The sequence below is a fragment of the Primulina tabacum genome, unplaced genomic scaffold (assembly GCF_025594145.1).
Source record: "Primulina tabacum isolate GXHZ01 unplaced genomic scaffold, ASM2559414v2 Contig429, whole genome shotgun sequence".
Taxonomy (NCBI): Eukaryota; Viridiplantae; Streptophyta; class Magnoliopsida; order Lamiales; family Gesneriaceae; genus Primulina; species Primulina tabacum.
In genome coordinates, this window is record NW_027459746.1 from 66,551 (window position 1) to 127,967 (window position 61,417).

General features: G+C 34.2%; 8 protein-coding genes, 1 long non-coding RNA gene and 2 pseudogenes across 10 annotated transcripts in view; 6 read left to right on the forward strand and 5 right to left on the reverse strand.

Annotated features, from left to right (window-relative positions):
- Positions 1-2,491, reverse strand: part of LOC142534213 (pentatricopeptide repeat-containing protein At5g13270, chloroplastic-like) — a 2,661-nt gene extending 170 nt beyond the window's left edge. Inside the window, exon 1 of the mRNA XM_075641144.1 lies at positions 1-2,491. This exon is cut by the window's left edge and continues 170 nt beyond it. Coding sequence (XP_075497259.1) covers positions 112-2,394 — 2,283 coding nt within the window. The 5' untranslated portion in view covers positions 2,395-2,491 and the 3' untranslated portion in view covers positions 1-111.
- A 154-nt stretch (positions 2,492-2,645) lies between these two features.
- Positions 2,646-5,244, reverse strand: LOC142534223 (uncharacterized). 2 transcript variants are annotated; one of them, XM_075641156.1, is made up of 5 exons: positions 5,131-5,244; positions 4,927-5,022; positions 4,464-4,589; positions 3,819-3,987; positions 2,646-3,069 (listed from the first exon to the last, which is right to left on the reverse strand). In XM_075641156.1, the coding sequence occupies exons 1-5, from the start codon at positions 5,152-5,154 to the stop codon at positions 2,846-2,848; spliced, it is 639 nt and encodes a 212-aa protein (XP_075497271.1). In that variant the 5' UTR covers positions 5,155-5,244; the 3' UTR covers positions 2,646-2,845. The 2 variants fall into 2 exon arrangements, with proteins under 2 accessions (XP_075497271.1, XP_075497269.1); XM_075641154.1 differs by having other exon boundaries at positions 2,646-3,072.
- A 2,307-nt stretch (positions 5,245-7,551) lies between these two features.
- Positions 7,552-17,055, forward strand: LOC142534222 (eukaryotic translation initiation factor 3 subunit F-like). The gene is made up of 6 exons (XM_075641153.1): positions 7,552-7,842; positions 14,210-14,289; positions 14,888-15,117; positions 15,858-15,979; positions 16,061-16,174; positions 16,674-17,055. The coding sequence occupies exons 1-6, from the start codon at positions 7,621-7,623 to the stop codon at positions 16,761-16,763; spliced, it is 858 nt and encodes a 285-aa protein (XP_075497268.1). The 5' UTR covers positions 7,552-7,620; the 3' UTR covers positions 16,764-17,055.
- A 6,994-nt stretch (positions 17,056-24,049) lies between these two features.
- On the forward strand, positions 24,050-25,032 carry LOC142534225 (WUSCHEL-related homeobox 5-like). Its single transcript, XM_075641157.1, has 2 exons — positions 24,050-24,407; positions 24,786-25,032. The coding sequence occupies exons 1-2, from the start codon at positions 24,050-24,052 to the stop codon at positions 24,980-24,982; spliced, it is 555 nt and encodes a 184-aa protein (XP_075497272.1). The 3' UTR covers positions 24,983-25,032.
- A 2,304-nt stretch (positions 25,033-27,336) lies between these two features.
- Positions 27,337-32,195, forward strand: LOC142534207 (26S proteasome non-ATPase regulatory subunit 7 homolog A-like). Its single transcript, XM_075641141.1, has 10 exons — positions 27,337-27,632; positions 28,468-28,560; positions 28,647-28,728; positions 29,978-30,074; positions 30,184-30,259; positions 30,443-30,501; positions 30,667-30,789; positions 31,064-31,121; positions 31,221-31,306; positions 31,814-32,195. Exons 1-10 carry the CDS (start codon positions 27,446-27,448, stop codon positions 31,883-31,885), a joined length of 933 nt encoding a protein of 310 aa, XP_075497256.1. The 5' UTR covers positions 27,337-27,445; the 3' UTR covers positions 31,886-32,195.
- Positions 32,196-32,828: 633 nt separating this feature from the next.
- Positions 32,829-36,553, forward strand: LOC142534206 (coronatine-insensitive protein 1-like). Its single transcript, XM_075641140.1, has 3 exons — positions 32,829-33,530; positions 34,182-34,686; positions 35,627-36,553. The coding sequence occupies exons 1-3, from the start codon at positions 33,037-33,039 to the stop codon at positions 36,443-36,445; spliced, it is 1,818 nt and encodes a 605-aa protein (XP_075497255.1). The 5' UTR covers positions 32,829-33,036; the 3' UTR covers positions 36,446-36,553.
- Positions 36,554-38,007: 1,454 nt separating this feature from the next.
- LOC142534208 (LIM domain-containing protein WLIM2b-like) lies at positions 38,008-41,504 on the forward strand. Its single transcript, XM_075641142.1, has 6 exons — positions 38,008-38,140; positions 38,302-38,506; positions 39,481-39,580; positions 39,665-39,699; positions 39,776-39,865; positions 41,130-41,504. Exons 2-6 carry the CDS (start codon positions 38,372-38,374, stop codon positions 41,337-41,339), a joined length of 570 nt encoding a protein of 189 aa, XP_075497257.1. The 5' UTR covers positions 38,008-38,140; positions 38,302-38,371; the 3' UTR covers positions 41,340-41,504.
- Positions 41,505-46,283: 4,779 nt separating this feature from the next.
- Positions 46,284-46,865, forward strand: LOC142534221 (uncharacterized). The gene is made up of 2 exons (XR_012816938.1): positions 46,284-46,506; positions 46,602-46,865. It is a non-coding gene; the product is annotated as an uncharacterized LOC142534221 (long non-coding RNA).
- A 1,004-nt stretch (positions 46,866-47,869) lies between these two features.
- On the reverse strand, positions 47,870-51,361 carry LOC142534220 (putative sugar phosphate/phosphate translocator At3g11320). The gene is made up of 4 exons (XM_075641152.1): positions 50,705-51,361; positions 49,970-50,073; positions 49,620-49,848; positions 47,870-48,386 (listed from the first exon to the last, which is right to left on the reverse strand). Exons 1-4 carry the CDS (start codon positions 51,152-51,154, stop codon positions 48,240-48,242), a joined length of 930 nt encoding a protein of 309 aa, XP_075497267.1. The 5' UTR covers positions 51,155-51,361; the 3' UTR covers positions 47,870-48,239.
- A 1,848-nt stretch (positions 51,362-53,209) lies between these two features.
- On the reverse strand, positions 53,210-54,662 carry LOC142534226 (syntaxin-81-like; annotated as a pseudogene).
- A 1,146-nt stretch (positions 54,663-55,808) lies between these two features.
- Positions 55,809-59,444, reverse strand: LOC142534224 (proline transporter 3-like; annotated as a pseudogene).
- Positions 59,445-61,417: the final 1,973 nt, after the last annotated feature.

The window sequence follows — 61,417 nt, forward strand, 5'->3', positions numbered from 1 at the left end:
CTGAAGTTATTCTAATGGAAAATCTATTCAGTGGACAATCAATTTCATCGAACATATACAGCGTCTTCCTATAAAATAATTTGAAATAACAGTATCAGATCGTCACAAAATTCACCAATAATCACCACAGGAGCATCCTCCGGATTTGAAGTGATGGAATCTGTTAGAATCTCTAACCACAATTGTTCGTCCTGTAACCGAAGATACATGTTTTGCAAAATCATGGCAATCTTTGCAAGCCCTGAGATTCTTGAATATCGTGATGGGAGCGTTAGTTGGAAATGAGATGAGGCCAAATGCAATTGCAAGCCTCTCGCTGTGGATTAGAAGCTGTTCTTTACGCTCCGCCAAAATATTTGACAAATCATCTTCACTTAAAACTGCATTTTCTTGGCTAGAATCAACAAATTTCAATTCCTCAAGTTTTGAGTAAATCTCTTTAGTTCGAGGATGGTGCTGATCACCCACTATAAATCGGTGTACCTTACCCTTAACAGTAATCCAGCTACAGCCAACTTCCTTTCGTAAGTCTCTTTCAGCCATCAGCTTTCTTACTCTTGCAGCCTCATCCCACCTACCACACAAAGCATGCAAGTTGAACATGAGAACATAAGCTGCGGTGTCGTTTGGGTCCAGTTGAAGGAGCTTCTCAGCCGCAACTTTTCCCAGCTCAAAATTTTTGTGAATGGAGCACCCTCCTAAGAAACTTTTCCAACTCATTACATCAGGTTCAAAAGGCATTGTGTATATCAATTCAATTGCTTCATTTAGTAAACCAGCTCGAGAATAAATATCAATCATACAATCGTAATGACTAATTGTTGGCTCCACACCGTGCTCACCACTCATTGACTCTAGATACTGTTTGGCCTCTCCAACCAAACCAGCATGGCTACAAGCACTGAAAACTGCCACGAATGTAACAGCATTCGCCTTCACACCAGAAGCCTGCATCCTTCCAAAGAGAGATAAGGCTTCAAGAGCATCACCATGGTAGGCACAACCAGCAATCAAAGCAGTCCAAGCTACAGTGTCGGGTTCATCCATCATTTCAAACACTTGATGGCCATCATCCATTCTTCCGCATTTGGCATACATAGTAATCAAGGCAGTCTCTCCATAAAGATTTGAAACCAAACCTCTTTTTATGGCATCTCCATGAGCTTGAGCACCCAAATTCAAGTCTGCTAATGCAGAGCACACTTGAAAGATGCTCGTGTATATAAATTCATTCAAAATAGCACCTTTATTTCTTAAAGAATTAAGCACCTTGACACACTTGTCAACTTCACCGATTTGGGAATAACCACGCAATATAGCACTCCAAGAAACATCATTTGGTTCCCTTACCTGCTCAAATGCCTGAGTAGCGGATTCAATATCTCCGAATTTGACGTAAAAATCCACAAGAGGCGTGCCTGCCGAGACCTCATTTTCCAACCCAAGTTTAACAATCGAAGTGTGAATTTGCTCCCCCATTTTACGATTGTTGAGCACAATGCATGCCTTTAGAGCAATCGAAAATACAAACTCATCCAGATGAACATCTTGATCCACCATCCTCTTGAGGTATATCAAGGCATCATCTTGCCTATCAGCTTGAGTACAACCCACCATCATTGTTGTCCATGTCACGGTATTCTTTTCCTGCATCAGCTTGAAACCTAACTCAGCGTCCTCAAGACACCCACATTTCGCATACATGTTACATATCGCAGTGTCCATAGCCACTTTTTTAGTCATCCCAGCCTTAATCACCTGACAGTGAATCTGTTTACCCAGCTCCAAATATGAAAAATTGGAAAACGATTTCAAAAGAATAATATAAACGGAAGGGTTAGCCTCAGTATCTGATTCTTGCATTTTCAAATACAATTCTAAAGCGTTCGTCAACAGACCTTCATTTACATAAGCAGATAGAAGTGTGAGCCACGAACCCAAAGTTCTTTCATCCATTTCATCGAACAAAGTACGAGCATCCTGAAAACTTCCGCAATCACAATACATCTGAAGCACATAATTTAAGACAGACGCGGGTGGGTTTTTCCCTAATCCATCGTGAATTGACTTTCCAAAGTGCAAGGACCTTAAATTTGCACATGCTTGAAGCAAGTGTTTGTATGATTGAGCGGCAACAGGAACGTCACAACACTGCATTTCAAGAAGGAATTCATGGGCTTCTTTCAGTTTTCCTTGCTCGGAAAGCGAAAACAAATGGACGTTTTCGAGTTTTCCCTCCTGAGTTTGGGGGGTTCTGGGTGAAAAATTGTTGGATTTGAGAGAAACCCAAGAGGGAATTTGGGTGTAATTCGCAGTCCGAATGTTTGATATCTTGTCCGTGTAAGGAAGTGATGATTGCGGCAACGGCGGGTTGAGTAACTGGAGAATCCTCATCAATTTGAGCGCCTTGGTTGTAGGAATCAAAGTTGGTTTCTTGATCACTTATGCACTGGTATAACATTTCATATTTAAGGATTCTCCTCCTCCGTATGTAGCATTATACATTTCTCAAATTTGATATATAAATAAAAAGATCCATAATTTTAAATATTTTTTCTAAATAAAAAATAAATGAGATCAATATAATTGTTAAAAAAAATGACAAAAAATGTAATCGATATTAGAAATTTTAACAGTACTACCTTTTCAGCTTTTGGTTTGCAACTTAAATAGATAAATACTTGCTACTACATGTGACCTAGAGAGGTGGAGACAGGGGTCAAGAATTTAGGATCCATCAAACTTTTCTTCTCCCCTTTTCCTAACTAAATTTGTTTACACGTTTGAAGTCAATGTGTTTGACTTCATGTTGAAAATTAATTCTTAGATCAAAGAAACCAGTTGATCAGGCCGGATCCAAGTTTATGAAATCATTTGGCTCCTCATCGTCATCGCTGTCGATCCATCCATAGCAAGGCCAACACCTTCTAGGTGGATGAGTATCGGTTGCTGGAGGAGAAGGAATCAATGATGAACTTTTCACTTTAAGTTGCAACCTGGTCTCAGAAGCCCTAGCGGTTTTGCACGAAACGTGTTCCATTGTTTCAGTTGTTAGAACTTCAGAACCACCTTCTGTTTAGTAGAACAATTTTGAATTTGAGAAGTAATCGCATTAAATAAATAATTCTTGCACATAAAACTATTTTCTTGAGTGTTTCTGATCACTCAACATTTTGCTCACAGTTACTCATCAGCCTTTGAAAAGCTTTGAGGTGTGCAGACCCAAGATTTGATGCAGAGGGTGTGAAGAAGGATTCTGAACTATACTTGCATTACTCATTAGTGTCAATCTAGGAGTTTGTACAAGCACTCACATTTCAGACATAGGAAATTCTAGATATTTTATTTTATCCCTAAAAATGCAAATACTCTATATGTTTTAAGTTCATTTTTGTCAAAATTTCGTACTTGAACAAATAATGCATCTTTTTCTCATCCGATTCATATTTTGATATGAAAAAACAGAGAAAATTAGAGCAATGAAACTAGACTCTAACACAGAAATATGCATCATTTAAAACGGCAAGAAGTTTTTTAGCTATGTCATCTTTCTAGTAACATTATTGGTTCTTTTCTATCTGTGATTTCTGGGAAAAAAAAGTTTATTGGTCATCACGTTCAAAACTATGTTAAAAAATTTGCTCTGTCTCTTCTAGCTCAGTCTTATTTCTTACTCGGGCATCTAAAACATAATCTGATATATCCTGTGAGCAGATTCGAGTTGTGTTTAAGTTGAGTTGAAAGGTTACGAATAAGTATGTTATTAAAAACTATATAATGCTTCGAGAAAGCCCAGAAATTGGAAGTAACTCAATTACCATTAATGATGATCCCTGATGAAGCATCGATTTCCACAGGGGGTTTGGGATCTGCAACTACAATATCAGAGGGATTTGGGGCATCTTCTTCACGTTGTTCATGTTGTTGAATATCTGGAAGTACTCTATTTGAAGCTATGCCTGATGTTCCTTCCTCCAAGCATTTGTCCTGAAAACACAAATAGGCTACTGTATGTGAAAATGAACCAGCAAGAGGAATTGAAAATTTACGTAAAGTATATGTGATTCTTCATGTTAACTTGTGATTTTTTTAAATGCAAAGGATAGGGTCTTGATATATGAAGAAGCAAATCGATCTAAAATATGATATTACATTGGAATAATATAACTGGCATTCGGTTTGATTTTTAACAGATTTCAACTTAATAACATTGTTTTCAAAATTATGGCCGATGAACCCAACTTTTTATAATATTTTTATCAAAAGCCCATGAACATATTTTCCAAACTAGATGCACTGATCAATAATGCATGGCCTATATAATCAGAAGATGGACACTGAATCAAATCACAATATCTCAACTTTTGAAATAAAAAGCGAAGCATACGTTCTCCCAATGTCATGTTATGAAAAATAGCAATCAAGAAAATGGGAACGGCTGTCATTTCTCATGTGAATTATACCTTGGATTTGTTTGCAACTTCTGTACCTTGCTCTTGATTAATTGCTACATCATTAAGCATCACTTCAAGAAGCAAGGTATATGAAGCTTCTTCAATGACTGGCCATGCATCATTTCCATCGTAAACCTGAGAGACTCAAAACATACTAAGTTATTTGATAAAACGATTTAAAATCTTGATTTTTCTTCAATGGAGATTTTGGCATTCTAAAGCATATTGTTCACACAAGGAAAAATATGAAATTTTTAATCTAAGTGAAAAAAACAGATTTCACCCTAAAGAATGGATCATATATAATTTCAACTAGAATCCATGGGTTTGGTGAGTTGCTCAAATAAACATAAAATCACCAAAGTTTTTATGCAATGCTATATTTCTCAATCTACACCCTTTTTCAAAATAAAACACAAAACTAGGGACGATAAAATCAGGCAATACAACCCAAAATTTCACAATATTGTACCTCGATAAGTCCTTTCACTGCTTTTTTAACCTGCTTCTCTGTGAAACCTAACGGAGCCATGGCGTCCACCGCCGCGTCCATTCGTGTTAGACGAGGCTAAAAATCAACAAATGAAGAAGAAAAAAAAATGCAAAAGAATAAAAAAAAGGTGAACAATAAACCGAAAATGAAAGCAAAAAGTAAACAAGGAATGAAAAGAAAAACATTTCTGGGTCTTCCTCTTCTCATCTGCGAAGGCCTTCTTCACGCAGCGAAACGACGGCGGAACACGGTGGCGTTTTGTTTGCTAAAATGGGGCTCTGCGGAAGCCGGAGACCTCTGGCGACGTTTTGTATGCATGCTGGCTACTTTTGTAAGCATGGAAATGGAAATGGACCCACTAAGTCCACGTGTCCTTTTTTGGTTGGTCATGCTTTGTAAGAGCAGGGTTTATCTGGGCACCGAGGAAAATGATTTGCTGGTACACTGTGCTGGTGTGGATGTTCGTTTTGTTGCTTGATAAATATTTTTATTAGAATAAACAAAAATAAGAAATGTCTGGGATAATTAATAAAGTTTTATTATATTTTTGCTTAGAAACTCGAATTTGCAGTTTGATTCATTTTATGTTTTTTGCACGTATGTAGTTTAATAATTTTCAAAACATACTAATTTTTGTTATAAAATTTTTTAATGATATTGTTTCATAAATCAACTTTATGAGACGGATTCTGACCCGATTGATTAAAAATATTAGTTTTATGTCAAAAATATTATTTTCATCATAAAAATATCATTTTTTTTGTTAGTTATGCCATTAAGTAATATTTTGCAATATATGTTAATTTAAGTGAAAATGTTATTTTTATATAAATTTTTTTACTTTTCATCTTAGATATAGACTCAGTCTACTTATCTCAAAAAAAATAAATAAATATACGAAACCATTGCATATAAAACTATTTTTTTTGTTATTTTCAATTAAATAAATTTTTATATTTTTATCAACAACAATATAATCATCTAAGAATATATAAATATATTATTGAAATTTAAATTATAAATAAAAATAGGATTGAAGATTTAAAAAAAAATTGTCGATGAAGTTATATGATTAGGATATAATTATAACTTTAAATAAGAGTTCATCAAATTAATTAAAACTTAGTTAGTAAAATCTCCTCAATTTTAATCATATAATAATAAGATTAACCGACAATGTTCTCTCTATACTGACCGTAGCAACTCACAAATTCAATGTTAACATAAGAAGCATATAAAAAAATAATATCGACCATGTGTCCTCTTGATTCTATAATTTCGTTGTAATATTTACACACAACGTGTATCCATAATTTAGTAGTACTAATAATTTTTTTAGGAGTAAGTTTCTTGTGAGATTGTCTCACGAATCTTTATCTGTGAGAAGGGTCAACCTTACCGATATTCACAATAAAAAGTAATACTCTTAGCATAAAAAGTAATATTTTTTTATTGATGAACCAAATAAGAAATGCGTATCACAAAATACGACTGGTAAGTTGTCAACATTTGGTGTAATAATATAAAATAATAATATTTAATTCAAACTCATTTTAGAACCAATGGGCTTTTATCTAATAACAATGATCACTTCATATATATGATAAAAAGTTGAAATAAATTATATATTAAAGTGAGGTGAAGTGAAAGTAAAAACCATCTAATGCTTATATTATATTTTAAAAACATTTTTCTCTATGTTTTTCTTTTTCTGATAATTTTTTTCAACTGGATTGGTTCTTGATTTGGCCTGGTTTGAAGAAGTTAGGTTAATTTGATAAATATAACTTAAAAAAAAACCGATAAATGTAGAAAATAAAATAGATATGTTTATTTAGTTGAATTTTATTTGTATTTTTCATTATGTATTTTTTATTATGATAAACATATTCAAACCATAATTTTCAAAAAAAATTCATTAAGTCAAAAAAGTATTTTTAAATATATTCAAAAATTTATTATAATCATTATTTATTTGAATATGTTTTTAAAAAAACATAATGAGAAATTTGCAAAGTATGCAAAAATAAAATATATGCTAAATATAGACACAAATCAGGTATATTTTTCTTATTTTTTCAATAATAAATTTTAAATCATTTTTTATATCAACCACAATATTTTTACTTGAAATTATCATTAGATTCTATGAAAGTTTCAGTTAACTAAAATATATATTTTTATGATAAATTCTTAATTATTATTTATTTGAATATTATTTAATAACACAAAGTGAGAAATTTGCAAAGTATGCACAAAAAAAGTATGTAAATAAATTAAACAATTAAATTGTAAAAAAGACAATTAAATAATTTTTTAATGACACAAAGCTTATAAGACTGTCTTACAGACCCATTTTTGTCAAATATCTCACTTGACTCGTAATAAAATTACTTTCTATTGTAGGTATGAACCAAATTGATCTGTTTAAAAAATATAGATCCGTGAAATTGTCTCACATGAAAAATTACTCTTTTTTATTTTGTGAATATTTTAAAATCAATCACAGATTCAACCATATGTTTTAACTTAAAATTTTATTCGCGGGCTCAACAAATTGGGCCATTAATTAGGCCCAACCAGTTTCCACAGAGATAAAACCCAGTCCCCACCCCCCTCTGCATCTCTCTTTTACCCGGCCACAGTATCTACAGCAGGAATGGGTACGCAACAATGGCGTCTAGCGAACAAATTGTGCTGCAGTTCGGGCCATCAGTGGCAATCATATCGGCTAGAGTACATACGCTGATTATATTCAACATCAGTGATTACTACGTGAGGCGACCCGACCAAGCTGAGAGAGTCATCGGGACGCTTCTCGGTTGCGTTTTACCAGATGGCACCGTTGATATTCGTAACTCCTATGCTGTTCCTCACAATGAGTCCTCGGATCAGGTTCACCGCTTTCTTCAGTTTCTTGCTATTTTTTATGTCTATGCTTTTTAGTTGGGGGGAAAATTGAAATCATTGCATATGAAGTTTAAGCATTCGGAAAGGTGGTTTATTTTTCCTTCTATACTGAGGAAGCACAGGACTGTTGCCTGAATCTGATAACGATTGAAGTCTCTGTCTCAGATGAGCAGGCCATCTTCAATTCAAAATTCTATTTTAAAACAACTGTACTTTTAAAATAAGGTCATCTTCAACTCAAAATTCTATTTTAAAACAACTCTACTTTTGAAATAGTACAATTTTTGCACCGAATATTATATTCATCTCCAACCCATCTGCTTCAAATCTTATTCTAACAAAAATATTCTCATAATATTCTTTTTTAAAAATATATTTAAATTATTTTTTATTAATTATTAAATATATATTTCTAATTTTATTAATATAATTATAAGTATCATTTAATATTTATTTAAATGGTTTAATTTAAATTGTTTAATGATTATTTAAATTGTTTAATAATTATTGTTTAATATTTATTTAAATTGTTTAATAATTATTAAAAATTTATTTAATTGTTTAATATTATACGAATTGAAAGATAAATTATTTAAATTGATAAAATATAATAATACATGACATTGAATTAAAAAAACATAGTACAAATACATGACATTAAATTAAAAAATACATTACAAATACAATTTCAAATATTTGAATGACCATATTCATCCCATAAATGATCAATCAAAGCATTTCGTAATGCAAAGTGGACGTCTTTGTCTTTGATTTTTTATATCGAGCGAGAAATTCTTGAAATCTGATATGTTCATTGACAAAAATTTCTACCACTGGAGTCGGTGCTTCCCTCGCATCTTGAATTGGTGCACTAAGATCACGTTCATCATCGATTATCATATTGTGCATTATAATGCATGCTTTCATTATATCATGCAAATGATTTTTCTTCCAACCACGGGCGGGAGATGCCACAATTGCAAATCGTGATTGAAGAACGCCAAATGCACGCTCCACATCTTTCCTGCATGACTCTTGTTTCATCGCAAAATACTGCTTCTTTGGACCACGCGGATCATGGATAGTCTGCACAATAGTTGACCATTTCGGATAAATACTATCAGCTAGATAATATCCAGTATCATATTCTTTGCTTCCAATATTGTAATGAGCTGGAAGAGCAATTCCTTGTGCAAGATTGGAAAATAGACTGGACGACTCTAAAACATTTATATCATTATTGGTTCCGGGCATACCAAAATATGCATGCCATATCCAAAGATCATAATCAGCCACCGCTTCTAAAATGATTGTTGGAGAACCACTACGACCTGCATATTGTCCCGCCCAAGCCGTGGGGCAATTTTTCCACCTCCAATGCATACAGTCGAGACTTCCCAACATTCCAGGAAAACCTCGTTGTTTGCCAATATAGAGTAGTCTAGCAACATCATTGGCCGTAGGTGATCTCAAGTACTGCTCAGCAAAAACTTCCACTATAGCTCGACAAAAGCGTTGCATACACTGAATTGCAGTCGATTCTCCTATTTGGATGTATTCATCAGTAGCATCCGCAGGTAAGGCATATGCTAGCATTCTCAATGCAGCAGTTGCTTTTTGATTAGTCGACAGCCCGAGCCGTCCCAAACTCTCACTTCGTTGTATGAAATAAACATCGTGATTCTGTATACCATCTACTATCCGAAGGAAAATATTCCGAGACATTCGAAATCGTCTACGGAACATTGTTTCATTATATACTGGATTTTCAGCAAAATAGTCGTTAAACAACTTACGATCAGCAATTTCACGGTCGCGTCGAATAAATATGTGACCCGGAATTGAACCTCCATGCGTGACTTCTTCTTCTTGTTGGATGATGTAGGAAGCAACCAAATTTTGTTCTCGAGATATAGTTGTCAGTATTGCATTGCTTCTGTTTTGGAGATGTTCGAAGAATTGAATATCATCTTCATTATCTGACAATGAATATGAGCTAGATGATATTGCATCAAATTGAAAAGTCGGATTCATTTTTGTGATATGAAGAATGCAAGATTTATGTCTTAGTAGGATAATACAATCCACATTATATAATGGTAGGTGCATTTGGAACGGTAGGTGCATTTGGAACGGTAGGTAAAATTTGGAACGGTAGGTGCATTTGGAACGGCAGGTGAATTTGGAAGGTTAGGTGCATTTGGAACGGTAGATGAATTTAGAATGGTAGGTGAATTTGGAACGGTAGTTGGATTTGGAAGGGTCGGTGGATTTGGAACGATAGTTGAATTTGGAATGATAGGTGAATTTGGAACGGTAGATGAATTTGGAAGGTTATGTGCATTTGGAACGGTAGATGAATTTGGAATGATAGGTGCATTTGGAACGGTAGGTGAATTTGGAACGGTAGGTGAATCGGTAGATGCATTTGGACCGGTAGGTGCATTTGAAATGGTAGGTGGAATTTCTACTATAAATAAACATTACAAATCATACTCCAAATAATATATTTCTTCAAAGAAAATCAATGGACTCCAGTAGCCGAACATCTAACTACTCTATCGAAGAAGATAAGCTATTATGTCATGTTTATCTTGACGTCTCGCAAAATCCTATCATCGGTATAAACCAATCCAAAGATCGATTTTGGAGTCGTATTGAAAAAGCTTTCAATGGCAGCAGATCGACTAACATGCAAGAACGCAATAGAAGATCAATGCAATGTCGCATGCAAGTTATCCTCCGTGCTGTTAGAAAATTATGTGGCTGTGTAAGCATAATTGAAAAGCTGAAGCCGAGTGTCGCATCCGATGAGGACCTGGAGTATATTTGGAGGATCAATTATTAATACTAACAAAATATTTGCATTGATCTTCTATTGCGTTCTTGCATGTTATTCGATCTGCTGCCATTGAAAGCTTCTTCAATACGACTCCAAAATCGATCTTTGGATTGGTTTATACCAATGATAGGATTTTGCGAGACGTCAAGATAAACATGACATAATAGCTTATCTTCTTCGATAGAGTAGTTAGATGTTCGACTACTGGAGTCCATTGATTTTCTTTGAAGAAATATATTATTTGGAGTATGATTTGTAATGTTTGATAATTCATTCAAACAATCAGGAGTATATTTATAGTAGAAATTCCACCTACCATTTCAAATGCACCTACCGATTCACCTACCGTTCCAAATGCACCTAACCTTCCAAATTCACCTACCATTCCAAATTCACCTACCGTTCCAAATGCACCTACCATTCCAAATTCATCTACCGTTCCAAATGCACATAACCTTCCAAATTCACCTAACGTTCCAAATTCACCTATCATTCCAAATTCAACTGCCGTTCCAAATCCACCGACCCTTCCAAATCCAACTACTGTTCCAAATTCACCTACCATTCTAAATTTATCTACCGTTCCAAATGCACCTAACCTTCCAAATTCACCTACCATTCCAAATTCACCTATCATTCCAAATTCATCTACCGTTCCAAATACACATAACCTTCCAAATTCACCTACTGTTCCAAATGCACCTATCATTCCAAATTCATCTACCTTTCCAAATTCACCTACCGTTCCAAATTCAACTACGGTTCCAAATCCACCTACCCTTCCAAATCCAACTACCGTTCTAAATTCATCTATCGTTCCAAATGCAACTAACCTTCCAAATTCACCTACCATTCCAAATTCACCTACCGTTCCAAATGCACCTACCATTACAAATTCATCTACCGTTCCAAATGCACATAACCTTCCAAATTCACCTACCGTTCCAAATTCACCAATCATTCCAAATTCAACTATCGTTCCAAATCCACCGACCCTTCCAAATCCAACTACCGTTCCAAATTCACCTACCATTCTAAATTCATCTACCGTTCCAAATGCACCTAACCTTCCAAATTCACCTACCATTCCAAATTCACATACTGTTCCAAATGTACCTATCATCCCAAATTCATCTACCGTTCCAAATACACATAACCTTCCAAATTCAGCTACTGTTCCAAATGCACCTATCATTCCAAATTCACCTACCGTTCCAAATTCACCTATCATTCCAAATTCAACTACCGTTCCAAATCCACCTACCCTTCCCAAATCCAACTACCGTTCTAAATTCATCTATCGTTCCAAATGCACCTAATCTTCCAAATTCACCTACCATTCCAAATTCATAGTTGTCAAGCTCAAGTGTCAAAGCTCAAAGCTCAAAGCGAAGCTCACATTTTCTGAAATCAAAACGCAAAAAAAAAAAACATTATCAGAAAAACTAAAATCAAAAGTCTTTGAAAATGTGAATGGTGAAATATCAAATATCAAAGTAATCGTCATATTTTTTTTTTCCACATGATTCTGTTTTTTTTTTCCTTTTATATTTTTTCATTTAAAAACTGATTAACCACTGATATGCAATGATATTTGATTAAAAATGAATGTTCTAAACCCGTAGTTGCCTCTATACAGTTTTCTCTCCACTATCCCCAGCGCTCGGCTAGTCCTCACACACAAAGATGAGAATGATACAAAGCTAACTACTCTTTTCTTTTCTCTATATATTTCCGTCCCTAGATGGGCCTCTCTTGTTTCTCCTAGTGTAAACCTGATGAATAACGTGCCTGTCCCCCTCTTTTGAACCCAGTCCCTTTTTACCCATAACAATGACCCCTCCATTTTGTTCCTGCGAGCAGCTTGTCTTGGATTCTTTCCCGATTTTCTTTCTTTTAGGCCAGACGAGAGGCGATGCAAGGAGATGTACAGGGTAGAGAGTTATGTTTAGAGCTTTAGCTTTTCTTGGCAAGAGAGCTACGGTTTAGGGGCTTAGCTTTTCTTTTTTTAAAAAATATTTTGGGTTTCAGATTGAAAATCTCACTTTAGCACTGTGCAGATTTTTTTTCAAAAAAAGGCAGCACTTTCACTCAAGCGCAAAGCGCATTTTGAGTTGAAGCACACCGAAGTGTGCACATTATAGACATATCGCACTTCGGACTTGTCAGAAGCTCAAGCCATGCGCTTAAGTGCAAGAAATGCTCGCTTTTGACAACTATGAAAAGGTTATAGGATAAATCTATTAGTTTTTTGGTTTGTGTAGATTTACCAAATACAAATTTCAAATATTTTTATATTTCGTGCAATTTTTTTTTTATTGCTTCTTTTGTTTTCTTTTATGTTGTTGGCGGGATGAGGGTGTTTCTATGATGGAATTTTTGGCGGATTATGAGTGGTGATGTAACGACCGTGGGTTATCTTGATCTTGGGGTCCCTCTGGGGCTTTCTCTCGTAAACGGGGTCTCTCTAAGGCATTCTCCCGTAAACGGGCTCCGTCTAGGGTCTTTTCCCTCATGGACTTTCCCATGCACCATTATTCATATGATATCCACATCCCTGGAAAACGAGTTCCTTTCGCCTCTCCTAACACTCGAACCTTCTAGCTCAATTGGTACCCAGTCTTGTGAATTTAAGTACTTATCTTGGAGATACCCACTCTCACGAATCTAAGTACTTATCCTGGAGGTTTTAGGTTCGAGTGCTGGGGGCGAAAGAAACCACTTTCCATGATTGTGATATTCTATGAGTGATATCGCATTGGAAAGCCCGTGAGGGAGAAGACCCCAGATGGAGCTCGTTTACAGGAAAAGGCCCAGGGGAGTTTAAGATCGAGCTAGCTCATGTTCGTTACAGGTGAGTTAGAGGCCCCTAGTATTTTTAAGTACTATTTTCTAGGGGTGTCAATCGGGTCGGATAGGTCGGGTTTCGGGTCAACCCGCAGTTTATTATTATTTTTTTCAACCCGAACCCGAAGCAACCCGAAAATCCCCAACCCGAACACAAACCCGTCTAACCCGACTCAACCCGTCTAACTCGCCTAACCCGAATTTTATTTATTTTCATTAATTTTGAAAAAATTCGAAAAAATAAAAAATAATAATAATATTTTAATTTAAACACATAATAACAAAATTTCCGATTTAAATTTGAAAGTTTAATTGTAGAAAATTAAAAGTATATTTACTAAATCAAATAAACAGTTATTAAAAAATAAAAAATATACAAAATAAATATTAAATGATGAAAATTTATCATATAAATATATAATAAATTTTGTTCAAACATACAATATATAAAAATATAGGTAATATTTTCCAAAAAAAAAATTTGGTCAACCCGCGACCCAACCCGACCCAACTCGAAACCCGTCTAATCCGAACCCACCCGACCCGAAACCGAAAAACCCCAACCCGAACCTGATTTTTTTCGTGTTGGGTTGTGTCGAGTTGATGGGTCGTGTTGCATTTTGCCACCCCTACTATTTTCCTTATTGGTTGACTTCATTATAGGTTGCTCTGGATATTGATTATCATAACACCATGTTGGCATCCCACCAGAAGGTGAATCCAAAGGAAGTCATTGTTGGATGGTAGTTTTTTCTTCTCCTTATTGGTCGCTTTATCTTTTTGTATTGGCTGTCTATGTTTGATCATATTTGAAGTCTACGTCTTCGAGAATTTCTTTGTCGTACGATGCAACTGTTACTGTCGAAATTTACCTTGCTGTTCATAAGACATGTTTGTGATATCACCATCCTTTGCCTCTTCCTTTTGGATTGGATTCGGATTCGGATTCGGATTCTGATTGTCGTGTCTACTGTTTAATGTATTGCTATTTATATTTTTGCCTTTTTTCCCTTGATGATAACATGCTGAACTATTGACAGTACTTTGCATGGATACCGGTACCAAATTATGGTCGTAACGAAATGCATATTTAGTTGTCTTGTGAAAGCTTCTATTCAACTCCTTGTTCATACTCTTTCTAATAAAATAATCTGATGATGATGTCACTTGATTTACTGAAGCCTACTAATAATGAATCGCCTTTTTCATTGATTTCTTGCTTTTATATATTTATATTTATATGGAGTTTTCTTTTCTAAAGGATCGATAAGATTTTCATGCCTTGGCTGCTGTGATGGAATTTCAGTTTATTTTCCGATTTTCGGTTGTTTGTGTGGACAGGTTTTCAACTGGTTTTGGAGTCTCTGGCGGCAGTGCTTTGTTCCATGAGTTCTACTCTAGAGAAGTTACCAATCCTGTTCATTTGACTGTTGATACTGCATTTAGAAATGGGAAGGCTACAATCAAGGCTTTTGTTTCTACAAATTTATCTCTCGGGGATCAACAACTTGCTGCACAGTTTCAAGAAATTCCACTAGACCTTTGTATGATCGAGGCGGAGCAGATTGGATGTATGCGTCTCTCTGATCTCGTACTCATAAATGCCCGTGAACTAGCATGTCTGAGCATGTGTGTTTTTTATGCACAATATATGCATGACGTTACTATACTACCTTCAAGATTTTATATTTTTAAATCATTCTGATCTAGACAATTTTGGAGAAACTTCAGCGAATGGCTTTGATTGGTTCTGCACTATGGTGATGAAACGTGTGATTATTATTATTATTATTATTATTATTATTATTATGTAATACCACATGTGATACTGTGATAGAAAGCTTGATATGTAAAAATAAAAATTTGTCGACCTTTACTTCGCGGGCTTATGCTATTATGTGTGGCGTTGACATTGACACTTATATTTGATTAAACAGTGGGTTTTGGTTTGGATGATTATGTAGCTGTTCTTCATATAAAAAATGCTTCATGGTTAAAGAGTTGAAGTGGTCAACTAGAGGAAGTAAACTGTTCATCTCAAATTTTGAATACTCAAAATTTTCTATTTTTTATTTTTAGAATAATTTGTGAAATCTGGTAGCCCTCTCTCACACACAAGTGCATGATCATAATTTTTTACATGAAACGATTCTACAAGTTACATGTCCTTGTCATAGATACTGTGTTATTTTTTTGTTGCTTTGAAATATTCCTTATTGGTCTGTTTATTGTGGGAGAAGATCTTTATTAGTTTAGCTTTACATACAGTATGTTTGTTTTAGAAATTTGATATTTTTTTGCTACATTGTAGTTGATGTGCTTAAACCAGCAAACGTGGATAAGCTTCCCAATGATCTTGAAGGAATGGAAGTATCGATGGAACACTTGCTTACTCTAATAGATGAAATCTACAAATATGTAGATGATGTTGTGGTGAGAGAGCTTCAAATTTCTTCTTATGTTCTTGATTTGAGCCCCTTTTTCCTCTGAATGCTGTTTTTTGGTCTCATTCAGGAAGGCCGTGTTGCCCCTCATAATGAAATTGGAAGATTCATATCAGATACCGTGGCATCTCTCCCTAAACTCCCTCCGCATGTCTTTGATAAGCTAATGAATAATAGCCTGCAGGTATGACTCTTATTACCAGTTCTACCCGTCTTTTCTTAACCAAATACTAGCTTCCATAGTTTCAGGTCATATTTTAGTATCATATGATTGCCAATTTTTCTTACATATCATCTACGGGGAAAATTTGAAGTTCACAAGAGGAGAATGAAAAAAATTGGATCCTTACTTAAACACGGCACCAATACTTGGTAATGCTCAGGAAAGCAAAATCACCGTTATTCAGATCAATAATCAGATTGGTCAAAAATTTAGCGAAATAAAGCTTCTTAGTATCCATGGATTCTCCTATACAATCAGTGCTTGGAACGGGTTGACAATTAGTTAAATCAATGTTGGTTGTAGTGAAATTGAAGAATTTTGGGCGTGGAGAGTCTAAAGCCCCTCGATTAAGCTTATACAAGGGATTGACATAAAAACTTCTATCCTACTTCTGTAGTAAAATTGAAGAATTTCTTTCATTGGGAATTGTCTTGTCTCACTACGAGTTATCTCCTTGCAGGATCAACTTCTCTTAGTTTATTTGTCTAGCATTACAAGAACACAACTCAGCTTAGCCGAAAAACTGAATACTGCTGCTCAGATCCTGTAACAGACACAAATCTACTTCCAAGGAACTCAAATTCCATGTAGTTCTTATACTTGCAATGCCGTGACATTTGTTTGGTGGGCCTCATCATTTTTCTGAAGGAAAAATACCCATGTTTTCTAAGACTGCTGATTGCCTGGTTGGTTTCTTCCACAAATTATTCTGTGGCTCTCCTTGGTAATGCAATATTTGATCCATTCATCAGAATACCAATTTTAAGATTAACATGATGATGTATTATCTTATAATAATTTCATTGTTTACAATGCACGAGATACTGGGATTTTAATGATTTATTCGACCCTATTCTTAGATTAATCGTCGATGAAAATATATGGAGTTAAAGTTCGACCTCGCACAAATCTTTTTAATATAATAGCGATCATTGAATTTTTCACGAAAATAATGCTTTCAAGATTGGTTGAACTAAAAATTTTGTTTCGAAATTAGAAAGAGAGGTAGTACGGGTGTTGTTGTTATGGTAATTATTTGCGATAATTAAGATTATGGCTTAATTGGTTTCATGTTATCTCATTTCAAGATTAGTATTCATATGCCAATGCATATATATAAAAATAACCAAGGTTTTTTTTATTTCGTGGGATGTACTATCTTGGATAACCAATGAACATAAAAAATAATTGTTGATCCCATAAAAATCACGGGCATTTGAGGATTAAAAATAAAATATCACAACGTTTGTCTGGGAAATAGAAGTAGTGTCGAAAAAAAAATAAGGTTTTAATAATAACATATTTATAGAGAGTTCGCACAAAAGAGTGGTGACAAAGATTAGTGGAGACAAGAAAGAAACCGACGGAAATTAGGGCTGCCTAGACTTCACGCCCATCCCTCCCTCTATTCCCATTAATTTTAGGCCAAACTTGAGAAAACTAAATTTCCCATTACTTTATTACACTCCTCGAATCTCACTGAAAAACATTTCCCCTCATTTATGTGAGCAAGTGGCCAGATGTGAAGGGTCGGTTTAGTTTTCTTTTTTTTTCAAAGAAACAAAAATGTATCTTTTTTCTCGATTTAATTAATAGATTTTACCTTTGTATAATTTTATCGTTCCATTTACTCGATAAAATTTGCGGGGAAAAGGTTGGTATCGCTATCTATTTGGAGGAATGGAAAGGGACAAGTGAATCGGACGCATGACACTTTTATCCATCATAACTTTTGGTTCTTCCTATGAATTTTATATATTTACTAATTCTATTAACAAATGACTCATTGTTGAGTGATCTAATAAAAATATATAATTATTATACTCCAAGAAAAATTAAAAAAGACGAGTCGTCCTTCTATTCTACGTCGGGGGAAATTCATTGAGCTCGAGCACGTACGACTCGTGCCTTGACGTTGAATCGAAATTATTAAAAGAAGTGGTCAATATATATGAACTATGCAGGCTCAGACTTGAGCACAATCGAAACAAGTCACTCATTGCTAGAGCCTCATTATATTTTTATCCTTAAGACGAATCTCATATTTGAAAATTTTCGAATGTTTCTTTCAAACCTCAATACTCAAACTTTCTACCTATAGTTTGCACTTTGCACCTGCCGATTTCAATGCTTTTTGTTTGATTCAACAGTCAGGTTTCTTGTATAACTTTTCGTCAAAAAAATTGAATAAAAGTCATTACAAGCTGCATGCAAGGTTGTCTTACAGATATACAAGTCAGTGATGAACAAAATAGGCAGGAGATTTGAAGAAATTTACGAATTTTTTCCGTATTATCTTAAGAAATGTATCTAACGATGAATATTTATCGAACATAACTCTTATGCGTGAGAAGGAGTTTCTCTTACATGATAAAGTGTAAAGTGAAAAAACTTCATAAGAACTGAGTTGGTACTAATTAATTGGTATATCGATCTGAAGTTATTTGCGATGCAAGTCGAATAAGTGATAATTGTTTATTTATTTGAAGGCTGCAAAATGCATAGCCAAGCACAAAGGGACGAGTGAGTTGATTAGTATAATAGGGAATTTATTTATAGAGAATCCAAACATTCTCGGGACTTGTGGAAAGCACGCACAACAAATTGGCTGGTGGAATTTCTTAATTATTATAAAATCATGTGCCCATCTATCTTATTTATGGTTATAATAATAATAATATAACATTAGGAATTTGTGTAAAATTATTATCAAAGTGGAAGCAAATCTTTATTAATTCTGGAATTTCAAAGATAAATAATTAATTGCCTCATCGTCTTCTTCCTGTTGTTCATGCTCTTTTTTCTGGGTTTTTTTTAATAGGCCTCTCGCTAACTTAAGGTGAAAATTGGATTATTTTGAATTTTCCCCTGTTATGAGAATGACCAATATCCATAAATTACATAGTTTAATATGATCCATGCTAATAACTTCATTACTACTAGCTATAGATTTGAGTTGCGATCGAATCGTAGTGCTTGAGCTGCTGTACGATTTAAAAGATTTGAGTTGCACCATTACTACTAGCTATAGATTTTGGTAAAGCGACAAGCGCTCGGTCATATATATATATATGCCAAATGCATGAAAAATCAGTGGCAAACAAGAAATTTATTGATGAAAGTCAAAAGTAGACATTGTATTTTGATCCTAGTTGGAGTTTAGTGATCACAAATTACTGACTGACATGGATACTGAAACTCGTTGACTGTGTTAGTAAAAAAAAAATTGTTGGATAAATTGAATTAAATTAAATTAATCCCCTCCTTTTAAGGGGTAATGGGGACACAAACTAGGCGACATAAAGCCACCAAAATTTGAGATTTGATAAAGAGATTGAGACAACACATGACCAACCAAAAGGGGGACCAAATTGGCTTTTCTAATGTCCATTGCTTCCTGTCTTAGGCTCTTAGCTTAGCTTAATATACTTATAATTACTTCGAGTTCTTTGATTAATTATTATATATAATTCATAAAGGTAGATTTATTTTCAATTAATCCAAGAAACTTGACCGGCTAAACTTTTTTAAAGAAATCTATCCAAGAAACGCATGCATGAGATGTATATATATTTAGAGAATTTTAAAAGGGATTGTTGTCAAGAATTGAGTTAGGCCATCACGTTTGTTTATTAGGGCTTGTCTAGCTCTCTTCGACTAGTCGTTGACAGGGGTGGACGTAATTAAGTTAAAACCGAAAAAATCGATCGAATCGAAAATTTTGGTTTAAACAGTTTGGTTTTTTTGGTTTTTCGAACCGAAAAATCGATCGAACCGAAAAAACGAAAAAATCAAACATATCGAAAATATTTAATTAAATGCTAAAAATTAGATTTTTATAAAATATGCGCCATATATTTGGGCATTTAATAATTTACTCATGTTTTATTAATTATGTACCATGCATTTGAGCCTTGATAAGTATATTTTTATATTTAATAGTGACAAGTTATCTTATTTAATTATCGGAATTACTTATTTGATATCTGAAAAATTTATGTTTTATTGTCATTGAGTCTATATTTTGTATTGCAGTAATCAAATGATGTATTATATTAATATTAGTTCTAAACAAAATTGTAGTATTGTTTATTCTAGATGCAAACTCATAAATATTTTAATTTAGTGTTATTTTTCTTTGTTTCTAAAACTAATATTTCAGTCAGACATAGTAAGTTAAATTAATTACTAAAACCGTATATAATCGACCGAAAAACCGGACCGTATTAAAAAAAATGAATAGTTTCATACTAAATATTTTCAAAACAAAAAAATCAAGTCTTGGTAGAGTAGAACTGAACCGAACCGACCGACGCTCACCCCTAATCATGAATATTTTGTAGATTGATTTTTTTTTTAGGTATATATGGTTATTTTTACTCTACTAGAAATCAATTTTTGAATTAATTCAAAGGTTGAGTAGGAATGTACATATATAGTATATCTCATGTAAGTCGATCCGATTCATATTTACAATGAAAAATAATATTTTGACATGAAAATTAAATTTTTCATAAGTCGGATCAGGTCGGGTTAGAGATCCGTCTTACAAAATTGACACGTGAAATTGTCTTATAGGAGGTTTTGTGATATATTATATTTTGAATTTTTGGCTACTCACTCAAACAATATCTTTAATAAATTCAATCTAATCTTCCTATACATATATAGATGTCAATGTTGGTGTGGATTCTCCAAGAACATCTTTATTGAATCTGTAACCCGAAGACAACAAAACTCAAAAAGTATGTTAGCAAATTCGAAGTCGAGGAAAGATAAATTTTTTTTTTCTTTTAAAATGAATTTATCTCGCACATGGTACTAATAAGATATGACAATCGTCTCTCAAGATACAAAGACTTCCAACTTGTGCACTACAAATTACAAGTTCTATCACTAGAAAATGAAACAAACTCTTTTTGAGAAGAAAGAAGAAATTCGAAGTAAATGCAAATGCTCTTATTTTGTTTAATCCTCTCAAAGTTGATGTTATGTTGTCTCATTGTCTTAATTCATTCTGATTGATAGGAATTTAAGTTATAAATCTAAAAAATGTGACTAAGATACACCTTTTGGTGACAAAGATCCATAAAAACTTGCAACTCTTATCAAGCTGCACCGCCAAACACCTAGGCGCCGCTTAACGAGAGCTGCACCTCCCTCACACCTTGGAAAATTCTGGGTGTAGAGAGGGCCTTAGGTGCCTCCTCTGTATAACATGAGGCTTTTAGGTACCTCTCATGCGGCTTGGATTATTCCAGGCCACATTCTCAAAGAACATCTTCATTGGATTTGCAATTTGAAGAACAAAACTCAAAAAATATGTTAGCAACTTTGAAGTTCAGGCAAGAGAGAACTCTTTATCCTTAAGGCGAATTTGTCCTGCACATGTCGCTCACGGGATTTGATAACCGTCTCTCAATATACAACGACATCCAACTTGTGATAGTAGCATTACAAATCATATGTTTCATATCCAGAAAATGAATCAAACTTCCTTTTGAGAAGAAAGAAGAAGAAGAAATTCAAAATAAATGCAAATGCTCTTTCTTTGTTTGATCATTTTAAAGTTAATATCGTGTTGTCTCTCATTGTGTTAGTTCATTCAGATCGATTGATATTTAAGTCACAAATATCGAAAATGTGGCTAAGAGACACCTTTTGATGATAAAGATTCATGAAAACTCGCAACTCTTGTCAAACATCGCCACCATACGCCTAGGCGTCCCTCTCTATGACGAGATTTCCCATGTGTAATCATTCATAGAATATCACACCATTGAAAAGTGGTTTCTTTCGCCTCCCCAACACTTGAACTCAGGATCTCCAAGCTTAAATAACTAGATTCCTAGAGTTTTGGTACCGAGTGTTGGGGGAAATGAAATGAACCCATTTTCCACGGGTGAAGATATTAAATAAATAATGACCATGAGAAAGCTCGTGAGAGAGAAGGCGCAATACGTGTCTATTTATGAGAGAAGACCCATAGAGAGCTGAAAATGTTCCGAACAAAGTAGAACAAAGTATGCATGCGATATTGCAATTTCCAATTAATACTTCAATTTGAGGAAACAACAGGAGATAATCCACTGCTTTTTTTTTTCTTTCTAATTAGTGCTGTAATTTATTATTTACATATTACCGAAATTGTTATCATTTTCATTTATAACAAGCGTGAAATCCAATGAATCCTTTACATAATCGGTTTCTGTTATTGGAAATTTTATGATCGTGGTGTAGTTGAGGCATATATTCTCACATCATTTTTTTTTTTCGAAAATAAAATTGAAATTGAACACACAAAAAATGAATGCGGCTATATATATATGTGTGTATATATAGATGTATATATTTTCACCCCTATTAATTATATTTGTTCTCTGTTGCATTTCCTTTAATATTTATCTAAAAACATATAATATAATATGAGTAGGTCTCTTGTGAGACGGTCTCACGAATTTTTATCTGTGAGACGGGTCAACCCTATCGATATTCATAATAAAAAGTAATATGGTAACCTACCGATATTCATAATAATAAGTTTTTGTCATATAATACAGTAATATGGGACCTTTTTTTAGTCCCAGTTGAGAACGATCACTTTTTAACTTATGGAGAGAATAAAAAACTATATCATATTCAATCTGAGTGCAATAATAAAAAAATAATATGGAACAACATGATTGACAGTACTAAACGAATTGGAAATGGTTAAAATAAATTAAAAACTACTAATGCATATGAGAATTTCTATATATTATTCTAGAAATGGAGATGCAAACGTATAGTTTTCTTTTCTTGAAATAAAATAAAATTTATAATTTACTTATGAATATTAATAATGAATTTTTAATGCAGAAAATTCTAGGAGACTCCTCTTTGTCTGCTCTGGGCTCAAAACTTTGAACAGTGGCAGCTTTTGTGCATCTCTATCTCCCATTCAACACAAAAAACCAAGCAAAAATTATATACACACACACGTAGACACACAAATGTATACATACATATAAACAATCCCATCAAATATTCATCATTTTTCTCGCATTCCCTAAATTCAATGCACTACTGTCACATAGCCAGAGTCTTTTACTGCTTTTTAACATGAACTTACGTGATATGTATGATCTTCAAGAATAATATTAAATAGTAATAACAATAATTTATTAACTTGGCCAAGAATACATGTATATTTTCTTGGCGAATCGAAGTGATCAGTTGTTGTGACTTGGATCATGTCTCAAGTTAAATTAATTCTAAATTTTATCGTAGAAATTTGGTTTAAAAATACATTAAGTTCTCATGTTATTTTATTTATAGTTAGATAATTATCATATAACAAGAATTCATATTTGATGAAGATAGTTAACCTCCTGCTTAGTTATAATTATTTAGTTGTTATCATTTTCAATCAACAATTTACGTTTACTCAAAAAAAATTCTCTTCTTTTAACATGTGTCTATATATTCTCCTTTTTTTCTCTCTCTTTTTTTTGACAAAATACATGTTTCTTTTCTTGAAAATTGAAATATCATCAAGAGTTTCTGTTAGAGGTGTGTGCATTGTCATATATACATATATATATATAGATAGATAGATAGATAGATATACAAAAGATATATATGTATTGGTTTTTGAGTAAGTACAAAATATATTATTCATCTGTTACCAATACAAGATTTAAACTTAAAAAAATCCAATAATTGAGATGTCCTAGTTAGTGATATGTGTTTATAAGTACGCTGATTACTGAAACTCACTTGTACCAGAGTTGGAAACAAACCCTTGTATCTTCTATAAGAAAATTCTGATCAAGATTCACAAAAATTACACTTAAAATGGACGAGTACTCGAGCAACATATGCATTCATCCTCCCGGCGGCGGTCACTCTGGAGGCGGCGGCGGAGGTGGGACAGGGACCAAGTGTGGGCGGTGGAACCCGACAAGCGAACAAGTTAAAGTTCTGACGGATCTGTTCAGGTCAGGGCTTCGAACCCCAAGCACCGATCAGATCCAGAAGATATCTTCGCAGCTCAGTTTCTATGGAAAAATCGAGAGCAAGAATGTGTTTTATTGGTTCCAAAACCACAAGGCCAGGGAGAGACAGAAACGCCGCAGGGTTTTGGTTGAAGATCAAGCAAACCATGAAATCACTACTACTGATATTAATTACGTTAAGGTTTCAACTGCAAAAGGTAAGCTTCCATTCATTCTTTCATGCCAAATTAGCTCACTTAAGTTCTAGCTAAAATTATGAATTTCATGTGTGTATGTATGTATGTATGCATATGTCTGATATACTTTTTGGAAATCACCAACAGATTGTGGATGAAAAATACATAAAGTTATTACTTTCAATCAAATTATTTGGATCAAAATCAATACTAAAATAAAGTTGGCGGATCAGTTAAATTTTTCGAACGATATATATAGTTGAGAGACAAAATATGAAATCTTTTTCTTTATATTTGCAGAAAAACATTCTTCTTCTTCTTCTTCTTCTTCAAGCATGCATGTTCTATCTTCACAAGGTAAATTAAGGTTCTTTTACTATGTGATTAATTACTATACAGGTTCAGAGACAAATAAAGTTTCAGAGCCGGAAAGAGTGAGAGAAACTTTACAACTCTTCCCATTGAACTCCTTCAATGAAACAACCGGTTCCGAAAGGATCAGATTATTTCGGGATGTTTGCAAGGAGAATTCGAAGTTGATCACCTACGCAGAAATGGATCATCCCACGTTGGATCTCCGATTAAGTTTCGTTTAGGACTCGTAAAAAACTTCGAATATGATCCCATATGGCTCTCAACAGCTGATATTCTGGCATAGGTTTTCAAGAGTTAGTTTATGAGACAATTGGAGTTGTTTTAAATTAGGGTTTTCAAAAAGTTACCCAAGAAATATGGAAAATTTACTATAGCTAGGTTTATTGGTAGTTCTGATTTGTTGTATTAGTGGTATGTGACTTTTGGTTAAATATGCATCATATTGTTTGGAAGCTATAACAAAAGGTTTTATTATTATATTAGTCTTGTAAAAATAGATTTTTTATAAGACGATCTCAATAATCTTTATTTGTGAGATGAGTTAATTCTGTCTATATTTACAATAAAAATTAATATTTTTTTCATGGATGACCCAAATAGAATATATGTCTCACAATATTGATCTGTAAAACCGTCTCACCAGAATTTTTGTGATCCTATAATTAGCTTGATTACCATTCTACACTTTTAACTTCTTGCGGATGCTTTGGAATACTATAAGAAGGCTTGAGTTGGCATAAATTCATTAGTTATAAATTTTATTGTTATAATTTGTATCTTAATAATTAGTTAACAAACTACGCACAAGGAATACTTGTTCAAAGCAAATCATTTTCTTTAAAGAATATTATAATTATTTCTTATGAAATTATTTGATGACTTATTGTAGAACCATTTCGTTAATACATAATATATATATATATATATATATATATATATATATATATATATATATATATTAACAAAACAATAAGCTTTTCTATATAATACAGTTTTGAAAATGACTATAAAATAATATAAAATATGAAATAATTTGAGTATAAATGTTTTAATTTGAAATAAATGCACAAAATAGCTAACTTAGTTAATGTAGGATAATTATAATTGTAGTCAGGAAGTTTATCTTTATTGAATTTTTGTCCTATAATTTGTAAAAGTTTGGTTTTCATACATGATTTTTTTTTTTTGGTTTTGGTTCTTTATATGCCCGAAAATACTAAACTCATCGAATATTATTTTTTTGGTACTTATTATTTTCTTCGCGGTACGTGTGACAAGAATTAAAATCATATTACTCAATCTAAAATTAATCTAACCAAAAATTAAAAGAAAAAATAGAGCAAAACGATTATCAATACTTCAATTTTTGTTTATGTATATTTTAATGTATACAATATAAGGTTTATTATTGTCACATGAGTTACGTAGAATATTATCGGTGTCAAATAAATAATATTTGGTGGTTTTAGTGGTTTCGGACAAAAAAAGATCAAAACAAAAAAATCCAAGTCAATGCATGTAAACCAAACATTGGTAAATTACGAGACTAACTCAAAATAACCAACTTACAAAATTGAAATTACAAATTTTTTCTGTAATGGAAAACTAGCAAGTGCTGAAAAGTGATTAATATATTTTACGGTTAAATTTAATACAAAATATATTTTTTTAGTATTTTTTGCGCAAATTTTAATAATATAGGAATATATTTTTTTCCAGTCAAATATCGTTTGAGTATTTATTATATTTATATATTCTATGTTTATAAGCATAAATATAATAGTTTTAAGATATAATTTGATAAAAAAAAGTTAAAAACTAGTAGAAAGACGTGAACAATTACAAAGAAATATGGATGTCAATAGAGCGGGACGGGGTGGATTTACTATGTCTGTCTCCGAATTTTATCCTCACCTTTGTACCCGTCTTGATCTCTTTTTTTGGATTCGGGAAATCTTGAACATTAATTCCTCTTTATTTCAAAAATATTAATGGATGGGGTGGGACCCGTTTGGATAATCTACAAACCAAAATTTATTAGAGTAGGTCTCTTGTGAGACAGTCCCACGAATCTTTATCTGTGAGACGAGTCAACACTACCGATATTCACAATAAAAAGTAATATTCTTAGCATAAAAAATAATATTTTTTATGGATGACCCAAATAAGAGATCTGTCTCATAAAATACGACCCGTGAGACCGTCTCACACAAATTTTTGCCAATTTATTATTATTATAATATTATTAATGAGAATATTAATATCAATAATAACAATAATTTACTGATATTAATATTAATATTAATATTATTATTAATATTTTTTTGGGAACGAGTTCAAGGACGAAGATAGTATCTCCATATTCATCCCGAAATATTTCTTGGATTTAAAAAAGCTCAGAACTCGAACTCGAACTTAAAAAAATCAAGTATACTATCCCCATTTCAAGTTTCCTCCCGTAAATAAAATTGTAAGCACTTCAAATAAGTTGGTATATTTAGGCTCGGCCTGCTGACAAACAAATTTTATTTGGGCCTGGTGACCCAAAGAAGAATCGGCGTCCATAACTATCGTCCAAGGGTAAGAAACAACAGAGCTTTCCGCCCAAGAAATCGAAACCAGATATCCCCCTAAAAGCCCTAAAAAGTTAGAGAAGAAGAGACGAGAAGTGAGAATCGCGAGAAATGGACGTGATAAAATCTCAGCAGATATCGTCGCGGCCGATTGAGAAGGTGGTGGTGCACCCACTGGTGCTGCTGAGCATCGTCGACCACTACAATCGCGTGGCGCGTGATACCAGGAAGCGTGTCGTCGGAGTTCTTCTTGGCTCTTCCTTTAAGGGCACGGTTGATGTAACCAACAGCTACGCCGGTCGGTGTTTCAGATCTGATCCTTTTTCTCGCTATAGACTGTTGAATTTTTATTTTTGTTGAATTTCAATTTGTTGGAAGAATTGTTTTATGGCAACTTGTAGGGTCGCATTCGGAAGATGATAATTGCTTTCGCTGGGTATTGTTTAGGGTTTAAGTTTTGGGGTGTGTTCACACTTTTGAGGAAAGGTAAGTAGAATAATCGGATCGGTAGCTGCGGTTAGGAATCTGAAGAGAATTGTACTTTATGGGATTAGCTTCCATAACATCATTTAATAGTTAGTGGGGAAAAAGTAAGGGAGTTCCTTAGTCATCAAGGTCTGAAACTGAAACCAGGAACGTGTCATTGCAAGAGTGTTATATTGCTCAAGACGGAACTTTCTCTACATTTTTATTGGTTGTGTTGTGTTGTGTTGAAATGATCGTGCTTCCGACTATACATGCATTTGATCGACATTGGGAAATGTCAATTATGTAATTTTGTCCAAATTTTAAGATTAGGGTTCGATTAGATTCAGCAAGACATAGGTTACTGACTTAATGTTAGATCTCGGGTCTTTTTGTCTATGTATCAAATTATCTATTTATTTTCTTCAGTCTCGCTCTCTCTCAAACACAATCTTGCTAAACAAATGTTAGTATACTTGTAGTAAATTTGCAATGTTGAGTTTTGAGAAGGTATGGAAAAATTTAAAACGTAAGGAATGTTTGATTTGCTGGAATCTTCAAATTTTGTCAGTCCTAAATGATCTTCCAATTCTAGTAGGGTAAATTTTGTCCCGAGTTGAATTTTTCCTTGCTTTCCCAATAAATTTCCATTTGGATGATATATGCAGTTCCATTTGAAGAAGAAGATCGGGACCCGAGCATTTGGTTTCTTGACCATAACTACCACGAGTCAATGTTTTCCATGTTCAGAAGAATTAACGGTATGTGATTTACCATTATCCCAAATTCTTATTTAGCCACTTTTTGAGTCCTAATTTTAACTTGATTGATTTATAAAACATGTCAGCAAAGGAGCATGTGGTTGGCTGGTATAGCACTGGTCCCAAGCTCAGGGAGAATGACCTATCTGTTCATGGGCTTTTTAATGAGTAAGATTTCTGCCTTCTCGAGCAACATAGGTTTATTCTTTCTTTAAATAGGAAGTGTTTGATTAACAGATCTGTATTCTTGGCAATTTCCGGATGTTGTTTCCATGTATGCTACAAAAACAGACATGGAGTTTAAACAATTTAAATGTGGCATACTGTAGAAGATGCTTTGCGTATCTAAAAATGTTCAAAAGCTTGTTTTTAGAATATATTAGAGTGCCGTCTTGAATGTAATATGCAAACATGGCCTATATGTGGCAAGTCCTTGCTTCGTCCATCAGTGCCGAGATGGAAACTGCTTGATCTGACCAATAGAATATTTATGATGATATGTGGAATCCCTGTTGAAACCCCTTGTGTCCAGCATCAGCAGTTTTGCGTTTAATTTTTCACTCTTTCAAATATTCTCATCATTTCTTTGGTAACTCGGTGAATTATGCATCATTCATTAAATTTCTCCTTTCCCCAAGTTTGTTCTATTTCTAGGATACCATGACAATAACTTTCTCTCTTGGAGGCTTGTTTCTACCTGAGCTGCTGTATCTGTAAATATTTTCCTAGCCACGTGTATTCTGTGGTGATGCCTGATATTAGTGTTATCCTTACTGTTTCTGAAGAGGTTTTGGGTGATTGTAAAAACAAAATTTAAGTTTGATGAGGAGCTAGTGGTAGCATAATTCATGTAAAGATGATGTGACATCTGCGAAATAAACTTATACTGAACACCCTAGAGAAAATACATTATGATTTTTCTGAAGCATCATCGATCACAGCTGTTACTTTCTCTCAAAATATTGTAATCTTGCCAATGATGCTTTCTGATAGTTCATGATTATGTGATTAACCTCGACATATTTTTATTTGTGTTGTGGAGCTTAATAGTCCTATTAGAAATAGATTACTCTGGGTAACTCTGGAATTTCCGTTGTGCTTCTTATTGGTTTGCTTTCTTTTTCTAAGTTTTCTTTTCACGTGTTAAAAACAATATCTTATTCAGATGTTTTTCCTACTCGTTCACCTTTGGTCCGATCTTGGTTAATGTTGGCCATTTGACTACATTTTGAACAGTAACCAAATCAAATTTTTTGCTCATGTTTCATCCTTCTCTTACTTACGACAGTCAATCATTTTCTTTTACCGCACCTGTGTTTTCCAATGCTCTTTGTTTTGAGTCATAGTATATCATGGTATTTTCTATTCTAATACGTGACTATTTCAATAATATTCGCTATTTCTTCATGTTATAAAGCTATGTGCCAACTCCCGTGTTAGTCATTATTGATGTTCAGCCAAAAGAGCATGGGATACCAACTAAGGCCTATTTTGCGGTCGAGGAGGTTAAAGAGGTATCTTGAAGATATATCTGACATGTTTGTGTCCTTTTCCACTTTTCCGAAGGGGCAACAATATTGGGGAGAATACGGTTTTCTTAAGATTTTTATTTGTAATATGCAGAATGCCACGCAAAAAAGCCAGAAGGTGTTTGTGCATGTTCCTTCGGAAATTGCCGCTCATGAAGTTGAAGAAATTGGTATGGTATATCATAAAAGTTATTAATTTAATTAAAGACCTTTCTTTTTTCCATTTTCCCACACTTAACATCGGGCTTGATGTCTTTGGGATCTTTTCCCGTTGGATTTTGAACATGGTAAATTTAGGTTTTTTACTCCATGTAAACTGGTTTCTAATCCCACTTATATCCTGCTTATGATAGGAGTTGAGCACTTGTTAAGGGATGTGAAGGACACAACTATCAGCACCCTTGCTACAGAGGTTGTCTTAACACCCTTCATCATTTAGTGTATATACTTTTCTAGAGAAACAATGGAATCTATTACAACCTTAATTTTTTTTATTTATTTAATAAAATGTTAATTTATGCCATTCTGTTGAATAACCGAAGGAAATAAGAATCTTATAAATCATTTTCATGTGCAGGTCACTGGAAAACTTTCTGCTTTGAAGGGGTTGGATGCACGATTAAAAGAAATCCGGGACTATCTGGACCTTGTCATTGAGGGGAAGCTCCCATTAAACCACGAAATCCTCTACCATCTCCAGGTATCACTTTTCATTTTTCATTACTGTTATTTATTGAGCGAGCACTTGAATCTTTCCTTTGGTGTTATTGTTGATGAATGTTTAGTTCATTTTGGTCTTTGTTTATTTGTTCTTGTTACGTTATTCCATATTGCTTGAATAAGTGGTGCCTTGGTGTCATTCTGGCCCATGATATAATTTTCAAGTTGTCCGACTCTCAGAAATTTTTATGTCTTGCTGCTCTTCCACATCGAAATTATTTTGTATATCTTGATATGTTACTAAACTTCTGCAGGATGTGTTCAACCTACTCCCTAATCTGAACGTGTCTGAATTAATTAAAGCTTTTGCAGGTAAGACAGTAGGACGCCAATTTTTTTTTTAATTTTATTTAACAAGTAATCAATTGATTCTTTCTTTAGTAAAATCATTAATATGCTTCCTCTCTACAGTGAAAACAAATGATATGATGTTGGTCATATATCTTTCATCCCTCATCAGAAGTGTGATTGCTCTTCATAATTTGATCAACAACAAGGTGAGATGGTCTGCTTTCTTGTTTAGTCTTTTTTGTAAGAACATTAACTTTTAAAATCCATTAAAATAAATTGATACTGGCATGGGGGTGTTTTACCGCAGATTTCTGGTCTGGGATTCTGATTGGGTTGTAGGCTGCATGAAGCCTAAGACAGATGTGAATTTTGTGGTTGTGGCTTTTGCATAGTTTAGACAGTTATTTGATTAATTGATTGAAAGAGGAATACAACTACTGCAATACGGAACCGAGGAGTTATTATACAAACCTACTAGTTATATGCGAAATTAAATTAAAACAAAGATACTGGCATGGGGGTGTTCTTCTGCAGATTTCTAGTCTGATCTTCCTAGGTTTTCTTCAGGAGCCTAGCTTAAAACCTTATCAAGAGAGAATGGTTTCTTACTTGCCCCCAACTTCAAGCTACACCATGATCAAATATGGTAACGGGTTGCTGTATGCTAATTGTATAAAACTTGTGAGCTTGACATTTTGGAAAACTGATTGCAGATGCTTAACAAAGAACACGAAAAGGCAGAAGATTCAAAGCCAGTCGCTGTTCCTGCTGCTGCAGGTAGCTGAGTATCAAATTCCTGCGCGAGATTTCGTTTGTGATTACAATCTTGTAGCAAAATGGGAGTTCCAAGATTCAAATTTACATTTCAGCTACACCATGATCAAATATGGTAACGGGTTTCACTCTAGTCTTCCGCGTTTCATGATTTTGGCGTTGATAACATACATCGACTTTGTAGATCATGGGGTAATGGGATTTTGAACTTGTATTCATATATGGCACTTAACTTTGTAACTGAATATACGGTAGCTTTCTGAATTAGATGCTACACTTGCTTCAGAAAATGGTGTCCCGGTAAATTCATTGATTGAATATCGCTGATTCAATTTAATTTCTCTCTTTCGTTTTCTTCATTTTCTTTGCTCGTCTCTCTTTGGTGGTTTGTTTTTTATTGTCCGGATTAGATGGTAGAATCTTTTGGAGAGTTAATTTACATCTTCGCATCAAGTAGATTGTAGCCGTTGGCTATAATATCCAAGCAGGTATTTCTTTCCTTCAAAAACTATCTTAACTAACATACTAATTACAAGAATAAATAATGACAAATGTCATAAAAAAATACTCTCAACCGGCAGAATAGTGTCGTACTAACAAGATCATTGTTGTCCACATTCCAGTTGGCCAAAAACAAAAACAAAAACAAAACCACAAGTCATCAATTACTTCCAAGGCAAACAATTAATTAATCAATGGATAGAAAATGGAACCAAATGCAAGGGAAAAGGCATGCATGCAATGATTTCAAAATTTACTTCAAGATTTTGAAGTAAATCTTGTTAATTTATACCAAACTATGTTAACTCTTAATCCAAGGGTTAAGATGTGGTTCACAGATATTGCATTAAAAGAGAAGGATCCAATTATTGTGGTTAGAATCTGTTTATTCCGAAGCAATGGATCCATTATAAAATAATAATAAATATTTATTTATATATAAACAGTGATGGGGAATTAAAGTTGAATTATCCTGCTGTCAAATTTCACTTCGTCCCTTATCTCACGTAGCTCCGCTCGCTCTCTCCCAGTGGCCATGGATCCCAATCCTTGGTTATTCCCTCGACTACCGTTCGATTAAGCCTCTCCAGCTCATCTTCGCAACAATCCTTCGTCTCCATAGCAACTGTGGTCAAGGTCTGGAAACCCTTGGAATTGTGGGATGGAAGAGAAGAAATCGGTTAAGGCAAGCAGCACCAGTGGTGGAGAGCACGACACCGTATGGGAGTGCGCGATCCCGTACGTTCAGGACCCACGTGATCGCGACGCGCTCTCACTCGTGTGCAAGCGTTGGTACGAGATTGACGCCATCACGCGCAAGCACGTGACAATCGCACTCTGTTACACCACCACGCCTCAGCGGCTCTCGCGGCGGTTTCCCCACCTCGAGTCGCTTAAGCTGAAGGGAAAGCCGCGCGCAGCTATGTTTAATTTGATTCCGGAGGATTGGGGTGGTTATGTCACCACGTGGGTGGAGGAAATCGTGAGGTCGTTTGGGAGAATGAAAGCGCTGCATTTCAGGAGGATGATTGTTAAGGATTCGGATCTCGAGTTGCTTGCCACTTCCGCGGCGGGAAAGGTTCTGGAAGTCCTGAAATTGGATAAGTGTTGCGGGTTTTCCACAGATGGGATTCGGATTGTGGGACGATTGTGCAGGTTGATTCAATCCATGTTTTACTTAATTTAATTCATAAGTTTGTTATCTCTGTTTTTAGCAGCCTTCTAAGAGGCTCCGTCTAGGCACAACTCGGTCACTTCCTCGATTTTTAGACTTTTAGAAGCTGTCTGGGTATTGAGGAATTATCGGAGAAATACACAGATAAACAAGAAATTTTAGTTATTTAGATTAAAAAAAAACTTTCATTGGGACTGGCAGGTGAAGATTGTTTCAGTTTTGGGAAATAATAAACTTCTTAAATATTTTGTATGAGTTTTTCTATATTATTTTGGTGTCAGTTAAATTTTCAATGGCTTTGATCATCTACAACTTTAATCTTAATGGTCTTTACAATTTGGATTATATGTTGACCAGTATAGACCAATTAAACTGAGTGGTTCCTTGAATATGAATGAAGAACCAAAAATTCTTTTCTACTCCGGAAAGGGTATTGATCAGACTGCTGAGTCGATGTGGTAACATTTTCGTCTTTTCACTTAAAAATCATCCCCTTGTTTGGTCCAATTGGTTCTCTATCTTTCTCACATGGAATTCTCATCCTTTCTAGTCGCTATTTGATTTAAAACAGCAACTAAGGATGCAGGAAGTCTCTTTGTTTTCCAAATTTAGTAATATTTAATCCTTTTCAGGAATTTGAAAACTTTTGTTATGGAAGAAAGCTCGATGGTTGAGAATGATGGGGAATGGCTGCATGAGCTTGCTATGAACAACACCATTCTTGAGAATTTGAATTTTTACATGTCTGATCTCGTAAAAGTAAGGACTGGAGACCTTGAACTGATAGCAAGAAACTGCAAATCTTTGTCCTCAATGAAAATTTGTGAATGCGATCTTTTGGAGCTCATTGTTTTTTTCCGAGCTGCTAATTCTCTGAAAGAGTTTGCCGGGGGCTCGTTTAGTGAGCCTCCTGAACAGGTCGATGAAGGCCTTAACGAGCAATATGATAGATATAATGCTGTGGCATTCCCACCAAATATGTGCCGCCTTGGTCTTACATACTTGGGTAACAAAGAAATGCCCATCATCTATCCAATTGCTTCCAGATTGAAAAAATTGGATCTTTTGTACGTATTGCTTGACACTGAAAGCCACTGTATGTTACTGCAAAGATGTCCAAACTTGGAATTTCTTGAGGTAAAATTTTGACACCGTTGTTTAACCCTTTAAGCACGTACATCGTTAATTAAATTTTTTTTGGAAGCCACTCACGTCTTATGCATTTTGTCGTTTGTTGGAATCTCTCAGAACAAATTATGTTATTTCTCTGTCGGTCAAGAGTCTTTTCTTATGACACTTGTTCAGTAGAAGTCAGCTCATTTTTTCTCTATGGGATCAGTATCTTCATGTCCGCCAATGCATATTGTTTTTTGTTTATTAACGAAGATGGACCTCAAATCCAACTCATGAGCTACCATTTAATGGTGCCTTCTTTTCCTAAAAAATATTCACAATGGAATAGAATATGCATACTGGATGAATTCCGTGATGTTAGGATGGCTCGTCACGAGTCACATTATCCGTGAAGCTTATATAAAATATTCCAAACATGACTAGTTCTTGTGAAGAGAAGGCTACAAACTATCTAGTCTTAGATTCATAACTAAGGAGTAAGGATCCACCGATCAAGAAACTATGTGGCTGCTTCATTTTTCTCTATTTCATGGGATGCCCGTTTTACTCAATTTTTTGGGGCATGATTCAAAAAGGAAGGCATGGTGAGTGTTCTTGGTTCATTATATTGGCTCCTCTTTACACGTGTCTGATTCTTTTCGTTCCAAACTTTTACTTTTTAGTTTAGTAGTTTGGGGAGTAGGGTTGGACAATTATCACAGTTTGTCTCGATGGGACAAAAGCTCCGTTGTATCAAATAATGGAATCTTACAACACTTTTTTTCACAAGTTCTTGTTCCATATGTTTTTTCGCTGACATGTTTGGTACCAGGTATGAGTGAACAATATAAAAATTTAAGATTTCGTTGTCGCTATGTTGTTTTTGTTCTTCTCAATATATGATATATTCAGTTAATTTTCATTCTGAGTTCTGTCATTTAATTTATTGATCTCTTTACAACAGGCTAGAAACGTGCTTGGAGATAGAGGATTGGAAATTCTTGCTAATTTTTGTAAAAGATTGAAAAGACTTAGAATAGAGCGTGGAGCCGATGAACAAGATATGGAAGATGTGGAAGGCATGGTCTCACAGAGAGGATTGATTGCTCTAGCTCAAGGATGCCTTGAACTTGAGTATTTAGCTGTTTATGTGTCTGATATTACAAATTCAGCTCTCGAATGCATTGGTAGACACTCGAAAAACCTATGTGATTTTCGGCTAGTCTTACTTGATCGAGAGGAAGTTATTACCGATTTACCTCTCGACAGCGGAGTTCGATCTCTACTGATAGGTTGCCATAAACTCAGAAGATTTGCTCTATATCTCCGTCCCGGAGGGTTAACTGATGTAGGCCTCGGTTACATAGGACAGTACAGCCCAAATGTTCGATGGATGCTTCTTGGTTATGTTGGGGAGTCGGACGACGGGCTTTTGGAGTTTTCTAAGGGGTGTCCTAGTCTTCAAAAGTTGGAAATGAGGGGCTGTTGTTTCAGCGAACGAGCACTGGCTATAACTACCCTGCGGCTGCATTCTCTGAGGTACTTATGGGTTCAAGGATTTCGGACATCTAGGGATGGTCGAGATTTGTTAACTATGGTCAGGCCATATTGGAATATTGAGTTGATACCTGCGAAATATGGTTACATTGAGGACCCGAATGGGGAACGAGTTCTCGTGGAGCATCCTGCTCATATCCTGGCTTACTATTCTCTTGCTGGGCAAAGAACAGATTTTCCGGATTCCGTCACGCCTCTGTGTCCGAATGCTCATGCCTATCGATAGATTTGAATGTATGGCTTCTTCCTTAGGTGCCTGTTAACATACTAACGCCTCTTATTTTCATCTGTTTCACGTGAACTTTCACTCTTGAAAGCCTGCTTTCTTCTGCTCTCTTAGAACGCAACTTCTCTTGCTCTATAATAATTTTTTAAATCTTTTTGTTTTGTTGGGATTTGTCCAAACTAAGACAACTCTAGATAAAGCCAACACAGAAAGCTTATGATCTTAAAATACCACAAAATAGAAAGAAAAAAACAAGAGGATATTTTGAGAAAAAATAGGTAATCGATCAGATGTAGTCGATCAATTCGATCACTGGACACTCTTTTGGAAAATAAATAAATAAAATTATTATTTATCCATCTATTTCATCTTCATTTTAATTTTTCATTTTCACAACAATCTTACATGATTTGACTGCTATAATATATTTGTTCTTTTTTTTTTTAAAGCATGTATCTTGTGATTATGGTTTCAAGAATATTTATCAGTGACACGAGTCAATTCTATTGATATTTAATATTCTTAGTATAGAAAGTAATATTTTTTAACGAATGATCCAAATAAAAGAGATGTGTTATAAAATACGACGTGTGACATCGATTAAAACAAATTTTTGTTTTTATATGTTAAAAAAGCAAAACTAAAGATACTTTATTTTCTCAAAATAATTATTTAATCTTTGAAAATTGTCAAATATAAAATCAAAATTTTCTCTTTCTCATGCCAGGTTGGCACACAACCTAATAATAATCTAAGGTATTATTGTCTGTATTCACTTTATGTCCTTTTAACCCAAAAACTATTCCGAGAGAAAAGGGGGAATGTTCAATTTTTGATTTGATATGCGTTTCCAGCTACGTCCTTTCATCATCCCCCATTCCTTCTCTCTCCGCATATACATACACAACTCTACACATAAAATACGTTGGCACAAAATTCAGACCAATCCCTCATTTTTATTCAAAGTTTAAATCTACCCCTATACTTTCATCATTCTTTTGTACGTATCATATATATTTTGATTAGTCGTCAACAAATATTTGGTAGTTTTGTAAAATATATGAGGGAATATAAATTATAACAATTCAAATAAAAACACAATTTTTAGAATTTAAAAATTAATCATTTTTTTAAATTAATGATTATTTCTATAGTTAATAAATTAAATATTATTAATAGGAGAAGTTAATTGTGTTTAAATATATAAAAAATATATTTTTATCAAATTCTACCATCGGGTGCGGCTATAGAATTGTGATAACATTAATAATTTTGCAAAATTTAGATTTTATGTAGATCTGAGTTATCTATTACTGATTTATAACTTATTATGTAAAATAGATATATATAAGATTATGAAATTACATATTTTGTGGAAACTCAAAATATTTAATATAAACTATAAAAAAATATTCCTCTTTTAGCTCTATTTTAATTGAAATATTTTAAAATCATAAAATTATTGCATGATATTTTAAATAGCTTTGGATATTGTTTGGGGTGAATTCGAATATATAAATAAATACAGGGACGAGGTGGAAGCTTGCATAAAAAATGGGGGAAGAAGTCGAATTTTACCTGGAGATATTGTGGAAACCCAACCCACCATTTTCAACCATTCTCTCTTGTAAATATATCATTGTTGCTCAAACTTGACTTTGTACAGCAACTCCTGATCAAGTTTCATCTTTTAAGGTACAGTCCGCATTTGACCAGATGGGATTAATCTAAAGATTCCATTTTCCTTCTGAAACTAATGCTTCAATCCACAGATCGATCTTCGTTTTCAAGATTCTTGGCAAAGGGGTTCTGATATTAATCCAATGACTACTTTTCTTTTTGTTCCTATTTTTCAGAGTTGGAAACGTAAGCCTTCCAAGAAGTAGAGCAAAGTGAACCACGAAGTTTAGATCTGTTCAGTTCACAATGTCTTTTACAGGGACACAACAGAAATGCAAGGCCTGTGAGAAGACTGTTTATCCCGTGGAACTTTTGTCTGCTGATGGTGTTAGCTATCACAGATCTTGCTTCAAATGCTCCCATTGCAAAGGGACTCTTAAGGTACCCCGAATTATAGTGAAGATTGAAACTTTGATTTGTAAGCATTTCGATTTGAGTACCCAGATTTTCTGCGTTTATCTTGAGGAAAAGTTTGAAGTTTTGCTGATTTCTCTGTTTGGTAGTTTGTAATGAGCATTGGCATTTTAATTTGATGGGTTTAGGGTGGACGAAAATCGCAGTCTTGGAAAAAATCAAGTATGAATTTGATTTTTTTTTTTTTTTTTTTTTTTGTAGATTTGGCTTTGTGGGTATTCACTTTTAGTTGGGTTATCAAAGTTCAGGTTTCTAAAGTTAGCTGAGAATATTTTACATATCAAAACTGTTGTAACACAATTACTTGAGTCCAAATCCCTTTTCGTTTTCGATGAATGAATGCGTTTTGAATAGATAAACAATCCACGTAAATCCAACAAGAATGAAATTGAATAAGGAGCACACGAGATTTACGTGGTTCGATCAAGAATATGATCTACATCCACGGGAGGTGTTTTCATGATTGAATCAGTATACAAAATGAACAATTTACAGTTGCAATATAGACTCTCAACTCCACCCTTTTTCTCTTCTATGAATTACAAAGAAAAAAACTCTCGTGCCTTTGTTGAGAAGACTTGTTGCCTCTTGATCATTTTCTTTTCGGATGAGTTCTGTGTGTGTGTAACTCTTGACTTCACCTCCTTATATATCTACCTCATCACTGAGACAAATCTCATGATTGAATATATTCGGTGATCAAGTGCTGGTGTTAACCACTCACATTTGTCCAACCAACTTCTAGTTGTTTTAACTGATTCTTCAACCAACTTGATTGCTGACATACTACAAAAACTGCAGTAAGTAAAAAAGATCGGACATCAAAATTTATGATTTGGCAATGCATCTTGACAGTTATAGGTGACTTAAAGTTTTATGTTTGGAATGGATAGTGTTTCTTTGTATTTGTAGTAAATGGTGTCCCCCCCTTTTTTTGGCAGTTGAGCAATTTCTCATCAATGGAAGGTGTGCTGTACTGCAAGCCTCATTTTGAGCAGCTCTTCAAGCAAACAGGCAACTACAGCAAGAGCTTTGTTTCACGTATGCGCTTATTCAATAAAACACGACTCTCTAGTGAGCTTCTCATTATTTGTTTGATCAGTGACACTGCCTTTTTTCCTGCAGCTGTTAAGTCAGCTGAGAAGTCAACCCCAGAACTGGTAAAATTTCCTGAAGCAAATGTATTGCCTCTGTTTCATTCTCCATGTTTGTCATTCTTATACTTGTGAGATTTAGACAAGGTCACCGAGCAAAGCTGCTGGCATGTTTTCTGGGACGCAGGATAAATGTGCTACTTGTGGTAAAACAGCTTATCCACTGGAGAAGGTACATATCTCTTGTGGTAACTTATTGTGTCATAAATTCAAAAAGTAAATGCGATTTTCTAGTCCCTGCCTCCTTGATTCTACAATCCTCATTTCAATGGCTGCTCTTGGTAAATTTACCAGTCCCAACTTGATAATGTATATAATGACCAATGCTTTTGTCTAATGATGTCTTTGTGCCCCGTAACATTACCAAATTTCACCATCCCAAGAGATTTACATGTGATGGAGACTTTCTTTTTTCTATCATCATATAACTATTACCTCATAGCATATGCAAGCAAGTAGTGGTTCTCAGCTTTTATTTTTTGTGATTGTGAATTGAAGTAGTAGATTTGACGTTGGGAAATGAAAACGTGATTTTTTAATTTATTGTTTGTATACTTTATCTAATGGTTAATCTATTGATTTGATTAGCACTCGTGTGAACAAATATACTTGTTAAGGGAGGTCGGTGGCTAACTAGTGCTTCACGTGGCACAAATTTGATGATCTTGGAAATAGAAGCACTACGATTTCGCGTAGAAAATTCAAATTGCTTCACAAATGAGTATTAGAAGTCTGATCATATTAAAAGATGGATCATTATCTTAATAATATCAAATTTGATTCCAAATGTTAGAAATGAATCAGATTTGATATTAACAAGAATATGATGTATCAAAGCAATCCTAGTTTAAGATTAAGATGCATCTGTTGACCTGATTTTACAGAAGTAAGATTGATTTTGTAAATCTTTTGGAGTTGGAGTGGTTTAATCTAGAAGATAGTAAGTGTGGCATTGTGGCTGAAAAGTGAGACATTTACCACACGTGTTTTTAGCTTGATGTTTTAGAGCACGAACACTTTGCATTCTACGGCATATCTGATTGATGGATTTACATGGTAGAACCAGACATGTCTAATATGGTATAATTCTATAGATTTACATATTCTCGTTAAACTGTGATCCTCTATGTATATCAAGTGGTTGGAGAGGTAAAATTTGTATGAAAGAATATTTTGAGTTAAAGCTCGGGTTTTAGACAGAAATTGTATGTTGGTTGGACTGGATTGCATCCATTGTATAACTTTAAAAGCAAACATAATCCATAATCAGTGATTTTGATTAATCATTGTTCCTCTATATGGTATTTCAACTTGACCCGATTGTTTTGTTTTCTTTGGGATTAACATTAGAACCCTTGAGAGATGGTTGTGCTTTATAAGATAAGGTCATGATCCTAGAGATAAAAGTCATTCTATTCTCGTCGGTATGTTTTCAGGTGACAGTGGAGAATCAAAGTTACCACAAGTCTTGCTTCAAGTGTTGTCATGGAGGATGCTCTCTATCTCCATCGAACTATGCGGCACTGGACGGAAATTTATACTGTAAACCTCATTTTTCCCAGCTATTCAAAGAAAAAGGAAGCTACAACCACTTGATCAAGTCTGCGTCAATTAAACGCCCCACAGCCGTTGCTCCCGATTCTTGAACTCATTCTTGCTACAGTATACTATTTTATTTACTCGTGCTTGTTTGTTTCGGTGTGTTTTCTATTTGTAAAACTCAGAGGCAATCTGTTGTTCGACTTCAATTTATGGGAATGTCTGTTAATGGATGGAATGGTTTTTCTTGGAAAGATCATTTTTATTTTTTTCTTACAATTTCGTAAGACATGGCAATTCTTAGAAATGCTTACAAGTCAATTTTATTATATATAAAATGTTATCAGTTATATTCATTCTAAAAAACTAAATTATCAGTTATGTCAATTTTTTAAAAAATTATAGGAGGACTGTTTTTGCAAATCAAAAATCAAATAATCGAAAATGGTGAAAAAAACAAAAAACAAAATAGAGACTGAAAAAAACCGACTGCGTTCCTCGACTGCAAATTTTTTGGGCGGGGATGATGCATTCTTCCTCCCGCCAATTCCACCTCTTCATCTCTCCACTCGCTAGCTCCCTCCCATCACACAATCGAGAAACCCTGAGGAAAAAAAAAGCGAAAGACTGCAAAAATGTTTGAGCTGAGGATATTACAAGGGAGTTTGCTTAAGAAAATTCTAGAATAGCTCAAGGATTTGGCGACGGAAGCCAACTTTGACTGCTCGGCAAGTGGGTTCTCCCTTCAGGTCATGGATTCCAGCCTTGTGGCCCTGGTGGCGTTCTTGCTACGTTCCGAAGGATTCGAGCATTACTGGTGCGATCGTAACTTGACAATGGGGATGAATCTGGGTAACATGGCCAAGACGATCAAGTGTGCAGACAATGAGGATGTAGAGTCACGATCAAAGCTGCCGATGGCACGGATACTGTGACTTTCATGTGTAAACAACGAAAACAAGTTTAAAATATTCATTTGGGCCTACAGAAATTTCGACATGTAGAACATCCTAAAAAGTTCAAAACATATTCATGCTCGAAAATAACATCAAATTCACGATCAACCAAACAATATCCTATTGCAGCACTGGCCAGGACTAGACACAACATACTACAAATAAAATATAAAACAACGTAAAAACATCACCATACAGCTACACATGACATCTCCCTGACAAATATATCAAAGCAGTATAATATAGAGATATCTGAGAACTCTGACACAAACCAACTGACTACTGGGTACCACACGCTGACGCTTCACCAGACACGTCAAATCCAATTATGAATGACATCAAAAATAATCACAACATAAAAAGAAAATAGGGGTCGGACCCCAGTACGACAAACCAGTAAAATTACGATGTATATAAAAGACATGTAATAATACCAAGTAAATGCAATTATATGTGATGCATGAATGGTAACAATGGAACGACGGATACAAAACAGAGTCCAAATAAATAGCATCATCAACAGTAACAGTGGCCACTCGTGCCAGGAATGCAACATCAAATAGCCGCTCGTCCATGCACGTAGCATCGGGAATGCGAGTAGCTAAGTCGCTCGTCCCTAGCTGTCATCTGGGAATGTGGTTAATCCTAACTCACTCGTCCATCTAATGACTCAATATATCTCAACAAAATCAACATAAATCGCCGTTAAATGAGTCAAGCCTCAATATGTTATGCCAATACAATTTATGTATGAATGCAACAAAATAAACATTTAAGACACATAACAGCAAACAACATCCACTGAATATTCTTACACGCCAGTATAATCGTCATAATGATATAAGTTTGAGCGTACCTCAACTATAATTTACAATACCACAATAATTTCTTAAGTACTTTCTGATGAACTCGTCCAACAATATAATCTACAATATAAATTCGTTATATTCTTCAATATAGTGTATTTTAACCGACTAAAACAAATTAAATCGGCTCGGTTAAAATTCAAATTCCGGGCAACCCATAAAACCCGTTTAGTATCTGAAATTTCAAGCTTATACCCCAAGAATCAAGGTTTAAACGCACAACGGTGATCTCGCGAAGGTGGCTCGTCAGAAAAGTCTACGGAATTACTGTTCACGGTCAGAAAATAAGCTGGAAAAATAGCGGAAAAACTTAATACTTTGCTTATCAAACTAATCCATCAAAAACAACCAATAATCGAAGCAAAAATTTGACCTAACAGTTGCTGGAAAACAAGTCGATCGAGCTCACTAACTTTCGATTCAAGGCAGGAAAAAGTCTAATAAATGGAGGAAAAAGATTGCTAGCTGCTGCGCTACTTCTCCGACTGTTGGAGACGCTACGCGAGGTAGAGAAACTTTCTTTCTGTTGTGGATTAAATGATATGCTTTCTCTTATATCAAATGAGTTGAGTTAATTAATAAAGTGAAATGGGTCGGGCCCAAAATGGGTACTGGTCTCTCACAAAAGCTCTCTGTGACAATAAAAAATATACGACTCATTTTAAATTTAATTAAATAAAAGTGATTTTGATTTTTTTAAATCGAAAAAGGGAGTTGACTGCTGTTAATTAGGTGAGTTCATTTATTAGGTCATTAATTAGTTAATTAGATTTTACTTTTTTTAAAAATATTTTTTAATTGATATATCCCTCCTCGATTTGAGTTTTCATTTATTCCCACTATTTTTGTGTTCTTCACGACAAAATAATCAAAAATCATTTGAAAATTTGAAGATTTGTAGAGAAGTAAGTATATACTCGAATGCTCTGTATTGCTAGATTTGTCTCAGTTTAGTTCTGATTCTTTTTTTTTTTAGAATTTTTGTGAGTGGAGTTAGTGTGAGTATTTACAGTCGAGGAACGTGTTTATTGTGTGGTCGAGAAGGTGGATGGAGTGTGATTCGAGTATGATCGTATGTGCTAGGTCTGGATAGTGGAGTGTGAGTAGAGAATGTTAGTTCTGGCTATTGTGGTGGAGGTGCCTCGACCCACTGTGGGTCGAGGTGCAGCTGTGGGTCGAGGTGTGCATGTGCACACCTCGACCCACAACATGTGCACCAACCTGTGAGTCGAGCCACATAATAAGTCTATATAATAGCATATTTATAATATATCATATTTCTTTAAATACATACTATTGTCTATAATATAATAATCTTATCTATGTTTTGTAGGTTATGCCACCTGTGATCAAGAGAAGATGTGAAAGGAAAAAAACAAAATAGATTTCTATCTGTAGGAAAATTTAGTAGAAGATAAGATTGAATGATATATAAATTGTTTGAATTTAAAGATAATCGATTTGATTTTATTAATATGTAATGTGTTTGTGGTGAATTTTTAATTTTGGTATGGGTCGAGTGGACAAGATTGTAATGTGTGTAGTAGATTTTTAAATTTGGGTCGCGCGGGTGGTAAATTGTTTCAATTTTGGGACGAGTGGGTCGAGTGATAATGTTAGAGGTTTGGTTTAGGGTTTTGTTTAGGATTTAGGGTTTGGGTCGAGTTTGGGTCGAGATGGGTCGAGTGGGTAGGAAATTTTTGATATTTTTGAGTTTTGATCATTTTATAATATAGAATTCACTTTATATATAATTAGAATGTAAATATATATAAAAAATTTATTTGTGTAAACATTAGTTATATGTTATAATTTAAGTATGTTAGTTAAAAAATTCATAACAAGTAGAAGAATGTATCTCTTATTCTAACAATGCGAGTTGAATTTATACTCGACTAAAAATCTTAACAAATTTTATAATTTCACTAAAATTCATAATAATTTTTATAATAATAGAACTAAAAAAATTCTAACAAATTTCATTATATATTCACTTTAATGAATGTATATCGAAGCATATGAAATTAATATTTATTGTATATAAACATTAACAAATTTTATAATTCTACTAAAATTATTAACAAATTTTATAATAATAGAACTAAAAAAATTTATAACAAATTTCATTACATATTCACTTTAATGTAATGAATGTACATCAAAGCATATGAAATTAATGTTTATTGTATAAACATTAACAGATTTTATAAATTTTATAATTATACTAAAATTTTTAACAAATTTTATAATAATATGCTTCTCGGCACATCTATTACAATATATATATATATATATATATATATATATATATATATATATATATATCTAGCTTTATGGGTCGAGAAGCCAAAATTATGCTTCTCGACCCATCTCGACCAACGCGACCCAATTAATCTCGACCCAATTTTGTGACGAGTCATAACCCTAGATCCAGTTTTGATTGAAATTGTTATAATCCTTAGCACATAAAATTAAATTATCAAATTGAGTGTACTGCACCAAATATTCTATCTCTTTCTCATTTAAAAATGATATAATTTTCTTACAGATTTCAACATATCTTGATCCTAAAGTTAACTTGCATTCAAAAAATTGATACTTTCCAAGTTTAGCGGGAAATTAAACCTGTAAAAAAAACAAAACAAACAAAAAGATTATTAGTTATATAAATTTAAAACAAAACAAAGATTATTAATTATAAAAAATTAAAATTAATGGATCGTGCTTCACGACCCAAACTTTGGGTTGTGAAGCACTGCACAAGTCGTGAAGCCGTGGGTCGTGAAAGCCGTGCTTCATGACCCTTGGCTTCATGACCCAGAGTGAAGCTCTTCATCTTGAGTCGTAAACACTGACGAGATACAATAAATTTCATATCTCAAAATAAATTTCTTATCAATACGTGGTTTTCTTGTTGGATTTGTTGCAGAGCAATAACTTGTAGACTCGTGGTTAATTGTTAGCCAAAAAATGAAAGGATGGAAGGTTGAGAAGAAAAAGATTTTTTGTGAAGATAAAAAATGAAATGAGATCTAGGGTTCGGGAAAGATGGAAAAATTGAGTAAAATAAGTTTTTTTATTTAATTAAATTATAAATTTTATTATATATAAAATTAAAATACACTAATAAATAAATTAGTTTTTAAACAAAGGATAAAAAAATAAATTAATTCACTGTTTTTTTTAATAAACTCTTCCGTACTCCATATTTCCTCATTTTCCCAAAGCTCTCGTATGTTTATGCATTTGACATCTTACAGTCATTTATCTGCAAGTTCTTCTGTCTCTTTTTATTTGGTTCGATTTATGAAGCTCAAGATAAGATTGCTGATTTTGAAATGAAGCTCATGGACGATAGTGAGCACCTAGGGATTCCGGAAACAGAATCCAAAGCCAAAGTTAGGATGGAATCTGGAGAATTTGCAGAGATCTCAGCTCCATTGGAGATACAGGTGCTTTTTCTTGATTAAGTTTTTGGAGTCATTTGATACAGTTTATTCTATGTCTTTGACACATATCTCATGTCACGATCCCTTTGTTGATGCAGTTGTGTTTCTTTAACGAAAGAAGGGGTAAGATTCTCCACTAGAGGTGACATTGGCGTAGCGAATATTGTCTGTAGTCAAAATTCTTCAGTAGACAATGTCGGTATCCATTTTGTAGTTCCTTTATATTAAAAAAATTTCAGAAATTTTCTTAATGAACTGAAACCACATTGTTCTTGCATATAAGATTTTAGCCTGAAGATGCTACGATCATAGAAATGGAGGAATCAGTTACTCGGACCTTTGCACTGAGGTACATGAACTCATTCGCCAAGGCCACCCCACTTTCGAGCCAAGTGACTCGTTATCATGTCTGCCGATAAACCCGTTGTGGTCGAGTATAAATTTGCAGAAGTGGGTTCTCCGGTTCTATCTTGACCCGAAGATAGAAGAAGATGAGGATGGTGGAGCAGCTCCGGTGCAGAAGAAAACGAAGATAGAAAGTAAGGCTAAAGTGGGGAAGAAACAAGAGGAAAAAACGGAGCCTTTACTTGTCGGATAAACTGAGCCTAAAGTTGGCAAGAAGCTAAAGGCAGAAGCATATCCCATAGTTGTTGAGGAATCTGACCCGGCAGTTTGAGAAAGAAAGCCTAAAGTGGTAATTGATCATAAAGTGAAAACTGATGGTGAAAGTTGATTTCTTGATGGAAACCAAGCATGAAACTGAAGCCAAGGGTGAATATGAAGCCATGGATGTTGAATGATTTGGGTGGTCTTGTTTGATTTTGTGATATGGTGGTGAGATTCATATTCTGACTGGATGGGAAATAGGGGGTTTGTTTTGTTGTGGTGCAATTAGAATGATCGAATATGTAACAAGAATATTTGATCTGAAATGTGTGCTCAGATTGCAAATCTTGATCTATGAAGCTAATTTTACTTTTCAGTTTCTTGAATGGAAGTGGCATTTCAAATTGTGCCAATGTTTGTGTAGTAATAAATAAAAAACGAAAAGCAAAAGGTTACAAATTAAATCCCCTCTCTTGAAATACAGTAAATGGTGAATGGCTTGCCAAATCATGGTGGTATATCACATATCTTTCTTTCTTTATGCTTCGTTGTTGCACTTCCATCATCACAAAAAAAAAAAAAAAATTGCCGACTCCAATCCATGTGCTGAATTTTGATGAGTAGACTGATGTAATCCACACAACAGCATGCACAACCATTATATACTCAAACAAAATTTAACCACAAAAACTACTATTGAGATACAGCAAGGAAAAAAGAATTGTAAAATACAGAGACGAAGGGAACAACAAGAAATCTGATCGTGAATAAGAATTTCACATTAACACCTTTTCGAGGACTGGGTTCGTCAGAAGAAGATGGAGACTACAAGAAAAAATGTCTTGTCGATCGATTTAATGATTAAAAAAAAACTATGCTGTATAGGGTGGGTTTTAATAGTTTCTTGAAAGAATACAAGGCAAAAAATAGATCTTTCAGCTGGCAAGAATCAAGGCCACATTTAGTCATTTAGTGAACTTCTACTCTGTAAATCAAGTGATGGTTTGCTGGTACATGTCAAACCTCTTCCTGAGTTTCGAGAGAACAATAGGTCGTTGGTTAAACTTCGTACACCAGCTGCACAGACGACAGCCATCAGCTAAGTTTGCTTTAACTCTTCAGATATTCTTTCATTTACTTCGCTTCTTGGCTTCACTATAGAGGATGACACCCATCACTGTCAGAGTATACCCGAGCATTCCAGTAACAGAGACGGGATTCTTAAATATCAAGATGGAAATTACCACTGCTACTGCCCCTTTAGCATTTCCAAGGACCTGAAAGAGTAAACCGTTACACCTAGGAAGTATTCCACTTGGACATTCAACAGGGAAACCAGAGGTCCAGAAGTAGTATTAGCCAACAGACCATAAGTTAATTGTATTGTTTGGACAGTCATAGCAATGTAAATAGAAATCAAGTTTTTAATTCCGATCGTTAGACATAATTATAATGGTTCAAATGGGAATGGGGTATGTTGTTCAAAATGTGGAAAACATATCAAGCTTCCATAGCAGATTCCCATTCAAACAAAAAATAGCAACATAAATTCAGAGGTGTGACTCTTGTCAACAACTGTTACGTGATGATGGTCCTTGCTCGACTCAGTTTCTAGAAGAGCTAAAAACAAAGGTCAGAAAATAAATCTATTACCAAAAAAACAAAATTATATATAAAACTTATAATTCAGACATCGTGAAGAAGGTATCCCCAACTTATATTGAAATCGCTACCCGTGAAGCCAACACGCTATTTCTGGGGCACAAAGATCCTCTCTCAAAATATTATTTGAATTGCTTATAATCATTTTCCTTTAATAAATAGTGCACAATGTTATTGGCACTATGAAGGCAAGAAAAAAGAACACAATTCAGACAATAAGATCTTGTTCATTTTTGTGCCAGGAAGATTTCCCTTCCCAAAACGGAGACAAACACACTAAATTAATTTTCATTTCCTCTCCCCCATATATGGTTTTCATCCTTCTCATAGCTTCAACAAAATCATTACTTTCAACTAACTTTTCCCAATCCCAAAAAAACCTCTATTTTATGTTGAAATATTATCCCAAATATAACATTTTAAAACTTTCAATTTATTTTTTAAAACAGTTTCTGACAGGATTTGACAAATACAATAATAATCATCATTCCACAAAACAAAACCAAATACACAATTTTTTACTTCAAATAATTTGCAAAAGTTATTCCAAAATTGCCAAAACAAACAAAGAAGCCCTAGTTCATGGCATCTGAAGCCACGGACCACGTCTCTTAAAGAAGAGTGAACACAAATTCCCAAGTCTACAATTTTTTGTACCCTATGATATTTAATATCATTGCTATTTTGTTCATTGACAAAACTCTCATTATACCGCATCATTGTTTCATGATGTAAAACCTACCATTAATTCTGGTTACAGTTCTCATTCGCTGTTGTATACGTAATATTCAATGACAATAAATCAATACAATGAAGGGGAATAACTTGGAAAAGGAAGTAAGAATTACCTGAAGAGTAAGGGCACTGGTGTGCTTTGTGACCAAAAAATTGGTCAAATTTACAAAATATGCAAGTGCAGAATTGAATAGCAGCAACCAAATAATTCTTAGATCCTCTCTTGCGAGTGCCAATGTGATGCCCACTACATTTTCTTCCATAGCGAGTGTTGCAGGAAGTAGAAGTACGACAGCAATAGGAGCCATGTACAGAAGCAGATTCATAGAGTTAAGTTTTTCCCTATATCAGAATAAAATAAAATTTTAGAGCTTATATCAAATTAATTTACAGAAAAAATAAACATAAAATTCGAGCAACGCGTTCACCAGAATAAAAGATACACCAGGAAACAAAAAACTACCCTTCAGATGAAAGCAAAATTCCCTGAACCACTGATTTAAGTGCCCTTGCAGCTGTCGCACCAACGCACATAATAAATCCAAACAAATGGAAACTCGGTTCGCCCTAATACCAATGAAAGATGGAAAGAATAAAAGAAAAATTAATTTTTCCCAAAGTCATAAAACAAGAAATTCAGCTGTTAGACGTGCGAGAAGTAGAAAAATTGGTGATACATGCTTTCATATTTATTTTGCAGCCTCGACTTATCTTAACTAAAAAAACATATCGTCAAAATTGGTCATTACCGTTGAGCTACACATTTTATTATCCATGAAAATTATTCCCAATGTATTCAGACATCATCCTCAAGCTCATAATATATTCTAGTATAAATTACAAAAAAAAAAAAACAGCAAGTACCGCTAACTCTAACGAATAGATAAGCGTACAACAGTTCTCCCAGGACCTCTCACCGACTCAATCCACATCAAACCGATGAGGATACATGGAAAAAAATAATGCCTGATCAAGAAAATTCAATAGCAGCTCTACGATGTACCCATTAAAAACCATATTAATCGGGGTCACACTGAGAAATGTAATATAGATGAAGGGCGACGATATATTTTGAACTTATAAAAAAATTAAATAAAAAGTTTGAATTTTCTCATATGCTACTCATTCAGCTAAATCAGCCCCATACATCGATCAATATCTTAATCAAAACACAAAAGAACAAAAAATAAACCCATACCCCGCTAGCAATGACCACTCCGGTAACAACTGGAATCAACGTCACGTAAGTCAACCATGCCTCTCGTTTCAGCGTCATTAAATACGCAAACACTGCCGTGAAGAAAGGCGTGGTTGCCCCAATCGCCTGATTAAAGCTAACAGGCAAATACTTGAGCGAAACATTCCCACTAACCACCGACGCGCAGAAAATCAAGCTAAGAGCCGAAATCTTCATAAACTGAACCCTAGATCTTATCGTCTGCATCGGAACCATCTTCATCCACACGATTGCGATGTAGCTGAGCAATGAGCAGGCAGTCATGTGGCACATCGTCAAGAAAATCGGAAACCTGAACCCGTAATTGCTCAACAAGTACTTGTTCAATAACAAAACCCCAATGTTGGAGGAATACCATGCCGACACCAATCCGATTGTGAAAAATCGGCCCGAGGATTTCATCGCGGACATCTTTCCTAAATCTACCAAATCAAATTATTAAATTACGAGCGAAAAACGCACCTAAAAAAAATGATCTTTCTACGAAATGGGAGATATAGGTTTTTCAATGGATAAATTAGAGTCGATGGAGGAGGAGGAAGAAGTGAAGGGATCTGAGATGCATCTGTGAATGAATTGAGAAATTCAGTGGAAGGAATGAAATCGTGCGTAGAACGTCTATATCTATCTATATATATATATATATATTTTGTTTTTGGTAAATTGATCTTCTTATTTTACCATAAACACGTGATCATTATACTAAAAGTTATACTATGTAATAAAACTTGAGTCTCTTTAGTATCTGAATTTGGTCCGAATTGATTATACCAAACTAAATTTATATATTTAACCAATCATATAAATGGACTTAAAACCACGAAAAATTAAACAGAACATCGCGTTTTAAATGGACTTATTAAATTCTCCGTTTTCTCGTCGTATATAAAAGTTAAACACGCGAAACATGTGAATACATAATTTTCAAGGTACATTCACGAAATATTCATTGTGTGTGTTCTTGAGACGCCCTTGATTATGGGAAAACACAATTTGCATTTCAAAACTAGCTGGCTAATTCTGATGACATGCATTCAACAAACATGTAATATAATTTAGTAATTTTTCAAATTCGGTCCAAATTTTTAGTACTAGTCAATTTTTTTTAGCATCGTTCTTTAATGAATTAGAACCAGTTGAGACTGCCACAGTCTTTGGTTTTATTGTATTTATTTATGATTATTAAATCAAATTGAAGTAGTATAAGTAGAATCGGATCAGAAGCAATCGCATCATAATTTCCCACGATTTGACAACTAAACGAACTAGCCGACCTTCAGTTTGAAGCAAAGGTGGTAGTTATGCATAAATCATTACTGCAAATTTTTTTTTTTTGTGTGTGTGATGAGAAATTCTGCGCAACATTTATCGAAAAATGTCATTCTAATTCATATATATCGCATAAATAACTAAATATATTGTTGGGATAGTTACATTTACCTCTTTTGAGGTTTATCATCGTTTCAAAAAAAATATTAAACTATATTTAGATGTTACATTTACCTCTTCATATTTCAATCTAGTTCTTTCTAAAATTACAAACACTTCGATCAAGTTTATCGTATTTATTTATGACAAAAACTTGTGTGAGACGGTCTCACGGGTCGTATTTTATGAGACGAATATCTTATCTGGGTCATTCATGAAAAAATATTAATTTTTATGCTAAGTGTATTGCTTTTTATTGTGAATATCGGTAGGGTTGACCCGTCTCACAGATAAAGATTCGTGATACTATCTCACAAGAGACCTATTTATTTATTAATTTTCACGAGTCTAAAGAGAGTTATATGTAATATTTAAATATAGTTGGATTTTTTTTTTTTACTATTGCAAATTTAAGAGGAGATGAATTTAATTAAGCATGTTTGAATTATTCGACGGGAAGAACCGAGAACGTGCCGAGATGCGCAAATAAATGCATGGAGTAAGCAAGGGGTGGGGTGTTGACTTAACAATTGTATTTAAATTTGGGTTAAACCAAACACAGTTGAATGTAAACCAATTAATATATATTATATTTCTTATATAAATAAATAACAAGAGATCGAAAAACTATCTGGCTGCATGGCATTTGCCAATTGTTTTTGTTGAATTACTATAATCAAATACATAATTTCCAGCATGAATAAAATAATAGCAAAAACTTGTGTGAGACGATCTGACGAGTCATATTTTGTGAGACGATTCTATTATTTAGTCATCAATGAAAATATTACTTTTTATGCTAAGAATATTATTTTTTATTGTGAATATCATAGGATTGACCCGACTCACATATAAAAATTCGTGAGATCTACTCTAAAATAATATAGCTGAGGAAATACAATATTTGCTGTTCTTGAGATTCCCTTGATTCTGGGAACACGATTTGCATTTCAAATACTATCTTATCTTATCTTCTTAATAATAGTATCGAAAGATTTAAAACAAAAGTTATTTTATGTGATATTAATAACATGAGATTTAGGTTGTCACTTCTAATGCAAAGATAAAAGAAGGATATTTAGTAGCACTGTCAAACATGGATGGAAAACCACCGAGCAAAATGGAAAAGGAGACAATAAGAACGATGTTTTTTAATTTAATTATGCCAAAATCAAGAAACAGGACTGCAAAGGTCAGGACAAACAAAAAAAAAGCAGAAGAAAAGTTCGGCTCCGGCCACTTCGTTGAATGACTTGTGACATCTCTTTGTTTCCAAGCTCAAACATTTTTTGTTGCTTCAATTGCCTGTAAAATTTGAAATAATAAAGCATCAATTTCGACAGCATATATCAAACTGCTAATCATCGAATACACAGTAGCAGCACAAGTCAGATATCGGTTTTCTTCTAGGCGCTACCCGGTTGATGGCTTCTTGGAAGCGCAATGCTCGGAGCTTATCAAACTGCGACGTCACTTAATGCAGTTTCTCACTTAAAATTAACACCTGCATTAGGAACAGGAGACACTTGACATATCGACAAGGATATTATAACGCAAATGCCAAAAAATTATGTATGATGCACTCAATATAGATGACTCTGGAACCAACTATTTGGGTTGCTGAGTTTTACTTTGAGATGTAGATGCCTTTTTCTGTTCAGAATATTGAAATCAAAATGGAGGAAAAGCTATTCGGTGCCACAACACCTTGCACCATGCCATTCTATCTGAACCAAATTCCAGAGTAGCTAATTTAATACCAAGTTTAAGAAGAAATCTACGGATGCCAAGATGATATGTAATTCAACGCTGCAATTGTATACTCCTTGGGAAAAAAACATGAACAAATAAAAGTTTGTTTCCTGTACAATTATTAATAAAGATCCTGAGAGGTAAAAAAAGGCTACCAGACAGTAATGAATTAACATGTTTCTTGATTTCAACAAACTAAGATTAACGGATCTACCAAATATACCAAGGTTGGGGTGGCTGTTTTGCCAAAACTTGAATCCTAGGTTTGAATCGAACTTTATTTGGGGTAAAAAAACTCGTACCACTCCATGTTTGTGCGCTATACTATCAGTATTTGAATTATCACTTCTGATGCTAAGTCACCCCTTTGCATTTGCATCCTCCTCGTTTATGCTATTTTTGAGAACATCTATTCTCTCTTTACACGTTTTAATGAAAATTGTAACCTGCATATGTAGAGTCAGTAAAAAACGTGCTGGAATATAGTACCATCAAGCAAGATCGTTATGTAATCAGCTAAAAAACAGAGTAAAAAACTGATACATGTTACAAATATATCACAAGCTATTGATCTCCACTCATTTTGATGCAGGAAATCTTTCTATATTTCCTCAATGACAAGCCAAAAAGACTCAAAGTTCTAATCTTTGGTTCAAAGAGCTGCGGAGATGGATCCTCGGAGAAAAGTGAAAAGGCATGGTACATATAAGGCATCTAAAGTTTGGAGAATACAAAAGAATGCACAATCAAGCTCTCTATGTGAATGTGCATGTGGCATAGTGAACACGAACGAAACCGATTCAGAGATCAATACTTGATGCAACATGAAAAGTTGTAAAAGAAGATAAACAACACGAAATGACATTGGACAGTTGAGCTATACAGACATGTCTTGGTTTAAGGAGCTGACTGTAAGTTGAACAGTGAGGATTAAATTCAGCAGGGCATGCTAAAGATGAAGTTAAGTCATGGGAATTATGTTACACAATCAAATAAAATGAAATTGTAAGTGGCATGATATATACATATGATTCACTAAGAGGGAACTGTATGTGGCACAATAAGTATTTCACAGATTAAAAAACGTAAGTTTGCTCTTCATTATTGATTGCTAATCATTTAATATACTGTCATTTTTTCACCTGAATTATGTCCAAAAGGTTGAATTTTATAACATGGTAGTTACAGAAATGCGACTGAAAACTGACAGATACTTTATGTGATACACGCATGAAGTGGAAAGCCACGCCCCGGGGAGAGATAATAGGCATCCAGAACGATTTCAAGCATGAGGAACAAAAGGGTCCCGACAAAAAACAATGTGGCAAGTATGTGGATAACTGCACACGACACCTGAGGACGGATAATGTACCCACAATCATTAAAAATACGCTTTCACATCAGTAGGTAACCAAGCGGGTTCAGTCCGCCTCCAAATAGGTTGATGTTTAATCAATCCAATCCGCCTATTTCATACGGACATATCCTGTTTTGACAACTCTTTTCCCATTATTAATTTTTCAAGCCGATGATCTATTTGTGCAAATGTCTCGTACGGGGGATGCTTGAGTTTGAAATTTAATTATAACATATTTATCTTCAACTTTAAAAAAAAAATCAAGATTTAGAGAAATTTTTCCAGTGATCATCTTGGTTTCATAATTTACACATTTTTCATTTATAATATATTGTAAATTAGTTCAAGATTTTTGTCCATTAACTTTCATTTTTTTCAATTATAGTTTTTTTTCATTGTATCGATGATGTGACATCATTTATGTTAGTAATAATCAACGTCATATCAACATTAAGATAGAAAATAATTAAAATTAAATAAATATGCAAGCTAGTGTACCGAGAGTATGAATTAATTGATAACATGATAAAAATAGAAAATATGCAAGTTACGAAGCCAAAAAATATTATTCTCCCGATTTCTTGGGACATCAGCAACTGAGCTTCCTAGAGTTTGTGGTAGGTTGGCGTTTAAAATCCATAGGCGTAGAATTATGTAGGAAAACGACTAAAAATCAAACAAAAACAATGTATTTTTAATGTACACTCTTCAATCAATTGAAAAGAGAAATAATCATAAATCTGCAAAAACATGGTAAGTACTAGAATCCACAGCAATAAGCCTCACTGCAGAAATTGCTGCTGCAACAGACATGCATCCGAAAACCAGGACATTTAGCCAATGCCAAGACTTCTGCAAGGATGTAAGCTTATTCTTCTTGGCCACAAGATACATGTGGTTTGCAAGAATAAATGTGAGAGGGAATGTGCTAATAGCTCCTGTAAGACTCATGAAATCGCCCAAGAATGGTAGCAAGGCTGCAACGAAGGAGGTCATCCCTAGATAACCGCCCCTAACTAAGATCCTGAAAGACAAGTTGCGTAAAGAAAGCGCACTTCCTTTTATCCCATATTTTGTGTCCAAGTATTCATACATCGGACTCGCAAAAATCTGAGAGCAAAAAATGATGATCCTGGAGTCAATATACATAAATCCTAAAGATTTCGATAAACTGCAGTAGAAGTTCTTGATTGTGGTCTTATATTGTACCGGAATTCGCACCCACACTCAGTTTTTAACAAACTGTTGAACACATCAATCAAAAACTTTAAACACACATGGGACGTATACGTACAATACTATATGCCACACAAAGCATACTTCTCTCGGTGTAGTATAGATTAGATCTCTTTCTTCAAGTTAGAATACAGATCTAGTGATGCCCCAGAGCGTAACATAAGTCTGTTGTCTTTTATAAAGCTTCACAACTGTAACCTTAAAAGGGGTATATTTTGCATTGAAAAGGTGTGAACATAAAGTTATAAAAAGGTAATTCAAGGGTGCTGTGGTAACCGGGTTTCATTTGAGGGGGTTTTGATTTAAGTTACCTTAAAATATTTTCATGAAATGAAAATTGGGTAAATCGAGATAAAAGTAGAAAAGAGATGACGATGAATACATGTAAAGCAATGATTGTCTGCAAGAAAGCCGAAATATTAGCAAAAGCCTTGATCCAAGTTGGACCATTAACATTGTTGAGCAAGTAGGCTGATGTCTTCGAACCATAAGCCCAGTATCCCATAAAGGTTACTGCAAACATTGGCACAACCCCAAGTGTGAACTGAAAATACAGAGCCTTCATCATGTTCTCAACAACTGGTTTTCTAACTGTTGCCTGTCAAAAAGATGAATGAACACCAGAGTTGGTCAAAAACCGAATCTATAATCTCTAAAATGATTTTATGAGAGCAATTCAGATGCCAGAAAGTCACATGTAAAGTCTCCCAAAAGACCCTACTGTTCATTATACATGCTATTCACATGGAAAGTTCCTCGTTAATTTTCTGTCTTACCTGTATTTCTGGAAGCATTCCAGTATTGAAGGCAAAAACAAGATTTGCAGAAGCACCAATGGTAGTAAAAATCTTGTCTGTGACTGATCCTGGAATTTCATAATCCCTGGGAGGAGCTTCAGTGCCTATTGCAAATAAATGGTTTCCTCGTCACAAAATTAAAATATATTCTGCTCCCAGAAACTGGATTTTGGTACGTCTTGACTTGCAAAATATAAAAGAAAATGAGGATAGTATACCATCTTTCAGTGCCAGTGCAAATCCTATGATGATGTACACCAGACTAAAGAACGTTGAAAATGCCAGCCATATACGCAGTGCTGACAAGTGGGGTATGGCCATGGCAAAGAGAGCACAGGCCAGCCCCGCTATGGCAATGGCATATGGAAGTTTCATGGAGTTGTCACCATGAAAAAGAACATAGAAAGCCTGTGAACCATAAGAATAAAGAAAATCAACTAAAGCCTCGACGTCTTTATAAGAAAATCCCAGTTTCTCAACAGTTCATGGCATAGATAGGTATCATGCTTCAAGATTTTGAAGGTATTGAAACATTCAGAAATTTGCAGCAGCAATCAATTAATTAATATATCAAAGGAAAGTTAAATTCGAACCTTATTCTCTTCTCTGCCATCGTGTTAGAATTCCACAAGTATAAATACATTGACAAAAGTTAAATAAGAGGAATTGAGAAGACTATCCTCCAAACTCAAACATGGGACTTTGAAACAACAAAATAGTGAAGTACCTAAAAGCCTGACCGGCTAAAATTATAAATCCAACATTGATCATGAAGAGATTCACATACTGCAGTGCCCATGTCAGAGAATATGCCTTTCTACCTATAAAATAAAGCTTAGAATGTCCCACTCTGAAAGAAAAGGGACTGGAATACTTGTTTTCATGTCATTATTCATTTTTACTCTTACCATATATAAATCCTGCAAGGTCTCTGTATCTGATATGCCTCTTTCCTCCGAACTCATGAAGCTCAGCAACAAGAGCATTTGCGTACAAAGATATTGCTGTTGCAAGGATAAGTCCTACCACACCTCCTATCCAACCCAACGGAACCATGACAGTGCCAGAGTACCCCAGCACATAGGCACTGTTGATCCCAGTAGTGAGAACAAATCCCACTTGAAACCATGAATCTACAATAACATAACAAGAATAAGCCAAGATGGTTCGAAGTAGAGTAAAATAAAACACATCACATGCCATCAGTTCAAAGCTAAAATCATCACATTGATCTTTGAGGGATGAACAGTTCCACTAAAAGTACACTGAATCTTTATAGTATTTGAATCTAATTTAAGCCCAAAATGTTTTGTTCGATGGATTTCCGCTCAAATCACTACGATTATTAATGGTTTATTAACATATTTCAAACTAAAAGTATAGAGTTCAAATTCAAATTCTAGTTCTAGCCAAACCCGAACCCAAAATATTTTTTCAAGATTCGGACTTTTGTTTTAGAGCCATATATATATAAATGAAATTAGATAATATAATAGAGTCAATTATCATTCAATTTCCATATTTTGGAAAAAAAATATCATTAATTAGGCTATATAAAGTTCATTCAGGATATCCTAAAATAGCTATAAGATACAGCTTAAAAGTATACATCATACGTGGCACATGTAAAAGGTTTAAAATAAACATTTTATACCAACAAATTTTCCAGTATTAGAAAGAAATTTCGCTTTATTAACATAAGGACTAAACAAATTAAATCTCAAAATCCGATCAAGTTTTCCCGATCGAAAAAGTTTGAAAACATAACATCCTCAGAATGGAATACTTACACATTCAAGCGAAAATCACAAATAAAAATATCCAAAACGACTCAAAGTCGAACCCAGCAAGTCACTAAACAAATCTTTTATTTCCGAAAGCATGAGTTTTAACCCGAATATACTGCGAGAATGAAACCCCTTCGGCAATCAACGTTTCCTATGAAATACTGGACCTAAATAATAAATAAATAAAAAGGTCCGATGATACGAGCAAAAGAAAAGAAAAAAAAAAAGACCATGGCTAATTTTGATGGGCGGTGTCTGGAATTTCGACGCCAAATGATCATCGAATAGACTTTTCCCGCAGCGGCGGAGCTCCCAACGCTGTCGTCTCCGCCTTGGCCACCCATTTCCAGCAGCACACCTCACCACCAACTTCTTCTCCTGCTCCCGATAGCAAAACCAATCACCTCCTCTTCAGATATCACCAAAGCCAGGCCTTCTTCCTCCTCTCTTTTCCCCGCCACTATTTATCAGTGCCCAATAAATAATCGAATAAATAAAAAAACCCGAAAATACAACACACAGCTTGCAGAGATCGAGCGTACTTTGAGAGAAAACGAGAGGGGAGAATTAACAGCAATCGTGTGTCGTTAATTTTTCTAAAAAAAAATATCGTTTTGCGAAATTGGTTATTCGTTAATTCTCTTAATAAATCGAATCCAACGAATTTTTTAATTTATTTATTTAAACAAAAGAAAGAATGCCATTGATTGGTTAGTTAGTCCCATCAAATCAGCATATTGGTTCCGTGGTTGATTACCGTCAAATGAGGACCGTTGATTAGATTTTTGATCGGTTGGGATTCGTTAGATACCGCCAACTGGAGGCTGCTTCTCCCCACGGGGCTACCATCAATAAATGTTGTTTCCTTAGTGTACTTTACGTGATAGTCCGAATGTTTCTAATTGATTATTTATAACAAGATGTCAAAATGAATCTGACTTGTCAATTTGACCCAAAAGATTACGGAAAAAACGACGACGATCTTACAAAAATTATTGTGAATATCGATAGGGTTGATCCGTCTCACAGATAAAGATTCGTGAGACCGTCTCACGAGAGATATACTCAAAAATTATTATATATATCGATGTTATAAATGTTCATCATATAATATTTTTTTAAATAATTATTAATTTTTTATATTGAGTGTATCTTAAATTTTCTAGGAGCAGAATTTCAAATTTATGAATTTGTTCATAAATGAGGATATTTGATTAAATATTTTTTGTTAAATGTTTATTTTTAAAACAATTTATTGAAAGTAATTTTGTTATGTTTGAACTTTTTTTTATTGTATTGATCACGTAAATTTTTTTTTGTGGAGTATTTGAATTTTCTAAACAATTAAATCTTGTATAGATTAACTAATAGGTTAGACAACTTCTACTCTTAAATTTAAATATTTAAATTCATGAAATATAATTATTATATATTTAGGCGATGATCATTATTATGTGTTTAAATTAGAATATTTATGATGTGTTTTGAATTTTTATTTAATTATTTTGTTAAATAATAAAATAATAATGGTGCATAGTAAAAAATTATAAATCTTTTCAAAAAATAAAATATTATCATGTTGTTCTAGTTGGTTGGGGTTTGGGTTTGGGTTTGGGTTTTGGTCGGGGTTCATAGTTTTCGGGTTGTTCAAGTTGGGCTTGGGTTGGGAAATTTTTTTAATAACCATGATTCAACTCGACTCACCCAGACTGACACCCTAACGTGGCATGATATGTCCATGCTCTGAATTTTTCTTCCACGCACATTGGGGCGATAATAAAATATTGTCCTAGCATGAATCCTCTGTTCCATCAATTATTCCTTAATAAACACGTGTCGGGGCAGTCAAGAATTTCCGTCCTAAGTGCCTTCTTCTTTGGGCTTCGATCTAGTGCGGGGTGGTCAAGATTTTCAGTCTCGAGAGCCTAACTCTGTGACACCTTTTACACCAACCGATTTGAGGAATGTATAAATTATGACAAAAATAAATTAAATGTGAGCTCAATGCAATAAACTCATGTGTAAAAATGGACTAAAAAAACACAATAAAACATGAAAAAATGAAACTTATCAACATCTTCGTACTAACTTTTTAAATATGTTATAAGACACAAAGAACGACAAAAAACAAAAGCTAGTTAATGGAAATCTCACGATCCTTTTCATGCCTTGGTGAAATTGTACATATTTCTCATCAACCAAATCACAACATGAATTAAAGTTGGCAGGTCTTCATTGTACTAGACGACACAAAATGCAAAACCAACATCATGTCAGAATAAGAAAAAACATCAACTAAATCAAGAAATAAGGCCAA

Coding starts and splice junctions, on each gene's coding strand:
- LOC142534223 (XM_075641154.1), bottom strand. CDS start 5,154: ATGAGAAGAGGAAGACCCAGAAAT. Junction 5,023..5,130: donor GAAGAGGAAGACCCAGAAAT/GTTTTTCTTTTC, acceptor GTTGATTTTTAG/CCTCGTCTAACACGAATGGA. Junction 4,590..4,926: donor CAGTGAAAGGACTTATCGAG/GTACAATATTGT, acceptor TGAGTCTCTCAG/GTTTACGATGGAAATGATGC.
- LOC142534222 (XM_075641153.1), top strand. CDS start 7,621: ATGGCGTCTAGCGAACAAATTGTGCTGCAGTTCGGGCCATCAGTGGCA. Junction 15,118..15,857: donor CGAGGCGGAGCAGATTGGAT/GTATGCGTCTCT, acceptor GCTACATTGTAG/TTGATGTGCTTAAACCAGCA. Junction 16,175..16,673: donor TAATGAATAATAGCCTGCAG/GTATGACTCTTA, acceptor ATCTCCTTGCAG/GATCAACTTCTCTTAGTTTA.
- LOC142534225 (XM_075641157.1), top strand. CDS start 24,050: ATGGACGAGTACTCGAGCAACATATGCATTCATCCTCCCGGCGGCGGT. Junction 24,408..24,785: donor TAAGGTTTCAACTGCAAAAG/GTAAGCTTCCAT, acceptor ATTACTATACAG/GTTCAGAGACAAATAAAGTT.
- LOC142534207 (XM_075641141.1), top strand. CDS start 27,446: ATGGACGTGATAAAATCTCAGCAGATATCGTCGCGGCCGATTGAGAAG. Junction 27,633..28,467: donor TGTAACCAACAGCTACGCCG/GTCGGTGTTTCA, acceptor TGATATATGCAG/TTCCATTTGAAGAAGAAGAT. Junction 30,075..30,183: donor CGGTCGAGGAGGTTAAAGAG/GTATCTTGAAGA, acceptor TGTAATATGCAG/AATGCCACGCAAAAAAGCCA.
- LOC142534206 (XM_075641140.1), top strand. CDS start 33,037: ATGGAAGAGAAGAAATCGGTTAAGGCAAGCAGCACCAGTGGTGGAGAG. Junction 33,531..34,181: donor ATTGTGGGACGATTGTGCAG/GTTGATTCAATC, acceptor AATCCTTTTCAG/GAATTTGAAAACTTTTGTTA. Junction 34,687..35,626: donor CAAACTTGGAATTTCTTGAG/GTAAAATTTTGA, acceptor TCTTTACAACAG/GCTAGAAACGTGCTTGGAGA.
- LOC142534208 (XM_075641142.1), top strand. CDS start 38,372: ATGTCTTTTACAGGGACACAACAGAAATGCAAGGCCTGTGAGAAGACT. Junction 39,581..39,664: donor CAGCAAGAGCTTTGTTTCAC/GTATGCGCTTAT, acceptor TTTTTCCTGCAG/CTGTTAAGTCAGCTGAGAAG. Junction 39,866..41,129: donor CAGCTTATCCACTGGAGAAG/GTACATATCTCT, acceptor GTATGTTTTCAG/GTGACAGTGGAGAATCAAAG.
- LOC142534220 (XM_075641152.1), bottom strand. CDS start 51,154: ATGTCCGCGATGAAATCCTCGGGCCGATTTTTCACAATCGGATTGGTG. Junction 49,849..49,969: donor ATTTTGCTTTCATCTGAAGG/GTAGTTTTTTGT, acceptor ATTCTGATATAG/GGAAAAACTTAACTCTATGA. Junction 48,387..49,619: donor CCAGTGCCCTTACTCTTCAG/GTAATTCTTACT, acceptor TTACTCTTTCAG/GTCCTTGGAAATGCTAAAGG.